The sequence below is a fragment of the Pseudophryne corroboree genome, chromosome 5, assembly GCF_028390025.1.
Source record: "Pseudophryne corroboree isolate aPseCor3 chromosome 5, aPseCor3.hap2, whole genome shotgun sequence".
NCBI lineage: Eukaryota > Metazoa > Chordata > Amphibia > Anura > Myobatrachidae > Pseudophryne > Pseudophryne corroboree.
The window spans coordinates 556,329,297-556,401,385 of NC_086448.1; the positions used below are offsets into that span (position 1 = coordinate 556,329,297).

At 42.3% G+C, this 72,089-nt stretch overlaps 4 pseudogenes; 2 read left to right on the forward strand and 2 right to left on the reverse strand.

Annotated features, from left to right (window-relative positions):
* Window positions 1-14,907: 14,907 nt before the first annotated feature.
* LOC134931386 (5S ribosomal RNA) lies at window positions 14,908-15,025 on the reverse strand (annotated as a pseudogene).
* A 139-nt stretch (window positions 15,026-15,164) lies between these two features.
* Window positions 15,165-15,282, reverse strand: LOC134929855 (5S ribosomal RNA; annotated as a pseudogene).
* Window positions 15,283-18,656: 3,374 nt separating this feature from the next.
* LOC134930221 (5S ribosomal RNA) lies at window positions 18,657-18,774 on the forward strand (annotated as a pseudogene).
* A 139-nt stretch (window positions 18,775-18,913) lies between these two features.
* LOC134931518 (5S ribosomal RNA) lies at window positions 18,914-19,031 on the forward strand (annotated as a pseudogene).
* The last annotated feature ends 53,058 nt before the right edge of the window (window positions 19,032-72,089 follow it).

The window sequence follows — 72,089 nt, forward strand, 5'->3', positions numbered from 1 at the left end:
AGGTATGAGATGAAATTCACATTATAGCACACTGTATGAGCCAAAAATTCACATTATAACACACAAAATGAGCCGAAATTCACATTACAGCACAAGGTATGAGCTGAAATTCACATTAAAGCACATGGTATGAGCCAAAATTCACATTATAGCACGCAGTTTGAGTCGAATTTTACATTATAGCACACAGAATGAGCCAAAAAGCACATTATAGCAAACAGAATGAGCCAAAATTCACATTATAGCACAAGGTATGAGCCGAAATTCACATTATAGCACACAGAATGAGCCGAAATTCACATTATAGCAAACAGAATGAGCCAAAATTCACATTATAGCACACGGTATGAGCCGAAATTCACATTCTAGCACACAGAATGAGCCGAAAATTCACATTATAGCACATGGTATGAGCCAAAATTCACATTATAGCACATGGTATGAGCCAAAATTCACATTATAGCACACAGTTTGAGTCGAAATTTACATTATAGCACACAGAATGAGCCAAAATTCACATTATAGCACACAGAATGAGCCAAAATTTACATTATACCACACAGAATGAGCCGAAATTCACATTATAGAACACGGTATGAGCCGAGATTCACATTATAGTATACAGAATGAGCCGAAATTTACATTATGCCACATGGAATGAGACAAAATTCAGGGAGAGTGACAGGAGGGACATAGGGACAGGGAGAGTGACAGTAGGGACATAGGGAGAGGGACAGCAAGGACATACAGTAGGGATTAGGGAAAGAGAAAGGCAGCAGGGTAAGATTACCTATTTCGCAGCGGTGGTGCTGAGGATGCTGTGGTCTGCTGTGCGGTGGATAAGGAGGCTGTGATTGGCATGGTGTGGAGGAGGCAGAGGTGCAGAGAAGGACTGAGGGCAGCAGTGGGGCACATTTATTAAAGCTAAAAATTCAGCCCGTGAGCACAAGGAGTCGATTGTGTTCTTTCTGCGGTTGTGAATAGGATCATCACCGTGCCCGCTCCTCTGCCGTGAAAATGGAGCCTGCCCCTGAATGATGTCCTCAAATGCCTACTGCACATGACAGTGTTTGTCATTGCGCAGAGGCATGATGACACTCAAAGCGGGATGTATCATATGTTACCGCCGCTTCAGGTTGTTGTTAACGTCGCGCTGGTACATCCTTGTATGTACTAATAAAGTTTTATCATCCAGCCCTCTTCCTGTTTCCGCCTCCCTCCCCTGTGTCTCTGCTTCACCTCTGTTGTTGGTTTGTAAGGTGTCCAGGGTGGCTCATACGTACTATCAGCTGCTGCCTGTTATTTTTGTCATTCTTTGGTCTGTGCACTTCGCCACTCCAGACACAGACAGGCGTTGTCATCATCATTGCAGGGACTAGTCTGAGAGATCATTTTAGTTATCCTCTTAGTTTTAGTGTTTTTTTAAAGTATAATGTAAGTGTTTTTTCTTAGTTTAAAATCTACTTTGTAATCTATTTAATGTATTTTCACAGTTATCATTAAATTAAGTTTAAGCTTTAACCTTACTACCTGTAATGCTGCTTTTAGGCATTCCTTATTATTAAATACATTATTTGAATACATTTTGTTCTCCTGCTTGCCCCGGCCCAGGCCAAGGGCTGGGTAACGACCATCTATTCTGACCATCCATCCCGGCGCCGGCATCCCCCCCGCCGCTGCTAAGAGTCTGAGAGCAACATGCAAGGCGCCGAGAGCCGAGGCAAGCAGGAGAACAAATTTAATTCAAATAATGTATTTAATAATAAGGAATGCCTAAAAGCAGCATTACAGGTAGTAAATCCACCAATGGGGTAGGAACATATTTTGAGAAAAGCGAAGAGATGAAGGTTGGTGCAGTTTGGTTAATAGCCTTATGTGTAAGTAAAAAAAAATGTATATTGAATGTTGAAGAATACAGGTAACCAGTGGAAACAGAGCAGCAGACAATTAACATTTGCTGAGGAGGATCAGCCTGCAGCCGCATTCAAAATGGATTATGAGAGTCTGTTTTAGGTAAGACCAGTAAGGAGACTGTTGCAATAATCAATGCGGGAGATAATGCGGGAGATAATGAGTGCATGGATTACTTTCACATTGGGCATCGGCCTTGGCAGATGACGTTGATGGAATTTCATTGTCTATGTCATGACAGGTGACAGCAGCTTCAGCACTAGGAGCAAGTGGTTCTTGATCTTTCCCTATTTTATCCCCAAAATTTTTGTTCTCCATTATTTTTCTGGAGTTATATAACAATATGCGGTACAGGAGAGCGTACCTCTACACCACACAGGGCAAACCCTGTGAAAATTATTTGAATTAAATAATAATAAACCCTTTATTTGGAGTAAATAATATACAGCACAGGACAGCACCACTGAACTTATATGGCAGCACCACTGGACTGGACCTATACGGCATTATCACTGGAATTGTACGGCAGTACCACTGGACTTATACAACAGTACCACTGGACTGGATTTAAATGGTAGTATCACTGGATTTATACGCCAGTGCCAATGGAATTATATGGCAGTATCACTGGAATTATACGGCAGTATCACTGGAATTATACAGCAGTATCATTGGATTTATACGCCAGTACCACTGGATTTATACGTCAGTACCACTGGACATATTCGGCATTATCACTGGATTTATATGGAAGTACCACTGGACATATACGGCAGTATCACTGGAATTATATGCCAGTACCACTGGACATATACGGAATTATCACTAAATTTTTACGGCAGTACCGCTGGACATATACGGCAGTATCATTGGACATATACGGTAGTATCACTGGACATATACGGCAGTACCACTGGACATATACAGCAGCACAGGGACACCACCACTGGACTGATGTAGGACAACACAACACCACTGCAATGGATTGGATTTATACAGCAGCACTGGACATATGGCAGCAGAGGACACCACCACTGTGACTGGACTGATGCAGCACAATGCACCACCACTGAATTGATGCAGCACAACACAGCACCACTGGACTGGACTTATACAGCAGCACTGGACAAATGGAAGCAGAGGACACCACCACTGTGACTGGACTGATGCAGCACAATACACCACGACTGAACTGATGCAGCACAACACAGCACCACTGGACTGGACTTATACAGCAGCAGTGGACATAAGGCAGCAGAGGACACCACCACTGTGACTGAACTGATGCAGCACAAGACACTACCACTGTACTGATGTAGGACACTGAGGACGGAGACACGTCATCTTGCTACACTCTCCAAAGCCGCAGTGAAAATGGCGGCGATGCGCGGCTCCTTGTATGGAATCCAGACTTGCGAGAATCCGACAGCGGGATGATGACATTTTGCTTCGTTCTAGTTTTCGGGTCAGGCGGGAAAACCCGAGCCTGACTTGGATCCGGTCTCGGGTAGTGAAGTACAGGGGGTTCTGTTCTCAGGGAACCGAACCAGCTCATCTCTACTAAATTGCAGTATAAAAATAAAGCAGCCAGTATTTACCTTGCACAGAAACAAAGGGGTACATTTACTAAGCATAGCGCTGTATGTGATGGTCACAAATATTGTATTTTTTTTATGGTACATGAAAGCGAAGGATATATTGTCATTATTTACCATGTTATTTTATTACATATACATTTTTAAAGAACCTTTGGAAAATACGTCATAATGTTTCATTACAATTTCTGTCACAATACCACCCTGAGAAACTTCCAAATGTTTTACTGTAATACAATTTACTTTAATATGTGTTCTAGGAGTACATAAATATTCAGAGGCCTAAGGAGAATGCAGAAATAACACAAGAGTGACCTCTGCCTTACATGCTCATTTATCATTATACTTAAAAGAATAGTTATTGTTTGCAAGTAAAGGACAGGTAGCTGTCTTCATCACTCATGAAACAGTTGCTTAATTAAATGTTTGGCATAAACAGGATCAAGGTCAACTTAGTTAAGAGTTTCAGACACAACTCTTTAAATGGTGACCCAGACAGGTCTGTGACCTAAACTAATATTACTGTATATCCTGTCTGCAATCTAGTATGGAGGGATTCATTCCCCTGCCATATCCCATTTCCTGCCTTTGTTAACATTGTTTGACAGTGTGAAAGGCCATTAGTGACTCTGTTGTTTTGCACAATTTGAACAGGTGCAATTTGAGTATATCCTGGTGGCAATGTTGCTGTGGAAATGATCTAACCTTCACAAATGACTGCAACACAACACAACTAAAAATTATTTTATGTTTATCTTAATGCTTCTTAAATAATTGTATAACTGCAATTTATTATAGATTATTAGAATTTGTAAAAGCAATGAAAGTCTCCTATTCAGAATTCTGATCAGCATTATTTTGTACAGCAATCTGTCCTTATTTCCTGGATCTACATTAGGTATTTGAATTTAATTTACAAATTGAAAAATAAAAATGAGATTAATAAATCTCTAGGGAGTAGGAGGTGATTACTACTGTATGTTTTTGTTTTATTTGTTAAATGGAGAATCCACTTTATACTCTGTACGGTTTGCTGATATTGAAATAAAGATGGTAATGCTACACTGATGATTCGTTGGTTGTCTACTTAGGGGTATATTCAATTCCTGTCAGAACCACTCTGATGGAGAGGATCCGACAGTTCATGATTCAAATTGTGGGCTTTTTTGATGATTTTTGTCCCATTTTTGCCCATTCCAATCCAACTTTTTTTAAGTCGAATTGGAATTGGTGAGAATGGGACAAAAATTGAGCAAAAACACCATGATAAATTTGCCGATCCACCTGTTTTTCGACAGTGTCTTTATTTACGACTAGTCGAAAAAACGTCACTTACATTGAATAGGACGAATCAAAATTTGCCCTAAAAATGGCGAAAAGTGCTGTTATTTCAACCTGTCGGGAATTCCAACAGGAATTGAATATACCTATCTATCAATTCTATTATTAATCACAGTAATCCAGTGGTTTCAAAACTTTTTTGCTTCTGATTGTCCATGTGTTTTATGATTGGCAGCCACAAGCACTGGTTTTGCCTATTATATTGACCATAAATAATTTGAATTGGTCCTGGACTACCAGTCCAAGGCACCCCTGCTAGTGCCCTCGGGCAGGCCAGACAGGACCATCTTAACAGCAGTATATGCCCCTGAGCAAAGCAATGTACTGGAGCCCTTACCCATCCTCCAGTGGTAGGGATGAGGGGTGCTATCAGCATCAGCTTTGATGTCCCGTAGGCAGTAGTGGTGTTCTATCTTCCACTCAGCATGTAGGACCTGGAGCAGTAATTTCTGCTAATTACTCCTTTACTGCCCAAATGGTGAGAGATGGGGCAAGAGGAAGAGCTGTAAACTGTAGAAGCAAGCATTGGGCTGAATGAAGGTGCCCTTGTACATGACTTCCAGGGTGTTAGGGGGTGTTCAATATGCAAGGGAGGGGTGGATAGTGGAGTGGGCTTAATATTCATAATTTTCTGGTAGGAGGGCAGCTTTCTTGACTGCAGAAATCTCCAATTCCTGGAAATAGATTTCTTAGTTTTGAATGGGATAAAAAAACTAAAGAGTCCCACCTTTCATGAGGTACTGGGGACTTGGGGACCAGGATTCAGGAGATAGAGCAATCTACCAACAAAAATATAAAACTGCATACCAGGCGTGTGGAGCTGGAGCAGAAGACAGCAGCTGGAAGGCAGATATCTCTGGCTCTGGGCACATTAGAGACAAGCTGCCAATGTGTTCCAAAAGGAGAGAGTCCCAGCTTTTGGTGAATACCCTCATAGAAACTCTAAGTCACACAAAACCCAAGATATCTGGCTGGGAAGAGCTATTAACAGGCTCAGATGGGGACCACAACTTTGAAGTCAGATATCTCTGTTTCCCCAAGGAAGATTTTCTAAAATCTGGAACCCCTGGAAAGAGGGGATGCTTAGCTATCAGCATAGGGCCCTTATACTCCTGAGGCCCTTGGGCAACTGCCCATTGAGCCAATATGAAAAGACGGTCCTGACCCCAGGGTTCCTAGGCACACAGTTTGAGAACCAATGTTAGTACATCTGGCTTAGCCAGATGTACTAAGCCTTGAAAAGTTATACATTTCACAATGATAAACTAGCAGCCAACCAGCTCCTAACTGTCATTTTTCAAACTCAGCCTGTAACATGGCAGTTAGGAGCTGATTGGCTGGCACTGTGAAATTTATCAATTTTCAAGGCTTAGTACATCTGGCCCGGCGGAAGAGGTGTGAAAAAGTACATAGTTTACGTGGTATACTTTCTTTTGTTTGCAGTCTTCCGTTTATCTACAGTAGGATATCACTACATATTATACAAAGCTGTAGGTTCGGTTTACAGACTGCTGCTGCTGCACAGAGCTGGTAGGCTATCATCTAGCAACCTTGTGCCGCCCCAGCTCTTAAAAATACAGTGGTGTGCTGGCTGGGAATAGGATGGCCCACCTCCCTGTCTTGACAGGCTCAGCTGTCAGTCAAGCAACCCCGCCCAACTCTGCCCACTCCTCATGCCTTTGTTGGAGTGTGTCACCTTGCCTTGTTACGTCCTTGTTGTCAGTGAGACAGCTTACTCTGGCTCAGCTCAGCTGTGTAACCATGGTGTGTGTGTGTAGTGAGTACTGTCATGTTATGCACACCAGTGCCTGCAGGAATGTACTGGTGTTTGAACTGTTATGCACACCAGTGCCTGCAGGAATGTACTGGTGTCTGAACAGAGAGGGATGCAAAACAAATGAACTCACAGACAGACTGGGAAATATGACATAACGTACACAGAAGGTGATAGGGTAACAAAACCAACACAGAGTGAACAGAGAAGCCCAGAGGCTAAGAAACTGGGTGTCTCCCTAGTATTAGAAATGCTCAGATGGAAAAAGCAAGATGTTGTGTTTTAATACGTAGAGAACCCGAAATGCTGTTGCTAAGGGCAACAGCAAAACCCTAAAGGGTTACCAATGGGTGTGGCAGTAAACTCCTTGGTCAGAGATGGAATAATAGACACAAGGAGAGTCTCCACAATCCTAATTCTCACTTGCAGGGCCCAGGTTCAGCTTACTGCCACTAAACTGACACATGGACGCCCTGCACAGTGAGAGAGGATTAAGCAGGCAGGTCTGAAAGTACAGCCACAAACCTGCTGGGTTCACAGAATAGCAAAAGAACCTCAGCAGGCTAAACGACTGACTCCAGTCTTACTGCTAGGTCTGGATTGGCAGAGTGTAGTACCAAATCCCCAGGCCTATTTGCAGTAAGCAGCAACAAATACAAAGCTACACAGTACTGGCTAACTTTCAGGAACTGACTAACCAACAAAGATTCAGCAGCATCTGCTTAACCTGAGAAGAGGCCTTATAAAGCAGGTGCTGTCCACGCCCCCCTCAGACCTCACAGACTGTGAGCACAAAAGCCAGCACCGGATCCCCTGCCTGTAACCACTGCACAGCAAAAGACCCGAACCGGAGTATCAGCTGCGCTCAGGTTACTCCGCTAGCACTTGTCTCCCGGTTGCCATGACGACGTGGCAGCACAGGGCAGGAGACCCTAACATGTCAGCAGCAATCCAGCAATCCTCATAGATCTGCTGCTACTGCTTTGTAGCAGTGTGATATGGGGTGTGTGTGTGTGTGTGTGGGGGGGGGGCAGTTTGTTGCTGCGTCAGTTAGGCTAGGCAGTGAGCAGTTTGATGACACTCTGGCTGCTCCACCCCAATTTAAATAAAATGAAAATAAAGTAATTAACAACCACACATGCAGCACCAGCGTGACTGCTGCTGCAGTCCAGCTCCTGGCACCTCCCTGCTCTGCTGAGTGTCATGCTGACTGAGCAGCACTGTTACTGTAGGGAGCAGGTCCTCCGATTCTAGACTCCAACAGAGCAGCTGCAATGGCAGAAACCATCGATGGTATGTCATAGCACAATTTCATACAATCGATTGTTCTTATCGTATTTTCCATCAATGGTAACTATCAATGGAGAACATACCGATGGCTGTCCCTAAAAAACCCTATTTGTTTCCCAGACTCAGCTTATGGTATAATGTTACTTGTTTTCTGTTTGTTGAAAACCATGTTAGAGGTTTGTTGGTAAAATACATAATATGATAATGTTTAGCCATGGTCTGCAGCACTTTACCGTCACTGGCTATGTTAACTACACAATTTAATTGTTCTACCTGCTGTCTAACAGGAACACACTTGCTGTTTCCCTGCCAGATATCTGCTTTAAAAAAAACACTTTGTAAGCTTACAAGCAGAGTTGTTACTAAAATATATACTTACCATTGTTCTCTAAATGTACAAAGAGAAGCAGGCTGAAGTTCATTGTATTTGTAACATTTCATAAAGTCCACGAGCCACTTTAGCACATATTTGGCTACTTTAAAAAAAATAATATTTCAAGTAACTTGTGCGAGAAACACCTAGAAGGCAAATTCTGCTGCACCCAATGCACTGGCGTATCTATAATTGGTGCAGTGTGTGCGGTGCACATGGGCCCCTGGGTCCAGAGGGGGCCCACACCGCACACACTGCACCCATTTCTTCTATATACTTACCTTTCTGGTGTCTGGGTGTGGGTGCCTTCTTCTCCCGACTTCTGTAGCCAGCAGCCGCAGCAGCGCTGTTAGTGCTCTGTCTGAGCACTAGACACTCTGGCACAGTGCCAGAGTCTACAGTGCATGCGCAGGTCTCCAAAAGAATGGCTGCCGCCCCATTTTTTCGGAGACTTGCGCATGCACTGTAGTCCCAGAGTCTCTAGCGCTCAGACAGAGCGCTAACAGCGCTGCTGCCAGCTAGGGGATGGGAGAGAAAGGGGCCCACACCCGGAGACTGCACACAGGTCCCCTCTTCTCTAGATACGCCCTTGACCCAAGGGCATGTGTAGGTCCACCCATGGGTATATTATGTCACCCAGAATCAAGGCCATATATAGGTGGAACACACACACAGACACACACACATTATATTGTAAATATGTGTGAATTCACTGGCCCTTTTATTAGATACAGCTGAACACATTGTTAATCCAAATATCTAAAAATCCAAATGTTTTAGCAAATCAGTTAGTAAAAACACATCAACATAGTCAAAAGTTTTAGATGTTAATCAGACCAAACAAAAGAATGAGGAGGAAATGTGATCTACAGTAAGTACATTTGACTGTGGAATGTTTGTTGATGTCAGATGAAGTGGATGGTTACAGTACCTGTCAGGTAAAAACAGGAAACTGAAGCTATAGTGTGCACAAGCTCACCAGACTGGCCAGGTCAAAACTGGAGAAACGTCTATTCTGACAAATCTCGATTTCTGCTGCAACATACAGGTGGTAAGGCTGAAATTTGGCAAAAACCATATAAATCTAAAGAGCCATCCTATCTAGTATCAACGGTTCAGGCTGGTGGTTTTGGTGTAATGGTGTAGGAATGTTTTCATTTCATGCATTAGACCCCTTAATATTACTTGAGCATTGTTAACAATTTTGCAACATATCTGAGTATAGTTGCTGACCATGTGCAAACCCCTATGGCCACAGTCTAAGCATCTTCTACTGGCTATTTAATGGTGAAATAACAGAATTGCAGTCATCAACAGGGACGAGACTCTCTATGGAATATATCTAGCACTGAATTAATGCCAAAAGGAATTTAGACTGTTCTGGGGGTAAAGTACTCAGTTGTAAAAAGGTGTATCCCAAAAGTGGTAAATATTATGTATCTTATGAATGCCATTTTTAGATTTCTCACAAATATTTAAAATGCCCGCTTTAATATATATTGCAGACGCCAGGCACATCTTATTACCATATACGATAAAAGTGCGCTGTACATCGCAAACGCTGTATCCCTTAAGAGAAAACAATACACCCACACATTATCTGAGTTCCAAAGCTCATTGATGTATATATTTGTTATTAAAAAGGATATGCAGGAATGAAAGATATACCTTACACATGCTTAGATACACTTTAAACCTTTGCAGTAATGCAATGCAATGATATTACACTTTAAACCTTATGCAGCAATGCAGTGTGATGCTATTACACTTTAAATCTTATGCAGCAATGCAGTGTGATGCTATTACACTTTAAACCTTATGCAGCAATGCAGTGTGATCCTTACACTTTATACCTTATGCAGCAATGCAGTGTGATGCTATTACACTTTAAACCTTATGCAGCAATGCAGTGTGATGCTATTACACTTTAAACCTTATGCAGCAATGCAGTGTGATGCTATTACACTTTAAACCTTAGCAGGAAAAAGAGGACACAACATCGATTTGTAGTTAATCACTGGGTTCCGACACCACAGAGTAATATATCTGAAAGGGGGTTTAACAATACAAATTATGCACTACAATACAACAGAGTAAATGGCTACAGTCAATGTACATACGTGAGAATATTCGCATGCGCTTCCCGGTCCGGTCCTCCGCAATCAGGTTGAAAGCGTTGAGAGTCTTGTGTGACCAAGCCTGCTGCAGGCTCTCTTTATTCACTTCATCCAAAACATAACACAATGGATACTGTAATCTCTTTGTCCATTGGACACAGGGATGGTCATTTACAGTACAGGAGAGGTCATAGGTCTGTTTGAATAGGTGGGCGATGTCTTTCTTAACTGCTCTTGTGGGTGGTCTCCTCTGGATTCCCCCCACATACATAATATACAGTAAATACAGTTTATATCTATATTCTATTTCTGCACATAACTATCAGCAGGAACATGCGATCTTCCGCAGACCAACACCGGAATGTTTCCCTTAAAATACCCTACAGCTGAATATCAAACATCACCTTATAACCTTAGTCTGTCCCCTCTTATCCTGTAAAGGTGAATCCCTTTGTTCTGCAACCATTTAAACAGCTATAACTTTCTGATGTGGTGTAAGGAGACTATGTGTACATTGTGCACTATTTGGATTAAATATGTAATGTGTTTTGATAGCTCTCCATGCGTTCACAAACTCCACCGTAAATACCCATACCACGCGTAGGACCGCAGGAGCGACCATACGCAAATTGCGAGTATGTGCACGCGCGGGAGAACAAGTACACGCGCAGAGGCCATCTGTGTGTGGTTTGTACGTGATGTGTGTACTGCAATATTTTTCGACTTTGACAATCTATAGAGCAGGTGACTATGATATAACAGTGAGTTTCAGTTATAGATCTATACTTCATACAGAATACAGTACAGTTTTACTTTTATTACATATAGGGAATAGTGATGTTTAAACAGTATAGATTTAGAGCTGAATAAGAACATTAGTAAACTCATATCTGTGTGCTGGAGAACTATGGCCATTTTATTGTAACACTCATCCTGCTGTTTAATAAAGTTTATTTTACCAGGAGGAGGCGTCCTATAAAAAAGTGTCCTGTGCTCTATGGTGCGCTGATGGGGGGAGAGTGTTTAGGTGAATAACATGATACACTGCACCCTGCTCACCGCTTCTCTTCCTGTCAGAATTTTTAGAAGATTGTCAGACTCTGTCTTGATTGTGAAAGATTATCCCACTACACTGTGAATCTCCTGGACATTCAAGCAGAGTCGGCAAGCATACTTTAGCGATGATGTACACAATGCAAACCTTACATCAAATACACACTCACACACTTATACAACCAGCTAATGTATCAGTCTATAACCAGTGCAGTGAGAGTTGGAGAGAGGCCCTTCCATTCTCTCACAGCTCTCACTGGCTGCCTGACAGACACAGTTTTTATTCTCTCCCAGCAAACCAAGCATCCTATTCCCTTCCAGAGAAGAGGATCCTAAATAAGTCATCCCCGAACTGCACCTGACCTACAGGAAAAGGACCCAGCTGCTGCTCCCCCCATGGTACAAGATTCCAAATCACTCCCCTGCCCTCAGGGGTAGTGGGAGATTGGAGAAAGAGAGGGAGAGAAAAAAATGGAGAAAAAGGGTAAGGAGGAGGAAGAGTTGGGGAAAGATAAAAGGAAGAGGGGGAGGCTCATGCTGACTGAAGTGTCCCAGCATATGACCTTTACTAATAAAATTATAGTCGATTATTCATTGTAGATATATATATCCTGGAGTCAGGGCATAACTATAACTTTGTGGGAACCATAGCAAAATCTTGAAAGGGCCCCCTCAAAAATTGTCACTACATTGCCCCTTATGGGAGCAAGAGAAAGAGTGAGGAGAGTTAAAGAGAGACACAGGGTGTTGGGGGAGAGAGAGAAACAGAGGAGCAAGAAATGGAGGGAGAGAGAGGGGGTCAGTGAGAGAGAGAGTTTCATGGAAAAAGAGGGAATGAGAGAAAGAGAAACAGGAGTGAAATAGAGGGTGTCAAAGAGTGAGAGAGAAAGGTATGAGGGGGTGGGAGGGCATCAGGGAGAGAGAGGGAGTGACAGGGAGAGAGAGAATGGGCAGGAGGTAGACAGAGAAGAATGGGAGTGATAGTGTCAGGGAGGGAAGGAGAGAGAAAGAGGGGGGGAAAGAAAGTGAGAGTGTAAGAGAGGGAAAGAGAATGAGAGGGTGTCATGGAGGGAGAGTGACAGTGGGAGGGAGTGAGAGAGAGACACAGTATCCATGAGAGAGAGACAGTTTCTGGGAGAGATAAAGTATAGGCGAGAGAGGCAATGTCAGGAAGATAGAGAGGAGGGGGACAGAGAGAGGGAGATAATGTCAGAAAGACAGTGTCAGGGAGAGAGAGAGGTGACAGTATCAGGGAGGGAGAGAGTGTCAGAGAGAGAGAGTCAGAGAGGGAGAAGGGGAGAGGGAGAGATAGTGTCAGAGAGAGAGAGAGAGTATCAGGGAGAGAGAGACGGGCAGTATAAGAGAGAGAAAGATAAAGTGTCAAAGTGAGTGAGAATGTGTCAGGGAGAGAAAGAGAGAGAGTAGCAAGGGAGAGAGTATCAGGGAGAGAGAGGGAGGGGGAACAAGCAGGAGATACATCCTGAACACAGCAGAGGTCTCTGATGGGTGTGGGCATGTCACATAATTAGGCCCGCCCCCTAAATACCTGTGAATCGCAGCAATGGAGACTCGGAGCCAGACAGGTAGGGCCCCCGCTTCCCCCTCGCGGGGATGGCTCGCGGTCGGAGCATGAGGGGGAGCCACTCTCTCTTTACCTTTCGTGCGCCTCCTCCCCCCAGCCTATTAGAGTAATTATGCTGCTGTGTTGAGTGACATGGGGGGAGGAGCCGTCCTCCCCACTACTTTCAGCTCCTCCCCCCAGACTTAGCGGGGTATTTACAAACATGTGTGGGTGGTAATAGGGTGCAGCGGGGATGGAGAGGGAGTATTGGCAGGCTGGCAGCTGCGGGGTGGCGGAGTGCTGGCGGCCGGCCATGGGTATGTGTGCATGCAGCGCCTGGGCAGCGCTGCTGCTTTGATTTCTCGGCCGGCTACCTTCAATCCATGTCTGTCAGATGAGCGGGGTGATGGGCACCGGAGCAGGCCGCTCGCCTGCTGTTCATGGGTGGGATGAAGAGAGGTAGGGAGCGGCGGTTGGTGCCTGAATGCTGCGCTGATCTGGAGGTGGGGAGAAGCTGGCTGCTGCTCATGCTGGCTACAGTGCATATGAGGGTACTACTGTTTGTACGGGGGGGGGCGTGGGCAGGTGCTGTGTTCAGTGTAGCACAGGTGGGGGAGGGTAGATAATAGGGAATTGCCATTGTTTCTGATATGGGGAGGTGGGAGAGATGCCACATGCCACTGTGATGGGGGGGTAACAGATAATACTGTGCCTTCCCTTAAAATTATGGAGGTCATAGGGACCTCACCAGAGCCACACCAAAGGCCTCCTCTCCACAATGCAACTGTGCATACTGTCCTCCGCAATGCCGCCACTCAGGGCCTTCTCCTCCGCACCGCCACTGCCTAGGGCCTTCTCCGCACCGCCGCTGCCCAGAGCCTTCTCTGCACCGCTGCCGACCACAGACCCCTCCCCACCTTCACTGCTCACTAGGTAATGTTACCCTGCTTCCCTATGTCCCTCTGTCACGCTTTCTGTCACTGTGGTCACTCTCTCTGTCACTCTCTCTGTCACTGCTGTCACTCTCTCTGTCACTCTCTCTGTCACTGCTGTCACTCTCTCTGTCACTGCTGTCACTCTCTCTGTCACTCTCCCTGTCACTGCTGTCACTCTCCCTGTCCCTCTGCCACTGCTCTCACTCTCTCTGTCCCTCTCCCTGTCAGTGCTGTCACTGCTGTCACTCTCTCTGTCACTGCTGTCACTCTCCCTGTCCCTCTGTCACTCTCCCTGTCCCTCTGTCACTCTCTCTATCCCTCCGTCAGTGCTGTCACTCTCTCTGTCCCTGTGTCATTCCCTCTGTCACTCTTCCTGTCCCTCTGTCACTCTACAAAGTTGAATTTGGAACCGCACTAGTGTTAATGATCTAAGCAAGATGTATGAATAGTATAAGAAAACCAATATAAATGCAGTTAGAAAAAATGTGATTATGAACTGCTAATGATTGGCGGTGCTCCCAGGAATTTTGTAGATTAGACTACAGTTGAAAAGGAGAGACAAGACAAAAAACCCTTGTTTGGGAGCACTCTTTTGTATTAAATTAAATAATGTAGGTAAAGTAAATGATAAATGAGATAAAACTTAACCTTTAATTGTTTCTCAAATAAAAGGAAGAAAAAAGGGCGAATAATAAGACAATTAAAGGACTCGTGTCTGGTGTTACAGCAAAAAGAAACTTGTTTGACCTTTTTAGCAAATGAGGTACAAGTTGCTAGGAGAAGGTGAAGATATTAGAAGTAATAAATTGGATGGATGTTAGTGTGTTCTATAGGATGAATGTATCCAGGACAGTCACTAAGCATGCCTCAAAACAAAGGTATCCAAATGGAGAGTGATATGGTAGCAATGTTGAGTGAGCTGAATTTGATCTTGTATGAGAGATAGAGAGAAAAGGGGGCCCACTGCACCTGGTATTCTCAGGGGGTTTCCCATCCTGATACTGACCAGGCCATACCTGCTTAGCTTCCGAGATCGGACAGGATCGGGCGCGTTCAGGGTAGTATGGCCGTGGGCCTGAGGTAAGAAAGAAATGAAAGAAGATAGGAAGATGATTCTAATGTCTGTACTGAGTACAAATCAACCATAGGTGGTCCGGGAGTGTTTTTCCAGAAACAGACATAGAGGTATAGTCAGTTTTGGAGAATTAAAATGGGGCCCACAGCACCTGGTATTCTCAGGAGGTTTTCCTTCCTAATACTGGCCAGGCCACACCTGCTTAGCTTCCGAGATTGGACAGGATCGGGCGTATTCAGGGTAGTATGGCCGTGGGCCAGTGTGAGGAAAATATTGAGTGGAAAGGGAGAATGCACTGCTTTGTGTACTTCACACTCAACCACGACCACTGATGGTCTCGAAATAGTATTTCCAGACAGCATCAAGATGATTTGTAGTGTCTGGGATTAAAGAGGATGTATGTAGTTGGGGAAATTTATGAGAGTGATGTATGGTGTATGTGTGTGTATGTCATGTTGATTGATGAAAAACTTTTGGAAAGAGATGTGTTTAAGAGGTAGAATGAAGCTGAAAAATCACTCTGATTAAATAACAAATCACACAAATGACAAAATGTAGGTTAGTCCCTTGAGGGGAAAAAGCAAAAAACAAAAAGCAGCAGAAGATAAACGGTCGTATATTGGGAGGGAACTCAAGGCTGGCTCCCAAATGACAATCTTAACTTTAATTCCTGAGTAGGAAGGGTTGAATACCAAAATCTCATAACAAATGTCAAATAGTCAGTGATGGGGTATAAAAATGCTACCATAAAACACATGCATGTTGGAATCACATAAATTCACTTGTGTGTTTAATTCACAGTTAGGTATCTGTATATAATAATAGAACCTTGGAGGCATGGGCGGGTGTGAGGACTGAGTACTACAGATTATCACTGAAATTAGAAAACTGTTGTGAAACAGAAGATATAATGATTTGTTTACATTGCGATATCTGTGACAGAGGTAAATGTGGTGGTATATAGTGGTCTGATGACCGTTACCACTATCTTAGGGTAGACTGACACCTCTTTACAGACTAGTGGTAAATATAGACATAATTATAGACCCTGATGGTCTAGTGGAATTACCTAGTATAAGTCGTTTGCAAGGAGGGAACACACGGTAGGCGCTAGAGACAGTGCACTGTATGATCAGTGTTAAGCAGGGGAAAGATTCCCGTGCTGCACTGTTGTATAGTGGTGCGCCTAAGACCCTGGTGGTCTAGTGTTGATTACCCTGGCCGCACGATCTGCGGCTGATGTTTGCTGCTGAACTTACCTGTTCAAAGTCCTGCTGGTCCCGCTGTTAGTGACGAGCGCGGCCGCCCGCTTCCGGGTTGGGCGTCGCCGCGATGACGTCACGGTTGACGATTCTCTCGACGTACGTTTCACCTTTTGGCTTGGTCACGAGAGCCCCTCTTTACTGCTCTCATGTGGCCAGTACTTAAAGGTTAAGGTAACCAATAGAATGATTTAGTTGTGACTGATTGCAAAACGGACCAATCAGAATACTGGTGGGGTGTCCCGTGGAATCCATTTTGGAAGAGGGAAAAGAGAAGGGAAAAGACAGGAAATGGTGGGGAATGTGACAGGGAGCGTGGAGCTGGCTGAACATAGGAAAAGAGAAAGGATGAGTGTGTAGAGGATTGTGAATGGGAGAAATGAGATGAATGAGCAATAGGATGGTGATATATAATATATAGAGTATGTAAATGAAAATAAAAATAAAATAAATATAAATAAAATTCTCATTAATTTCACTCATCATATTCATCTCATACTCATTATTGTTACCATCATCAATATTCAATTTCATTTTATTCTCTTTATTCATTTATATCATATTTTATTTACATATTTATACCTCTTTATTTATCTACACTTCCATCATCACCTTATTATTTTCCTTTTACCATCTCTCCTTTTATTTCACATTCATCATCATTAATTTTTTTATATTTATTTTCTTATATTTATTTATCATTTTTTAATTTTTTTAATTTTTTCATTTTTTCATTTATATTCATATTCATTCAATTTTTACATTTTCACATTCACCATTACATTTATTATTATTTTCACTCTATTTTATTTTCATTTTCATATTTATTTTATCTTTACATTCATTTTTATTTATATTTATTATTATTTTATTATCATTTATATTTTTATTTTATTTTCTATTTTATTTATATTTATTTTATTTTTATTTTCATTTACATACTCTATATATTATATATCACCATCCTATTGCTCATTCATCTCATTTCTCCCATTCACAATCCTCTACACACTCATCCTTTCTCTTTTCCTATGTTCAGCCAGCTCCACGCTCCCTGTCACATTCCCCACCATTTCCTGTCTTTTCCCTTCTCTTTTCCCTCTTCCAAAATGGATTCCACGGGACACCCCACCAGTATTCTGATTGGTCCGTTTTGCAATCAGTCACAACTAAATCATTCTATTGGTTACCTTAACCTTTAAGTACTGGCCACATGAGAGCAGTAAAGAGGGGCTCTCGTGACCAAGCCAAAAGGTGAAACGTACGTCGAGAGAATCGTCAACCGTGACGTCATCGCGGCGACGCCCAACCCGGAAGCGGGCGGCCGCGCTCGTCACTAACAGCGGGACCAGCAGGACTTTGAACAGGTAAGTTCAGCAGCAAACATCAGCCGCAGATCGTGCGGCCAGGGTAATCAACACTAGACCACCAGGGTCTTAGGCGCACCACTATACAACAGTGCAGCACGGGAATCTTTCCCCTGCTTAACACTGATCATACAGTGCACTGTCTCTAGCGCCTACCGTGTGTTCCCTCCTTGCAAACGACTTATACTAGGTAATTCCACTAGACCATCAGGGTCTATAATTATGTCTATATTTACCACTAGTCTGTAAAGAGGTGTCAGTCTACCCTAAGATAGTGGTAACGGTCATCAGACCACTATATACCACCACATTTACCTCTGTCACAGATATCGCAATGTAAACAAATCATTATATCTTCTGTTTCACAACAGTTTTCTAATTTCAGTGATAATCTGTAGTACTCAGTCCTCACACCCGCCCATGCCTCCAAGGTTCTATTATTATATACAGATACCTAACTGTGAATTAAACACACAAGTGAATTTATGTGATTCCAACATGCATGTGTTTTATGGTAGCATTTTTATACCCCATCACTGACTATTTGACATTTGTTATGAGATTTTGGTATTCAACCCTTCCTACTCAGGAATTAAAGTTAAGATTGTCATTTGGGAGCCAGCCTTGAGTTCCCTCCCAATATACGACCATTTATCTTCTGCTGCTTTTTGTTTTTTGCTTTTTCCCCTCAAGGGACTAACCTACATTTTGTCATTTGTGTGATTTGTTATTTAATCAGAGTGATTTTTCAGCTTCATTCTACCTCTTAAACACATCTCTTTCCAAAAGTTTTTCATCAATCAACATGACATACACACACATACACCATACATCACTCTCATAAATTTCCCCAACCACATATATCCTCTTTAATCCCAGACACTACAAATCATCTTGATACTGTCTGGAAATACTATTTCGAGACCATCAGTGGTCGTGGTTGAGTGTGAAGTACACAAAGCAGTGCATTCTCCCTTTCCACTCAATATTTTCCTCACACTGGCCCACGGCCATACTACCCTGAATACGCCCGATCCTGTCCAATTTCGGAAGCTAAGCAGGTGTGGCCTGGCCAGTATTAGGAAGGAAAACCTCCTGAGAATACCAGGTGCTGTGGGCCCCATTTTAATTCTCCAAAACTGACTATACCTCTATGTCTGTTTCTGGAAAAACACTCCCGGACCACCTATGGTTGATTTGTACTCAGTACAGACATTAGAATCATCTTCCTATCTTCTTTCATTTCTTTCTTACCTCAGGCCCACGGCCATACTACCCTGAATGTGCCCGATCCTGTCCGATCTCGGAAGCTAAGCAGGTATGGCCTGGTCAGTATCAGGATGGGAAACCCCCTGAGAATACCAGGTGCAGTGGGCCCCCTTTTCTCTCTATCTCTCATACAAGATCAAATTCAGCTCACTCAACATTGCTACCATATCACTCTCCATTTGGATACCTTTGTTTTGAGGCATGCTTAGTGACTGTCCTGGATACATTCATCCTATTAGAACACACTAACATCCATCCAATTTATTACTTCTAATATCTTCACCTTCTCCTAGCAACTTGTACCTCATTTGCTAAAAAGGTCAAACAAGTTTCTTTTTGCTGTAACACCAGACACGAGTCCTTTAATTGTCTTATTATTCGCCCTTTTTTCTTCCTTTTATTTGAGAAACAATTAAAGGTTAAGTTTTATCTCATTTATCATTTACTTTACCTACATTATTTAATTTAATACAAAAGAGTGCTCCCAAACAAGGGTTTTTTGTCTTGTCTCCCCTCTGTCACTCTCCCTGTAACTGCTGTTACTTTCTCTGTCACCGCTGTCACTCTCTCTGTCCCTCTCCATGTCACTGCTGTCACTCTCTGTAACTGCTGTCACTCTCTCTGTCCCTCTGTCAGTGCTGTCACTATCCCTGTCCCTCTGTCACTCTCTCTATCCCTCTGTCACTCTCCCTGTCCCTCTCTCTGTCACTGCTGCCACTCTCTCTGTCCCTCTGTCACTCTCCCTGTCCCTCTGTCACTGCTGTCACTCTCCCTGTGCCTGCCGTCACTCTCTCTGTCACTCTCTGTGTCACTCTCCCTGTCCCACAATTTTGGATCATACTGTGTAGCATAATGTGAATGTCGGCTCATACCGTGTGGCATAATGGGAATTTTGGATCATACCGTGTGGCATATTGTGAATTTTGGATCATACTGTACTCTGTGGCATATTGTAAATTTTGGATCATACTCTGTGTCATATTGTGAATTTTGGGTCATTCTGTGTGGCATAATATGAATTTTGGCTAATATTGTGTGCTATAATGTGAATTTTGGCTCATACTGTGTGGCATAATGTGAATTTTGGATCATTCCGTGGGAATTTTGGCTCATATTGTGTGGCATAATGTGAATTTTGTCTCGTTCCGTGTGACATAATGTGTAAGGGGCACCATTACTTAATAGTATAAGGGGGCCTACTATTGTGGTGCGTAATGTATATAAGGGGTATATGGTGTGGTACACTACACTTATGGACATACCCCCTTTGAGTGGCCACAACCTACACTTTTCCATACACCAACTTCAAAATTTCAACTTCGACCACTGTATATATATATAAATATATATATAGAGAGAGAGAGAGAGAGAGAGAGAGAGATAGATAGGTCCTAATTCAGACCTGGTCACGCACAGGCTATTTTTTGCACTGCTGCGACCAGGTAATCGCCTGTGCAGGGGTGCGATGGACTGTGCAGTGAGCTGCACAAACAAAAGTTTGTGCAGTTTCTGCACAGCCCAGGACTTACTCAGCCGCTGGGAAGATCCTGGATGGAGATGACGTCAGGAACCCTCCCTGGAAACAGCCGGGCAGGCCTGTGATTTCCTGAACACACCCAGAAAATGGTGAGTTGCCGCCCACGAACGCCTTCTGCCTGTCAATCTTCTTGCAATTGCCGATGCAATCACTTTCTTCGTTAGCTTCATCGTTGGCTGGCGACCCCCGTCGCTGGCCAGTGACGCGCCTGTGCATTGCAGACCCCACGCATGCGCTGTTCAGACCTGATTGCACGGCTGCGAAAAAAGTCAGCGTGCGATTGGGTCTGAATATTGGGGTGTCGGACCCGTTCATTTGAGGAGTTCCGTGAGTGCCACTTATGATTGTTTGGCTATTTTACAGTCGCAGAGCTGTTTAAGAGGGCACCGGGCGAGTTGACTTCTAAAGTACAGAGTGCAGAGTTCCATATGCAATATATATATACACACACACACACACACACACACACACACACACACACACACACACATTGGATCCGGCTCTAAATCAGGCCCATTATGTGTGTATGTCAGCATACATTCCTGTAGGAATGTAGTGCCGACACTTGAGATACAGGAGGGAAAAACCTATTTATCACTATCTGGAGATGGAGATAAGTTTGTTTAAAAAAAAAAAAGATAAATTATCTTTTCTCCAGTTTATATAATTATGGTCAGGAGACGGGTTATGAGCCCTACACACTGCACGATCTGCCTGATGGCGGATACGGCCGACAGGCGACACGGTGGCGGGGGACAGTGACGGGGGGAGTGAAGTTTCTTCACTCCCCCCATCACTCGGCTCCATAGCAGTGCAGGCAAATATGGACGATCTCGCCCATAATGGCCTGCATGCACAAGCGACGGGGCACCAGCGATGAACGAGCGCGGGGCCGCGCATCGTTCATCGCTGGTGCCTCCACACTGAAAGATGTGAACGGTATCTCGTTCATTAATGAATGAGATCATTCATTTCTTTCAGTATTATCACCCAGTGTGTAGGGCCCATTAGGTATAGGTGACCGGCATTCAGGATACTTGGATATGGCCGGCAGGGGAAGGGGGGAGCACAATGAAGCTGCGCTCGACACAGGTTCTATTCCGACTCTATGGGTGTCGTGAATGCCCACGAGTGGGAATAGTCCCTGTTGGTAGGCATGTCGACCGGCGGTCTATTGTGTGTGCAGGATCCTGGCAGTCTCCCCTTGATCCCCTTTGCCGAGAGGACACTTCCCATATGGCACTGGATCAACGTCACCATCTATTGGGAATCACAGCGAATCGCCAACTGTATGTGTGTGTATGTGTCTGTTGCTCTGCTCCTCTATTAAGTTGTTGAAGGTAGGCACTAGCCTCCATGGAGATAGCCACACCCATGGCACAGGCCACACACCCTATTTAGACCACCCCCACCGCAGCGCTTGTCACACCTCCTGCCAAGGCACACAATAGGCCCTACATAAATTTCAGCTCCAGGCCCATGTGGACCTTAATCTGGCACTGCCTGCGCTATGGCTACTTGGACAGAAGGGGAGTATGAAGAGGAAGCAGGAAGATAGGAGACTTCACTGCTTCTCTATACAGACAAGCCTTAATATATCTATTCTGAGATGGAGTAGATATTTAGAGAAAAAGCAGAAATCTGGCCTTTCCATTCCTCCATGAATAGAGACTGTATAGGGTGACATTTATAACTACTTTTTGATGCCATTTTGTTCATGTACAGTATATCTGTATATGTATAACTTCATTGCTATATATATATATATATATATATATATATATAAAGTGACAAGGAACGCACTCACCAGGCTTCTTTAATAGTGAAAATGAGATTTCTTTAATTCAGCTCACATAGTTTACAGGGTCAGAGTCAACGTTTCGGTCCTCTATGGAACCTTTGTCAAGACCAAAATTTTAGGCTGCCGTCTCCCCTGCACACATCCTGCCTGTGGAGCCATAAATACCCTAAGGGACAGCCCACCAATTAATTTCTAGCCAATAGGGAGCTCGTATCTAATATTTGCAGCAAAATGCTAGTAAGATGTTCACCAAAAAGCCAAGACCAGTATGTATAAGTTAATAACTACAAGCAGCAAAAAGAAATGATAAAGGCAATAATGAAATGACCATACAGAAGATAAATGGAAGCAGTTCCTGGCGGTGGAACGCACGCCACCACCATGGAATGCATTGCATTTCCTATCTCAGAATGCGCACTTCCGGTCGCGCGTCATCTGACATAGCGCGCGTAATCCTGCGTCTCTTAGCAACCAGCCTGGCATGTATCACTAGGATGCAATGCCCGCTCTGGCACCGGAGACGGAGATAGGTGTAGCAGTGGGTAGTATTGCAGAATAACAACATTACAACATGTCAGGGCTGGCGCTATCAAGATAACACCTTACCCAGAAAAGTTAGCTGCCATCAAGTCATCAAAAATAGTAATACAGTATATCGAACAACTAAAAATAAATGTATAATTACGGGATGAAAAATGCACTGGATATATCGGCTGTTATATAGGCTTCCCACGGTATTTATAGCTCCATAATTCCAAAACATTCCGAGAGCACCAATGCAGAAAAGAAATCTTAGTCAAGTGAGTACATATAAACACCACACAGATGAGTCCTCGTGTTCAAAGGTATATAAACACAAAGATTCACTTATCATAAGACAAAAAATGTAAATACTAAATATTAAAGCCTGTGGGTCAAGGGGTGCCATGTAGCCATGGCCAGCAAGCTCAACGGTACCAGAACACCCCAGCACTGTCAGGATAACAGAAAAATAGAAAAAATAGAGTAAAAATTTATTGAAAATGGACGTAGATCTATATGAACATATGGAGCGGGTTCTGTTCATTGAGTCCTTTAGGGGACACTGTCCCAAGAAAGTGGATCCAGTAGGCTTCTCTCTTTAATAGGAGCTTGCCCCTATCGCCACCCCGGGGTAATGGTGGAACCCAGTCAATCATCATGCATCTTAGAGTTGAAAGTTGATGTTGAAGTTGCAAGAAGTGTGCCGCGACAGGTTTGTCGGTTTTGCCGGTTGAGTATGCCAAATGGATTGAGGATCGGTGTTGGTTCATTCTCTCATGGAACGATCTGATAGTCTTACCGACATACATCTTCCCACAGGGACAAGTCAGAAAATAGATGACGTGATCCATCATACATGTCAGGTGGTGTCTGAGTTTTATCTTCATGCCATAAAGCGGATGGCTGAAGAACTGCCCAGTTGTCATGGATCTGCAAGTGGTACATTGCAAGCATCTGTAGCAGCAATATCGTTTATTCAGCCATTGGTCCTTACTGGACACAGCGGGTTTCATTGTTGGTCTGAGGAGCATATCCTTCAAATTGCTCCCACGCTGTATACTTAATAGGGGTGGCGCCAAACTGATGGTCTTGAATTTGGGATCACTTTTAATGATATGCCAGTTCTTCTTTACCGATTTTTGCACAATTGGTAATCTAGTGTTGCAACTAGTTTTGAAGATGATACGTTCGGACCCAGTGGCTCTGTGAGCAGTGGTATCCCCTGTATTATGCAGTCTATTAGCTTTAACCAGACAGTCAGTTCCACAAAACACTCGGCACACTCCTTAAGTTGTTGTTCTGCCACACTCCCATCAGAGTTGTTTCTAAGAACTCTTAAAAATTGCGAGACAGGTAAGTTGGACTTGAACCTCTCTGGATGAAGACTAGTAGCCCATAGCAAGGTATTACGGTCCGTGGGTTTCCTGAACAGGGTGTACTCCAAGCATGGAGGATTTTTAAAAATGGTAACGTCCAAAAAATTTATAGACACGTCGTCTATAGCTGCAGTAAATCGAATTGGGGTGTCCAGCCCCCTTGAGCTCACTGACCATGTCCTCAAAAGACTCAATGCTGCCCTTCCAAACCATGAACAGGTCATCTATATATCTTTTGTAATAAATCAGGTGTTGTGCAAACTTTGCCTGGATGTACTCAATTTCATATTTGGCCATGTACAAATTGGCGAACCCCGGAGCCAAATTCGACCCCATCGCGGTCCCGGTCCGTTGAATATAGTATTCATCCTGGTACTGAAAACGGTTGTGTGATAGAACAAGACCAATCAGATCTAACATGAACTCAATGGGTGGTCCCTGATAAGGGCCATTCAATAATGCCTCCCTCAAAGCTGCTAAACCCTCCTCATGAGGTATGACAGTATAAAGTGAGCTGACGTCAAGAGTGGCAAGGTAACAGTCAGAGGAAATGTCACACAATGAGGTGATTCCCTTTAAAAAGTCACTGGTGTCTCTAACGTATCTAGTCATGGATTTCACACAGGGCTGTAGAAAATAGTCAACAAAAATAGCAAGTGGTTGTAGAAGCGAACCACGAGCTGATATAATGGGGTGCCCTAGGGGGCTTAACAATAGATTTGTGGACTTTAGGGAGTGTGTATAAAACAGGACAAATTGGAAATTTGACTGTAAGGTATTCAAGAGTCTCCTCAGTGATCCATGCATTCTGGAAAGCAGAGTATAGAGAGGAATCGACAGCACGCTTAATTTTGGGGATGGGATTATAATCAACAAGTGCATAAGTTACATGGTCAGATAATTGTGACCTAATTTCTGCATCATAATCGGAAAAGTTCTGTAAGACGACTGCACCACCCTTGTCGGCATTCCGAATCACAAGAGATGTGTCGTTTCTTAGACCCTTAAGAGCCACCCATTCGTCATGTGATAGATTGGAGTAATGTCCACTGCCTGCTTCATTAAACCCGCTAACATCAGACTGTACTAAACGTAAGAAGGTACGTAGACTAGAATTGTTAGAGACGGGATCGAAGGTGCTGGGGTTTTTAAACATTATGGAGGAAGTCTCACTAGACATGACAGCAGATTTAGAGGGTTTGCTGACAAAAAACTCACGTAATCTTAATTGTCTTCCCATCTTAAAGTGTTCAATGGACCATTGAAAAGGTCTAAATTTACTGGTGGGTACAAAAGACAACCCTTTACTGAGTAGGGAAGTCTCTGCCCGCGTAAGTTGATGGTCAGACAAGTTAAAGATTAGGTTTTGGTGCCTTTCCTGCCTCTTCCATGTGTTTTTGTAGCCCCCCCTCCTCGGGTGGGGCCTCCCTTATTTTTCTCTCTTTTTGATCTGGTATCGGGGCCTAAAAAAGAGGATGAGGATGAGGCACAAGAGGGCGGTAGTGTGTCAGTATAATCAGAGTCAGATGAGGAATATGATTGGTAATTGTTAGAAGTGTGTAATCTGCCTCCTCTACCTTTAAATCCTAGCGGACGACCAATCTCGACAGTCTCCCACTTCTTTCTTTTAAAGGATAATAGATCACTTCTGTACTTATCAACCTGTTCCTGGATCTTACTGATCCAGTCCTCAGTTTTGTCAGATCTCAAAACTACCCCCTGGGCTTTTTCAAAGCTTTCAATTTCACCTTTAACTTTTTTAAGTTCCACACCCACCTCTTCAATCACTAATACGAGTAAGTCCAGTGAACATTTGTTAAGCACACCACACCATTTAACACAGAATGCTGGATTATTCCTCCCAATAGTGGGCGTGTTGTTAATGCGAAACCCTCTAGGTATTCTTTTCTTTCTAAAGTACTCAGACAAGAATTGTCCGTGAAGGTTTAAATCAATCTCTCTCCTCCGTAAACGGTGTAATTTGTGATATAAGTCTAGGGGTGTTTGCACAGGCAAATCATCAAAGTCAACCTGATTAAATAAAACCCTCTCAGCCTCATCATCTGTCAGGCTGACCAACAAATTCTCAGCCTCACTAAGGGACTGTTCATCTAATATGCCGAGGGCATGTGTCATGCTTCACAATAGGAAATGAGAGCGTATGTTAAACAGCACAGACCCAAACAAGCACGCACACCCTGACCCACAGAAAAAAAAACAAAAAATAAAAATAAACAAAAAACAAAAATTACAAGACAGTGCAAAAAAGAAGAACAGATTTACTACAGACTAAAAATTCAAAAATAGCTTCCAAAATTCAAAATGTAAAGAACAGTTTCAACAATTTTCTGAGCTTTCCAATCAGAATAAACATGGGTGCCAACTTAGAAACACATAAATATCCCAATATATAGATCCAGAGAAGTTGCACTTGCATACTGAACTGTCACAACTGCTGGGGTGCAATAGCCAGAGATCAGTCCCCTCCAGAAGCTGTCTCAAACATAGAAAAAGTGACAAGGAATGCACTCACCAGGCTTCTTCAATAGTGAAAATGAGATTTCTTTAATTCAGCTCACATAGTTTACAGGGTCAACGTTTCGGTCCTCTATGGAAACTTTGTCAAGACCAAAATTTTAGGCTGCCATCTCCCCTGCACACATCCTGCCTGTGGAGCCATAAATACCCTAAGGGACAGCCCACCAATTAATTCCTAGCCAATAGGGAGCTTGTATCTATTATTTGCAGCAAAATGCTAGTATGATGTCCACCAAAAAGCCAAGACCAGTGTGTATAAGTTAATAACTACAAGCAGCAAAAAGAAATGATAAAGGCAATAATGAAATGACCATACAGAAGATAAATGGAAGCAGTTCCTGGCGGTGGAACGCACGCCACCACCATTGTGCTTCCTATCTCAGAATGTGCACTTCCGGTCGCGCGTCATCTGACATAGCGCGCGTCATCCTGCATCCTACTATTTATTAGGATAAGTGCTTAAGCTGTTTGGGGTATTGTGTTTATAAGTGTATAAAAGGGGATACTTGTCAGATCTAAGAAAAAAAATCTTATGTGAACGACTACTGCACCCAGTTTCACAGACACTGAAAAAAATATTTTTTAAGACACATATCGAATCAGTTCTGATCAAAGCTAGTTCTGTCTGCAGTGAATTCTAGCCTTCCACAAACCCCTTCCAGCTTTTAACTTGTAATGAAATTATAAGATAGGACCCTGGAGATTAACTGGACTTCATTATTTAAACTCCTTAAATCGATGACCATCATCTTAGACAGATCTTAAAACATCTGAGATAAGAGCTGAGTATTCTAATTTGTTCTTTCTATTATTGTGAATATAACTTGTTACTTACTTGCATGTTTTCATTGTTGTACCTTAGATAAATAAATGTGCATCCTTTTTGAAATGTTCTCTGTCAGTCTCCATATTTAAAACATTGGGGTAAATTTACTATTATTCGTGTTGCATCTGATTTCAGCTGAGATCAATCTCGGCTGACATCGGCCATTTGAGATTGCTACTTTTTGAAAAAAACCAAACCACGTTAATTTAGTAAACTGACGTGTTTTTTCAATTAGAGTTCACCGATGTCGATGTCCTTCGTATTGTCAGGCAGTGTTTTACGGAAGAGATTAGAAAAACACTGCTGGACATAACACAATGAAGCCCGGTGGGATCAGTAAGATGGGTAAATAGATACAATTTTAGAAACTTTTTTGTAGGGTCCCCCTCCTAAGCATAACCATCCTGGCCTCTTTGAGCTGGTCCTGGTTGTTAAAATACCGGGAAAAAATTGTATTCATGCAACTAGCACCAGGCTCTTAGACCAGTCCTGGTTCCAAAAAATACGGGGGACAAAACGTAATTTTTAAACCAGCACCGGGCTCCACTGGCCAAGGAGATAATGCCACAGCCGGGGAACACATTTATGTAGGTCCCTGTGGCTGTAGCATTACCCCCCCAACTAGTCACCCCTGGCCAGGGTTCCCTTGGGGAGTGGGGACCCCTATAATAAAGGGGACCCCCTCCAGGCACCCAAGGGTCAGGCATGAAGCCTGAGGCTGTCCCTGCCATCCGTGGGCTGTGGATGGCGGGCTGATAGCCATGAAATGTGTAGAAAAAAGAAATATTGTCTTTTGTTGTGGTCCCAGCAAGCTTACAGGTCCCAGCAAGCCTCCCCCACATGATAGTACTTGCGGAACCACAAGTACCAGCATGCTGGACATTAAAGGGCCCACTGGTATCTGTAGTTACACAACAAAATAAATATTCAAATAAACACAAACATACCGTGACAGTATAATTTTATTAAAACACACTTACACACACTTACACACATACTTACCCTCATCCCATGCCGCCATTCACATCCACTTGTCCAGTAGAATCCATTGGTACCTGTAAAAAAAAAAAAATATGTATACTCACAAAAAATCCAGTGTAGATTGGTTCTCTTCTTTCCAAGTAGAAGGTCTAGTTGCATGCATATCAATACGAATTGACCCAACAACGCCTTGATTTGTGTTTAGTAAATTTCTGAGTTGAATTTTCGGCCAAAAATGCAATCTCGATCAAATCGGGACCTTAGAAAATTTCCACTACTGTAGCCCAGAACCTGGTCGCTTGAGTATTTCAACTGACAACAGGGGCAGTCTGTTTTCTCCATACTATTGTACTGGGAACCAAGGTCTGGTAGACCACAGCTGAAATCTGTAACCCAGGGGTAAATATAACAGGGCCTGAGTTGCTGGAGGTGAGAGATTTCAGGCAGACTCTATTACATTTACCCCCCAGTATATGAATAGAACTTGTGAAAAGCCATTTTTTCACAGCTGCCATGCTCTTCGCTGCTCTATAAAAAAAGCCCTAAACTTGATTATCTTGTCTGTTGTATGCTCAACTTCTACCTCTATGAATACTACCCCTACTTATACCACCTAGTGGCATTAGAGAAATTATAAATGTAGTCACAACAAAACATTGGGGGTTATTCAGACCTGATCGCTAGGCTGCGTTTTTGCACAGTGCAGGCACGTCACACGAGTACAAAGCGGATCGTCGCTCAGCGATGGATTTGTGCGACGGATCCTTTCGCACGGGCGATAGCAAGGAGATTGACAGGAAGAAGATGTTTGTGGGTGTCAACTGACCGTTTTCAGGGAGTGTCTGGAAAAATGCAGGTGTGTCCAAGCATTTGCAGGGAGGGTTCCTGTCGTCATTTCCGGTCCCAGACAGGCTGATGTGATCGCAGCGGCTCAGTAAGTCCTAGGCTGCGCAGAGTCTGCACAAAATCTATTTGTACAGCTCTGCTACACATGCGTTCGCACACTTGCACAGCTAAAATACACTCCACCTGTAGGCGGCGACTGAAGTATCTGATTGCAGCAATGCAAAAATCACTTGCTTGCTGTCGCCACGGTTTCAATTCCCACTCTATGGGTGTCGTGGACACCCACGAGTGGGAATAGTCCCTTCCACTCGACCATCAGGATTTTGAGGGCGTGGGATGTAGGGGGAAGTGATGTGACTGCCGGTCATATAACTACATCCCAGTGATGGTATAGTCTCGATCGTAAACAAACATGCAATTGGAAATAACAAAAATACAGTACAAAAAGTTAATTTTATTAAGTAATTTCTATTTTACTACATAATAAAGATTTCCTAGGATACTTGGTTATGTACAGTCTGTTAATAAAGCGGATACATTTCTTAATTACTCATAATCTAGCTGCTGCTTTTAAATGATTTCAGCAGTTTCCATGGCTCACAAGCAGCTAGCAGTCTGTTTCACTTGTAAATATATACTATCAATCAAGTGTTTTTGGATAACTTTAATTCCAGCCTCATAATATTCCAACAACATGTATACTTTGGGCTTTAAGCTGTCAGATTCTTTCTAGAACATAACATTTTTATGCCATCTCCACAGGGTGATTCAGTTTATACTTTAAAGCTATATTTTGTTTCTCTAATGAGTTCTACGTCTAATTTACAGGCACAGCCACAGGGGATGTTTCCCACCAGGCTTTGTCTTCTCTTTATGGAATACTTTATATATCTTTACTCTTTATAAGTAATATATAGATGATGAACTGATCTTCAGTTTAGAGGGGATAATGATTCCAATTTTTATTTGATCAGTGTGTTTGTGTGGTAGAGAATTTAGGGCTCGATTTAGCAAACCTTTTAAAGACATATCTACTTCAAAAACATTTTCCTAGAGATTCTCTTTTCCTGTATAATAAAGGATGCCTCTGTTGATGTCTATGTCTGAATACTGTAGCTATCACTGCGTCAAAGGTTTCTAGTGACGGGTGCCCCATGCAAAGCTGCAGAGTTAGCAAAAAGTGCATAATGGGCCTTATTCAGGCCCCCGATGGTCGGTACTTTGCACTTGCGCCGGGATGTTGGTGATTGACTGTCTGATTCCTTTTGATGGCAGAGAGGGGGCAGTCTGAGGATGGAATTCCTAGCCTCTTGGTAGCTCATGCAGTGGCCATCTTACCCAATGGGTTATGCTGCCGGCAGATGGTTCCACAGATGATCCAGTACTGCGTCCTGGGATGCAGCTTGGATCAGTAATGCAGCAGGAGGAAGGTTGGAATGATAATCTGGCAGAGTGTCGGAGGAAACGACAATCAGCTGTTTGATCCCATATGCAGAAAAACTGTAAAAGACGGTTGTTCCATCTAGTTGGGAAAATCAAACCTGTTTGATTTTCCCCAACTAATTGTTGTAGTGTAGGGGGAACTCGCCAACTGAATAATAAGTAGGCGGACACTGACTGGCAGTGTCCACCTACTTCATCATCAGGATCTCTGTACAGCAGCAGTGGCTGACTGGGAAAAGAGGATCAATGCTGCTGCTGTTGACCGCTATCCCCACCCACATCAATTAACCCTAGCCCTCACCCACGACCCCCCCCCCTCCACGATCACCACCTGCAACATCACTTAAATCAGTGCCCCATAACTACAATTACCCCCTATGATCACTGACCATCTAGAAAAAGCACTGTTACTCCAGTGTCCACTGCCCGCACTCCACCAACGATCGCAGGAACCGATGATCATCAGCCAGAGGAACACCTTCACCCACCAGCATTTCCACTGTCCATTTGGCACTAAGGCCCATATTTATCAAACCTTGGAGAGTGATAAATAGCACGGTGATAAATGACCAGCCAACCAGCTCCTACCTGTCATTTTTCAAACACAGCCTGTGACATGGAAGTGAGGCGCTGATTGGTTGGTACTTTGTCACTGTGCTATTTATCACTCTCCAAGGCTTATTAAATGTGGGCCTAAGCATTCGCGAATCTATGTTATCACCATGCTCCTCACCTCCCCAATACAGCAGGTAGCCTCATATAGGATGGTGTACTTTTCAACATAAGAATCAGTAGTGTAACTTGCATTTATATGTATATATGTAGCCCGATTCACTTTGGGAAAGCAATTTATTGAGCTATACTCTATTATTGCATAATTTGCATTGTCACAGGCGGCAATACAGCCAGGAAGTATATGTATTTATAGCCAGCTTTTTCAGTTGCCACCTGGTCTCCTATATACAGTATGACTTGATTTGAGCACACTTATATAAGGGAAGCAAATTTTCTGACTATTATATGTAAATCAATTGCTTCCCTTTGCAAATGAGATATTGCCTGAGCCTCTGTATCACATTCTGCAGTAGTGCCATATAGGGAGCTACACGTATATGTATAATTTGTTTATTTGAGATGTCATTTTTTGGACTCTGCACTTGTAATACATTCAAACTCATACCATGGATTGATGTGTGATACATGTACCTAAAATGGTTCCAACATTGTGACAGAATTGAATAGAAATGTTACAAAGCTCAGAAGCTCAGTGAAGCATTTAAAAAATGGCCACCTTCAGAGCGCTGCAGCCCCTCCTCCCCATAATGCTTTTTAGAGCCGAGCCGTCAGTCACTACTGACTGCTCCGCCTCCCACCAGCAGAAACACATGTTCAGCCTCCCCTTCAGCCCCTCCGTCACACTGCAGTGCACAAAGGAGCGGTTGCTGATAGCAGGCAACCAGACAATTCTGACTACGTCACAAACCAGTTGTGTGACAGTCAGTATGTGTACTATCTAATCTACTGTACCAGATTTAATAACTATATAGTGTGCCTGCCTGCTGCATCATATTTATTTTATATAGTGTGTATGTACAGTATAATATATATATTTGTTATATATATATATATATATATATATATATAAAGAAAAATGTCCTAGAATTGCGCACGGACCACCAGCAGCAGTCTGGAGAGAGCTCCTGTTAGTGGGCCCCCAGGAAACAATTTATACAAACAAATCACCAAAAGTGCTCAGTGTATTGCCTTCAATTATTTCAGAATTTTCTAATTTTCATATATGTTCAAATGTAAGATTCTCCAAAGTGTGGGTTTTCGCTTATGATGTTACCTGCAACAATACCCTCACACCAAATACACCCAAAAGAAAATGGCCAAAGGCCTAATTATGCTTGATACCAAACATTTTTATTAAAAACACATAATAAAAATGTATACATTTCCATTAACATAGTAAAATACAGCTGTGGACATTCTGTCAATTTCACCAGATGGTAAAGTCAAAACCCCCTCACCTAAACAGGTGTGAGCTCAACAGGGTGTGACAGTGAATTTAGACAAGAGACCATAGCTGATATGCTCAACGTGTTTCGTCAATGTGACTTCCTCAGGAGTTAGTAAATGGTATCGCCAGAAATGGGAAATCTTTCTAAAGGACCTCACTGTGCATAAAGTATTCTCATTCTTTTAAGAATTAAATCACAAAGGTCCAGATCTAGTTATTATCAGATAATGGACCCATAAAGAGAATGTATCAGAGGAGCTTTCTCTATGAGCATTCCTTATGGTAAGTCTAGTTGAAAAACCTGTTTTATCACAGGTACTCTCTCCGGGCAGATTCTTTATATTCAGCCTGGAGCTCTCAGGAGTGAATACAAACAGCAACCAGATCTGGTGCAATGTGTATAATGTGCTTTACCCACTGCAATGTGTATAACGTGCTCTGCCTGGCGCAAAGTGTATAACGTGCTCTACCTGGTGCAATGTGTATTATGTGCTTTACCTGGTGCAATGTGTATAATGTGTTCTACCTGGCACAAAGTGTATAATGTGCTCTACCTGGTGCAATGTGTACAATGTACTCTGCCTGGTGCAAAGTGTATAATGTGCTTTACCTGGTGCAAAGTGTATACCGTGCTCTACCTGGCGCAAAGTGTAGATTGTGCTTTATCTGGTGGAATATGTATAACCTGCTCTACCTGGCGCAGTGTACTGTATATAGGAGGTTCTACCTGGTGCAATGTGTATAAGCGGCACTACTGTGTGGTGTAATGAGAATTGGCACTATTATGTGGCCATGCCCCTTCCCCACAAAGCCACGCCCCTAAAATTTTGTGGTGCGCATGCGGCATGCACTCTCCATACGTGTGTGTAATCAGGCCTTCTGAGCACTAAGCCCTCCCACTTGACAGACTCCACCCCCTAAACAGACCCCCACACCTAAGACAGAAATGGAGTATCAACAGCGCTCAGTCCCATTCCAACATGAATGTCCAATGTAAAACCTTTTAAAGACGTGTCTCATAGAGGTCGGTAGACAACTTGTGCAGAATGTATCAACTTCTGTTCGTCACTCCATACAATTCCTTTCAATGGGGAAGAAACCTCGAAAGAAGATCAATGCAGATAACATAGTGTAGTATGTCTACAATGAAATGGTAACACCCACGTGGATATATAGGTATCAATACGGTGAAAAGATCTGCGTACCGAAACTCACACTATACATAGGTGAATGACTCCCATAAAGGTATCTTTAACCACCAGTCGCCAGTTGTGTGAATGGACCAACCATGAACACACCTTTACACAGCAATCCCTATGTCGGGACATACCGTACTCACATAACACATAGCAGTTGTACTCCCATAAAAGTATCTTTAACCACCAGTCGCCAGTAGTGTAAATGGACAAACCGTGAACACACCTTCACACGGCAATCCCTATATCGGGACGTACCGTACTCACATAGCAGTTGTACTCCTATAGCGGTTTCTTTATTTTCGTCCTATAAACGTGTATTACTTGTTGGAGGTTGTGATGTATACACTTAATCTCCCCAATAGAAGAATCACCACCAAAAAGGGAACCAAAAATGGAAACTCTTAAAATTACTTAAAATTTATTACAAAAAATGTGTATAAAAACAAGGGATAACAGACATTTGATGGAACAAAGGTATACCTGAAGGGCAAGGATGGCCGTGTAAATGCCAGGCAGGGAATGCCTAAATGTCTGATCCCAGATGTGCAAAAAATAATTCAGTAGCGCTCCTGAACCAACATGTTTCGACTATTGTATTAAGTCTTTTTCAAGGTTCTTGAAAAAGACTTAATACAATAGTAAGTTTAAGTAATTTTAAGAGTTCCCATTTTTGGTTCCTTTTTTGGTGGTGATTCTTCCATTGGGGAGATTAAGTGTATACATCACTACCTCACTACCTCCAACAAGTAATACACATTTGGAGGATGAAAATAAAGAAACCACTATAGGAGTACAACTGCTATGTGCTATGTGAGTACGGTACATCCCGATATAGGGATTGCTGTGTGAAGGTGTGTTCATGGTTTGTCCATTTACACTACTGGCGACTGGTGGTTAAAGATACCTTTATGGGAGTACATCTGCTATGTGTTATGTGAGTATGGTACGTCCCGACAAAGAGATTGCTGTGTAAAGCTGTGTTCACGGTTGGTCCATTCACACAACTGGCGACTGGTGGTTAAAGATACCTTTATGGGAGTCATTCACCTATGTATAGTGTGAGTTTCGGTACACAGCTCTTTTCACCGTATTGATACCTATATATCCACGTGAGTGTTACCATTTCATTGTAGACATACTACACTATGTTATCTCCATTTGATCTTATTTAGAGGTTTCTTTCCCATTGAAAGGAATTGTATGGAGTGACAAACAGAAGTTGATACATTCTGCACAAGTTGTCCACAGACCTCTATAAGACACGTCTTTAAAAGGTTTCACATTGGACATTCATGTTGGAATGGGACTGAGCGCTGGTGATACTCCATTTCTGTCTTATTGTGTTTGTATTTCAGGGATTTGGTGGTCCCTCTGTATGTATTCAGCTGCATAAGTCCTTCACTCTTTGCGCCTTGGGACAGTTCACCTTTTGTATTTTCTAGACCCCCACCCCTATTAGGGCTGCTTCCATAAATTTCCCGGGCTGGTTTTTGATCATAATCCACCCCTGCAGCGACACATCAGAAAGTGAACACAAATATATGCCGGTTTCTGGACCCCATTCTTTTAAACACTTTCTTACTCTAATTGCACTTTCTATTTGCTTTAATATTTTCACAGACTGTTCAATAATAAAAAATACCCAACTTTTACTGAATTAAATTAAAAAAAGAAATATGTATTGAAAACTTGTAGAAATAGGGAGACACTGTCCGCCTACTTCTGTGACATCATAAATTGGACAGAAGTTGGCTGGTGTGCTGGAAAAGTTGCCTGGTTGGCTGGTTTGGTGAAAAAGTTGGTAGTGTGTGTTGTGCAGCATTTTAGTTGGACAGACAAGTTGGGCGGTTGTCCAGTTGGTTGGCACTATACTAGGGGCATTATGTGTAATTGGCACTGCTGGGGGCATTATGTATAGCTGGCACTATACTGGGGGCAGGATGTGTTTCTGGCTCTATACTGGGTGCATTATGTGTAATTGACACTTCTGGGGGTGTTTATATCTGGCACTATACTGGGGGCATTGTGTGTAATTGGCACTACTGAGGCATTATCTGTAACTGGCACTATACTAAGGGCACTATGTTGAACTGGCACTATACTGGGACATTATGTGTATCTGGCACTATACTGGGGGCATTATCTGTATCTGGCACTATACTGGGAGCATGATGTGTATCTGGCACTGCACTGGGGGCATTATGTGTATCTGGCACTATGCTGGGGGTATTATGTGTATCTTGCACTATACTGGGGGCATTATGTGTAACTGGCACTACTGGGGGCATCATGTGTTTCTGCCACTATACTGGAGGCATTTTGTGTAAGGAACACTACTGTGGGCATTATGTGTAAGGCTGCTAATTGTGTGTGTAGAGGGGGGTGAGATAATATATATATTTATATGTTTGATATAAAATATAGTTGCAAGACCACACCCACTTTTGCGGTAGCACATGCGCATTGGAGTGGTGGGGAGGGTGCTTAAAAGATTCTTGCTCAGAGTGCTGCCTGAAGCCAGCCCTGACTAACAGGTTGCACAGTTTTGTTCTATACCCCCCATTCTGTGTACCCTGGTGTGCATGCTGCCTTTAACTACACTGAGGACATAATCAAAGACATTGCAACAAATACACACTGTATTTTAGCAAATAAAAGTGGTTTAAATTAAAAAAGTATTAGAACCTTGGATAGTTCAGTTGAATATTATGTGAGTTATGCAACAACATATAACACCAAAGGAAAATGTGACACAGATTTTTCAGTGTTGGTTAATATGCAGTTCAGTAATAATACTGGATAGAATGTCTGAGGCCAAATGCTGCAACCAGAAACATACAGTAAAGCAACATTTACATTGCATTATGCAGTGAATATTAGAGCTATACACTTAACTGTGCGCTATAAATCACTTTATTTGAAGCTTTTCTGTAAAATAGAGTATTGTAATAATTGGAAATATAAATACATGTACTGCACATTAATATAGTCACAGTATTTACATTTGGGCATACTAATATAGTCATTCATACATACAGAATACATTACAAATTACACTAATTAAACATACACTGCAATAAAAACAATATTTACACAATTAGTTATATTATAAGCATGATGCTATAGTTCTGCTCAGTTTCTTGACTGTTCATATTGGTTCCTTCTAGTGACATTAAGATAATGGATGTGGTGACCTACAGTAGATATATATGTTTTAGCCTACATTGCTTACTAATATATTGGTTCTCTACCACTCAGACTAGTTTAAGCTAGGGAGCCATTAAAGTCCTACAACAGTAAATGTAGGTTGGGCTAGTAATGTAGGTGAGATAAAGGAATCATGTATTCAGCCAACCTGACACATGCTGTATGTGGGGTTATATCATTTGCACATCTGCAAACAAGGAATAATGTGATACCATTAGAATAGTTCCTACATATATTGAGGCAAAGGTTCTAGAAATTAAGATATTATTCAAGTAAAAACCCTAATACTGTATGTATTCATTATTTTACTTATAAGACTTAACCCGACTATGCCATCACAACCCAATGATAAAACCATCTATACACAGACTATATATTCTGAAGAATGTGACTTTACAAATAGTGTAGAATGACATTCTGCAGAATGGCGAAGCAAGAATTGAACAAGATGATTGTATTATGCTAAAAAGCCTGTTCTGTGACTACATTTAATTGGTATAAAACTCTTTTACTTTTTTGCTCATTCTATTTTACTTGCTTTAATGTCCCAAAACAGCTTCACATAGTAATTTTAAATACGTTTAAAACACACGCAGAACCATGTCGTTTTGCCTTTTAAACTTTTGCTTCTTTCAAAAATGGGCAGACTGGCTTCATCTGGCAGACTATTGCAATTCCCCCATGGTGTGTTTCTCCAGATTAACATTTGCCATAACATTTAAAATAAAACTAGCTGTTTCATTATCACAAATACTGTATTTAAAAAATAAAATAAAATAGGAATTTGCACATTGTAACCACTGTTGTGCGCTCAACATGGCTGCCTCACCTGTTGCTCTGTGTAGAATAAACAGTGCATGGTTTTGATTAACTGGCAAAGATCTCACCATAGTATTTTTTATGTCTCCCATTGGGGCAGATGTATTAACCTGGAGAAGGCATAAGGAAGTGATAAACCAGTGATAAGTGCAAGGTGATAAATGCACCAGCCAATCAGCTCCTAACTATTAATTTACATATTGGAGCTGATTGGCTGGTGCGTTTAGCACCTTGCACTTATCACTGGTTTATCACTTCCTTATGCCTTCTCCAGGTTAATACATCTACCCCACTGTGTGTTATCAGTTCCATGCATTGTCTATTCTGGCCAGTAAAAATCCTGTGTAGTGTGCCTAAAATGACCAAATCCTGCAACTGATGATCCAAAGTGGCAGCAACACCCTTTGTATTATCTTCATGGCCTCTGTGTTTCATGCACAGCTATGACTCTGTAACATGTTCATAGTTTCTGTACTGTATTATGTTCACACTTTCTGCTAAGTGCCTTGAGTCCTGTTTGGAGAAAGAACACTATATAAATAAAAATATTATTATTATTATTATTATTATTATTAATATTTTAATGTCGAACTTTCATGAATATTATAGTAATGGTCAAAATCTGTCCGAAAACTGTATCTTGGTGCTCTTTTGGACAGATGGACACATTTGAGCACCAACAGATAAACATGCATGCAAGAAACAGAAGAAAATTAAACTTTCCTACAGTATATATGCTGAGTCTGATGAATGAAAGATGCATCTATTTTAGCAGAAACACAGTAGTAATTGCACATCTGAAAAGCCAGTAATAACTATAATTTAACATTATATAGGACAAAGTTCTTCATCTACTATTGACAGTTGTTAGAAAGTGGCGTTTCCAGGTACATACATTTTTATTGGGTGGTCTTCAGTATGCCGACTGTCGGGATCCCGGCGCACAGTATACCGGTGCTGGAATCCCGACAGCCGGCATACCGACACTTTTTCTCCCTCGTGGGGGTCCACAATACCCCTGGTGGGAAAATAAAATAGACCGCAGCGTGGCGAGTGCAGTGAGCCCGCAAGGGGCCCATTTGCGCTCGCCGCGCTGCGGGCTCCCGGCGCCGGTATGCTGGTCGCCGGCATACCATACTACACCCATTTTTGTTTACTTATTAAGGTACACATCACAATTTTGAAGTAGATTGGCTCTTTGAATATATGTCATGTATGACTATTATGTGTATATGATATGTTTTAATACACGGTCGAGTCACATTATTATGACCACCAGCTAATAGCCAGAGTATCTGCCATGTATAGCATGGACAGCAGATAGACGGGCTGAATTGTCATTTTAGACATAAATCTGGTAGTCCTCAGGTTTATTTTGATGGTTAGCTGCTCCACTGTACTGCATTAGTCGGCCCTCATGCGCCTTTGTAGCCGACGTCACCTCTCACATCAGTGGCACGTGTTGCTCTCCAGTTTCCACATCGGTTATTCTCAATGGTGCCATTGTCCAGTCACGATACACCTTCACCACAGCAGCACACGAACAGTTCACAAACTGCGCTTTTTCAGTATTACTGCCACCCTTGGCCCGAAAGCCGATAATCATCCCTTTTTGCAACTCTGATAAATCGCCCCTTTTACCCATGACAGCAACGAGTGATAAGTGTGGAAACGGCCTATCGCACACCTTAAATACCCACCAAGCCAGCGCTTGACACATGACATACTTCATGGGATAATAATAAATAGATTGAAAACACCTTGGGTGTTACCACATATCACTATATACTCAAATTCTTTTGAATTGAAGAGGTACATACAATAAATATATCACCTCATTAGTCCAATAATAAAAGTTCAGATATACTGCAAAATTAAATACAGAAAAAGCAATATCTTTCTTAATGCAAATTAAATGTCAATATGAGTTTCTCTCCAGTAGATGTAATCAAATTGCTTGTAGAGACTCCATTCAAGGAATATAAAAAGATGATAAAATATATATATAGTGCAATATACTTCTTTAAAAGGTTTTACAGTTTATTATTGCATAAAAAGGAATTTCAACGAATACTAATTTCCACTGCACACTGTGGCAGAAAATGGAACCATACTGTGTCAAGGTCCTGGCAAGGGGGGACACGGTAGTCTCCTGATTCTTGGATGCAGGTAAATAAACCATATATGCCTGGAGGTGGTCATAATAATGAGACTTGACCATGTATCTACTAGGGATGTGCACTTGAAATTTTTCGGGTTTTGTGTTTTGGTTTTGGGTTCGGTTCCGCGGCCGTGTTTTGGGTTCGAACGCGTTTTGGCAAAACCTCACCGAATTTTTTTTGTCGGATTCGGGTGTGTTTTGGATTCGGGTGTTTTTTTAAAAAAACCCTAAAAAACAGCTTAAATCATAGAATTTGGGGGTCATTTTGATCCCAAAGTATTATTAACCTCAAAAACCATAATTTCCACTCATTTTCAGTCTATTCTGAACACCTCACACCTCACAATATTATTTTTAGTCCTAAAATTTGCACCGAGGTCGCTGGATGACTAAGCTAAGCGACCCAAGTGGCCGACACAAACACCTGGCCCATCTAGGAGTGGCACTGCAGTGTCACGCAGGATGGCCCTTCCAAAAAACACTCCCCAAACAGCACATGACGCAAAGAAAAAAAGAGGCGCAATGAGGTAGCTGTGTGACTAAGCTCAGCGACCCAAGTGGCCGACACAAACACCTGGCCCATCTAGGAGTGGCACTGCAGTGTCACGCAGGATGGCCCTTCCAAAAAACACTCCCCAAACAGCACATGATGCAAAGAAAAAAAGAGGCGCAATGAGGTAGCTGTGTGACTAAGCTCAACGACCCAAGTGGCCGACACAAACACCTGGCCCATCTAGGAGTGGCACTGCAGTGTCACGCAGGATGGCCCTTTCAAAAAACACCCCCCAAACAGCACATGACGCAAAGAAAAAAAGAGGCGCAATGAGGTAGCTGTGTGAGTAAGCTAAGCGACCCTAGTGGCCGACACAAACACCTGGCCCATCTAGGAGTGGCACTGCAGTGTCACACAGGATGGCCCTTCAAAAAAATACTCCCCAAACAGCACATGACGCAAAGAAAAATTAAAGAAAAAAGAGGTGCAAGATGGAATTGTCCTTGGGCCCTCCCACCCACCCTTATGTTGTATAAACAGGACATGCACACTTTAACCAACCCATCATTTCAGTGACAGGGTCTGCCACACGACTGTGACTGAAATGACGGGTTGGTTTGGACCCCCACCAAAAAAGAAGCAACTAATCTCTCCTTGCACAAACTGGCTCTACAGAGGCAAGATGTCCACCTCATCATCATCCTCCGATATATCACCGTGTACATCCCCCTCCTCACAGATTATCAATTCGTCCCCACTGGAATCCACCATCTCAGCTCCCTGTGTACTTTGTGGAGGCAATTGCTGCTGGTCAATGTCTCCACGGAGGAATTGATTATAATTCATTTTAATGAACATCATCTTCTCCACATTTTCTGGAAGTAACCTCGTACGCCGATTGCTGACAAGTTGAGCGGCGGCACTAAACACTCTTTCGGAGTACACACTTGTGGGAGGGCAACTTAGGTAGAATAAAGCCAGTTTGTGCAAGGGCCTCCAAATTGCCTCTTTTTCCTGCCAGTATAAGTACGGACTGTCTGACGTGCCTACTTGGATGCGGTCACTCATATAATCCTCCACCATTCTTTCAATGGGGAGAGAATCATATGCAGTGCCAGTAGACGACATGTCCGTAATCGTTGGCAGGTCCTTCAGTCCGGACCAGATGTCAGCATCAGCAGTCGCTCCAGACTGCCCTGCATCACCGCCAGCCATGACTAGTGGCAGCAGCTTCAGCACGAGGTGGAAGTGGATCTTGATCTTTCCCTATTTTTGGAACCTCAACATTTTTGTTCTCCATATTTTAATAGGCACAACTAAAAGGCACCTCAGGTAAACAATGGAGATGGATGGATACTAGTATACTTATGGATGACGAGCGACTGCCGACACAGAGGTAGCTACAGCCGTGGACTACCGTACTGTGTCTGCTGCTAATATAGACTGGATGATAATGAGATAAAATTAAAATATATATATATATCACACTAGTACTGCAGCCGGACAGGTATATATTATGTAATGACGGACCTGCTGGACACTGTCTGTCAGCACTGCAGACTCCTAAAGTAAGCTACTAGTATCAAGAAGATAGAAAAAAAAAAAAACCACGGGTAGGTGGTATACAATTATGGATGGACGAGCGACTGCCGACACAGAGGTAGCTACAGCCGTGGACTACCGTACTGTGTCTGCTGCTAATATAGACTGGATGATAATGAGATAAAATTAAAATATATATATATATCACACTAGTACTGCAGCCGGACAGGTATATATTATGTAATGACGGACCTGCTGGACACTGTCTGTCAGCACTGCAGACTCCTAAAGTAAGCTACTAGTATCAAGAAGATAGAAAAAAAAAAACCACGGGTAGGTTGTATACAATTATGGATGGACGAGCGACTGCCGACACAGAGGTAGCTACAGCCGTGGACTACCGTACTGTGTCTGCTGCTAATATAGACTGGATGATAATGAGATAAAATTAAAATATATATATATCACACTAGTACTGCAGCCGGACAGGTATATATTATGTAATGACGGACCTGCTGGACACTGTCTGCAGAATGCGTTTATAAAAACACCACACGACGAGTGTTTAACTTTTTCAGGCAGACAATCACAATATACTGGTGGTCAGCAGACAATCACAATATACTGGTGGTCAGTGGTCACTGGTCAGTCACACTGGCAGTGGCACTCTGGCAGCAAAAGTGTGCACTGTACTTAAAATATGTACTCCTGCTATAACTGCTCCCCAGTCTCCCCCACAATTAAGCTGTGTGAGCAGTGAGCACTCAGCACAGTCAGATAATGATATACAGTATTACATATGATGCAGCACACTGGGCTGAGCACAGATATGGTATGTGACTGTGTCACACTGTGTATCGTTTTTTTTCAGGCAGAGAACGGATTAATTAAACTGGTGGTGGTCACTGGTCACTGGTCACACTATCAGCAAGTAGTACTCCGTCCTAAGCAGACAATCACAATATACTGGTGGTCAGTGTGGTCACTGGTCAGTCACACTGGCAGTGTGGCACTCTGGCAGCAAAAGTGTGCACTGTACTTAAAATATATTATTTATGTACTCCTGCTCTAACTGCTCCCCAGTCTCCCCCACAATTAAGCTGTGTGAGCAGTGAGCACTCAGCACAGTCAGATATACAGTATTACATATGATGATGCAGCACACTGAGGCTGAGCACAGATATGGTATGTGACTGTGTCACACTGTGTATCGTTTTTTTTCAGGCAGAGAACGGATTAATTAAACTGGTGGTCAATGGTCACTGGTCACACTATCAGCAAGTAGTAGTACTCCAGTCCTAATATGCTCCCCAAAATTAGTAAATAGTGTCTCTAACTCTCTACTCTCTTCTCTATAAACGGAGAGGACGCCAGCCACGTCCTCTCCCTATCAATCTCAATGCACGTGTGAAAATGGCGGCGACGCGCGGCTCCTTATATAGAATCCGAGTCTCGCGATAGAATCCGAGCCTCGCGAGAATCCGACAGCGGGATGATGACGTTCGGGCGCGCTCGGGTTAACCGAGCAAGGCGGGAAGATCCGAGTCTGCCTCGGATCCGTGTAAAAAGGCTGAAGTTCGGGGGGGTTCGGATTCCGAGGAACCGAACCCGCTCATCACTAGTATCTACTAAATACATGTTAATAATTTACACATAGTAGTTCTAGCAATTTTGTATATGCACTACACTTCGTGTTCGTGTTGTTCTTAGATAAGAGACTATTCTTTCAATGACAGTTGCTCACTTAGGGGGTATTTACAATATAAAGGCCTGGAGAGAGATAAAGTGGAGAGACATAAAGTACCAACCAATCAGTTCCTGTCTTTTTTCAAACACAGTCTGTAACTTTACAGGAGCTAATTGGTTGGTACTTTATCTCTTTCCACTATATCTCCTTCCAAGCTTTAATAAACGCCCCCTTAAGTGTTGCAGGGTTATATAAAGAGAATTTACAGAAGAGACATACAGTATATTTCAAAATATTTATTATAGTCTTTCTGGGGACATATGAGAACTTATTTTCCAAGTATAAATTAAACCTCAGTATTTCTGGTCATCGCAGACTCCAACATCAATGTAAATTAAAGGCCGACAGGTGATATCTGTTGTTTATCTAGGAAAGAATCAGCCATATCGGGGTGTGGTATGAGTTGCCGGCGGCCGGGTCGCCGGCGGCCAGCATACCCTTGCCGGGATCCCGACCGCCAGCTTGCCGACATTGGGGCGAGTGCAAATGAGCCCCTCGTGGGCCTGCTGCGCTCAACACACTGCGGGTACGGTGGTGTGCTACATGCACCACGCTATCTATTCTCCCTCCAGGGGGGTCGTGGACCCCCAAGAGGAAGAAAAGGTGTCGGTATGCCGGTTGTCGGGATTCCGGAGACAGTATACTGTGCGCCGGGATTCCAACAATGAGTCCATGGAGTTCAGGGGGGGGGGTGGAATAGTTGTTATTTTAAGGCACCTAATATATTGTTGACAGCAACATTTAGTTCCTAAAAACTTTAATGGGGCTTCACAGAACATACGCCATCTCGTGTGGAAGAGCGAGGCTCGATAAGAAAGCATCACAAGAGCCGCACTTGTTGCTGCACCCCATTGCCTTTGCATGCACAGTGACAGGTACAGTATTATCCCTTGTTTTGATTGTTCCTGTTATAAAGAATTTTAAAACAATTTTGTAGCTGCTCCACAGTTAGACTAGATCAACTGGACACCCAAAAGAGAAGGCAATTCTCCTGCAAGGCAGCTAACACAAGAGTGGTCCATAAATATGCAAATACCATCATCAAGTCCCAACCACAACAATGAATGTTTAGTGTGTAGGAACAGGATGATGCAATTAACACCACCATACAAAGTGTTCAGCCCAGTGATGATGGAATTGGTTCTTCACCTCTTGCTTTTATCTCTACCAGTTAGCAGTTAAGAGAAATAGTCAAGTGTGGCCTAAAGTCATTTATGTATCCAGTGTGAATTACATGCATGGTATTTTCCACGTATAACAGCATTTTCTGAACAAGCAATCCATATTTTCTAAAGGAAAACCATTTGACATTAAATATAGTTATTCTACAGTATGTTGAATTCTATATTTCCAGCAACATTTGTATAAATACCAAAATGGGTTTAACTGTGTATATTTAGTTTATAATTTGGTGCTTATAAGGCACGGAACTAGTTTACCTTCCGAGTTAACAACTAAATATAGAAGTTTGCTTATATTCTGAGCATAATTGCAGAATATCCATCTAGGAAATGCCAAACCACAAGCATGAAACTCTTTTTACGAGTCTGCAGTACTTTTCCAGATTTAAGAAGTGTAGATGCTAGCAGTTTTCCTGGGCAGACAGGTTTAATGTATGATGTCCCCATCTTAATCCCTTCATGTAGTTTAAACTAGTATATTAATAACACAGTCTAATTACAATGTTCTGCAGTGAATATTTCTCATGCATGAAACCCTTGCTTGTGTTTTACACTGTATATAAAAGACTAGAAAGAGAGATTGGAGAGTGTGGCACAAACTGGTTGGTAATTTGAAACCAATTTCTAAAATGAACATTTTTCCTGTCTAAAATATAGTTTAGTTGCTAAATTTATCTGCACAGATCCTTCCGATATACTGAAACAATTTACTATAGTTCTTTATTTACTGCTAAAGGGCTCTTAATTAACTTGGAACAGCTGATGTATACTGAAATCCCGAACTAGTTCTGGTCAGATGAAATCCATCAGATGACTGTTAGATCTCATCCAATACTGATCATTTTTAAATTCAGTGCAGAACATTGTAAATTGCCAGAACTGATCAAGCTTTTCCTTAATAAGCTCATAGGCTGCTGACTTTTAATGAGGCGGGAAACTATATGATGTCATTATTTGTTATTTATAGCTGCAATGGGGACACAAAGATGAATGTCTCCACTGTTAAACAAAACACATTTACATCACAGAACTTACTTCTAAAAAATCTATTTGATATCTATTCTAGTTACTTTCTTATTTTTATCAACTTGTTCTATTTCTGAACTTATAGTATTAAATTCAAATGGGATAATTATAAAATATTGTGTTTAATGTAAAACTTACCATGAGAAAATGCTTTCTGAAACAACTGTGGTAGAATCTTTACCTGATCAGGAATAATATATTTCTGTACCAAGGGCATATTAAAGCCTGAGGGGGGCAAGTGTGCAGCAGGCCTCCTCCTCTGTGCAGTGGGCCTCCTGCATCTTACCTTGTGCCTGCCAAGCAGGTTCCCCCTCTTCTGTGGAATCATGTTTCCATTGATATTTAGGAAGATGGCGCATGCGCACAAGAAAGCAAAGGCTCTGGCACATCAGGCCTAATTCATGTTTGTACGCAAATACAATTGCAATTTTTTACGGAACTGCTAATGTTAGCATGTGAAATTGCCACCGAGAAATTAAAAGAGTGGCTCACCAGAGCCATTGCAAACTCATTCACACATTCACAGCCTATCTAGGTTAAGGGTAAAGCTATGGCTATACAGACTGGAAAACATAGACATGGGCCTGTTAAACATCTAGGGGTATACAATTAGATGGGATAAAACATCAGGTGCAAAAGGGTAAGTTTTTCGCAGTTTTTACCAATGTTTCACCAATATTTTTTTAGAGGCTATCCAATTAGATTGCCTGTAAAAAAAAATTGCTTTCCAGTCAAACCTGTGTGCTTTCATGAGAAAAAGCCCCATTTTTGCATGAAAACATGGCTGTTTCCAGGTGAAACACAATCCCAGATAAGCCACGCCCCACGCTGGCTTATCGGGTGTAATTGGATAGCACCCTCCACACTAATGGTCAATTAACGCAGTTTATTGGATAACCCCTGAAAGTGTGGTGTTCAGGTAAAGTATGCCATTGATTGACTGATTGATTGCTTGATTGACTGATTATAAGCACAGTTATACCTATAAAGAAAAGAAAAACAGAGACATGGGCCTGGCAAACATGTAGTGTGGAAGCCAGATAAAGTATGCCATTGATTGATTGCTTGATTGATTATACTATTACAGATATTTACAATAGATAGTTAAGAATAGCAGAACAGAGACATGGGTCTTGGAAAACAGAATTGTCATTGGGATTATGTTGTATTTTAAAGAGGACATACACCATTTAACAAACCAAGCATTTCTGCAACAGAATCTGTCAGTTTCATGGGTAAAGTGCTTGGTTTGTTTGGGACCATACAAACCAAACTAACCGTGTTGTTTTTAATCATAATCACATTGATATTATCATCATCCTCAGCCTCACCCTCATCACTGCTAATATCATTACACAATATAAGGTTATACCCACTGGAATTCACTGTTACACAAGTACTGTATCTGTATCGATAAAGTTGAGAGCCATGTTTTACTACATGACTACATTTTGTGTTGTTCAATTATTAACAAAGAAGTGTGCCTTTAAGGATCAAATTATTAGCAGCATTCCAAAAGTTGGTACTTATAAGACATAACTAAAGTTTATTATATTCTACAGATGTATAGCATTAATAGATTCTTGCCCTCAACCAAAGAGACAAAGTACAAGATAGTATAATACTGTTAATTAGTATAAGTATGAATAGATATGTGAGGTAGACTCCGTACCAGATGGTAGTGTCTAAATAATAGACAATTATTTAGACACTACCATCTGGTACGGAGTCTACCTCACATATCTATTCATACTTATACTAATTAACAGTATTATACTATCTTGTACTTTGTCTCTTTGGTTGAGGGCAAGAATCGATTCAAAAAGGATCACTGAGGAGTTTTTCTCAAAAGATTATAACTAAGCGCCTGAAGACAACTCGGTGATATTCCATATATTTGTACACTGTTTGTGGTGTGAGGTGACACCTTTTTTCACTGGGCAATCTACGGGCAGCTCCGAGCGCACCATACGTCTACACTTCACAGTTATAGCATTAATAGATCCGGTAAGAAAATCCTGACACTTCTCATAATACCAGCACCGGCATCCCAACTAGGATCACAATCCCAGCGCTGGAATCCTGACTGCTGGTATCCTGAATGACTGTTTACAGGGCAACTGGTAAGCCATGATGGGGGCGGGGGGTAGATTTAGGCTGTGGACGGCTTACTACAGCCTGTTTGGTTTCCTATATCAGCAGAGGTCTGACTAATGGGAGCTCCAGCATAGCGCTGGACAAGCAGCAGATCAGTGGGTAATTATTAAGGTGGCTTAATTTCTATACCATTATATCCAATATACCCCATGTAACAGTGGAGTAAATCCTTTGGGACTTGAACTGGTTCATGCTTGAACTTTGACCTTATACATTGGACTAATGGTTGATGAGACTATGGTTGTCATTTTGTATGGTCTTTAGAAATTGTTTTATGCCATTTTTTATTATGTTATTAAATTTGTGAATTAAAAAAATAGTTTTATACTCTCAGCTATATATAATTAAAGGTATAGCCTGATTCAGGTTGACAGTGTCTGAACTCACTTCATTGGCTAAAATTTCAAATGGTTCAGTAGCTTGCAGCTTGGAAACATGCCACCCCTCTCCCTATCTCATGGTTTGATATTTACACTTGGATAGTAGGTTGCTGTTCCTCCAGTTGCTGAAGCATTTAAATGGTGGAAATCCACCTGCTTACAACCTCTTGCTTGAGTTGGTGGAATGAATATGGAACTCTTGTCCAGCCACTTCAGTCTTCTACATGTGGTTGCGGAATGCCAAAAATGTCCAAAGAATTTTCAGTTCACAGTCAACATGCCATTTTTTAAGAAATTCTAAACCGCCAAGTTGTGTGCACAAAATATTGTATGTGTTGAAATTCACTCACTCCTATTGCTTGTGCTGTTAATTGCATTATCACAAATGACAAATCCTGAGGTAAGACTTAGCTGGGCAAGCCATTTTGCTATCAGATCCCTGAGTTTTTCCAACAGATTGACACCAGTATGCCTCTTAGTGAAGTCAGTGACACAGAGAGTACCCTGTCTGTGAATGAGCTAACATTGTGTGTTAGATACTGTTGCTGCTGCTGAAGGTGAGACACCCACCCAGTAGGTTGTCACAGAAATGTAATATTTGATGTAGTTTGACCAGTACCGCTTGTCAACATATCTGTTATTAAGTGGTTAGTCAGCACATGGCATTTTCTAGGCCAATAATGTTTTTTTAATGTCTGGTACAACTTGGATTTGCAGTTCTGGTAAAATGGAATCAAGATGGAATTTGGTAGCAGGAACACATGGCCTCAACTAATTTTCTAAAGCAAGATGCATTGATGGTGGATATTGAAAACACACAGTATTTAATGCTAACATAGCCACCTTGGTTTCAATGATCCACCATGTAACAGGATGGCACCTGTTATAACTCTTGCAAATGATTGTTTCGCAGCCAATTGCTGTTTAAAAGTACTAGTGTTCTTGGTCCATTTTTGAAATGAAGATTCAGTCCCAGTAAAGGCAGCAGCCCTATGGTGAAAAGATTCTTCAGAGGAATCCTTGCTATGAGAGAAGTCAGTAAGCCTTTGAAAATTAGAGGCAGGAGGACTACCTCTGATCATTAATGATGAGGTTGATGATGAAGGTGTTGGCGGTGGAGATTGCATGTGCTGGGATCTATACATGTTGCTTGTAGCTTGTCCAACACAGTTATCATCAACATCCTCATTAGTTTCAGATACACAAATAAACTCTTCATCATGTTGCACTTCCACAGTAGCAGCCTCAATTTTATGGCTAAACCATCACCATCCTTACTTTTACTACTACTCATTTTCACATTTGTACAGGGTTCAGAAATGATGGAAGGAGGATTCTTTAGGATTACAGTGTCAGAATCAGAAATAAAAACAAAGATGGTCTAGGGTGCTGTGCTAAATAGTGCAAACAGAGATGTATATCAGCAGCCATATGGGAAAGAGGAATGCTAGCCTCTAAAAACACAATGTAATTAGAAATGATATATTTTCTAATTCTCAGAATCAGAAATGTCAGACTCAGACATACCTAATATGGACTCTCTTCAGGGATTTGTGAGGTTTGTTAATACCCATGTATACCCATTATCAGAGTTTGGCTGAGCTATATTGCAAACCTATGATCATCCTACTTTTTCCCAAACTGTTGGCAGCATGGTACTTATACAATAACCCAGAGGTTCCCAAACATGGTCCTCAAGGCAGTCTAACAGTCCAAGTTTTTAGTATATCCATGCTTGGCCACAGGTGACTTAATTAGTACCTCAGTCAATTTGATTTAACCATCTGTACAGAGCAATCTATATATTTAAAACCTGGACCATTAGGGTGCCTTGAGGACCACATTTGGGAACCTCTGCTATAACCTATAGTGGTGTCATAAACATTTGGGACCTTAAGCAATCTAGATTTGGTAGGGGATGTTTTAAGCCTTTTTAAGAATTGGTATGTGACAAATGGAGAAGTTGCCTATAGCAACCAGCCAGCTTCTACCTATCGTTTTATAGAATATACTTCATAAATGCTAGCTAGAAGATGATTTGTTGCTATGGGCGACTTCTATTTGTCCACTACTCCACTCTTTAGAAGACTTGATATATTTCTCCCTATATTTTATAACGTTGACATACTTTGTCATTCAAGTGTAGATTTTTTTCTCTCCACAATACTAAACGTTCTAGCCATAGTCCATGTTTCAGGTTTTTCTAAATGATTGTTTTATATCAACCATTTAACTATAAATGCTCTAGTGCATTTTTAATAGAAAATATGTATTTTTTATTAAATTCTATTGATTATTTGCAAAGTAGTTGTATTGGGAAGTATTACAATGTCCACATATTGTGATTTGTGTAAGCTTTCATAAACAGCTGTAGAAATCAATATTTAAACTAAATATAAATACTGTATGTTCACTAAGTATAGGATTAAATATCTGTCCATCAGTCTAATTCAGTGTTCAGGGGATTCTGGGAGGATACATTTTTTTAAATGATGGTTAAAGTACAGACTGAGTAGTATGACAAAATAAACTGTAGGGTCTGCAAGTAGTCCAATGTCTGTACTCACTATACTATACTCATAATGGATTTATGAAAACAATATTTTAGCAGTACTTCCAACTTCTTGTAGCTCATGTATTTTGAGCACATCAGCAATTTCAGCGGTGCACTTAGGGACCATTCCTGTTGCCCACAAACCATTTATTTCCTTGAAACTTCTGAAAATTTGCTTTTGTCAACCACTAGGGCAATTTGTGGATACGCCAACAAAGCTGGCAATGATTCGCCCACTTATAAACTTTAACTGCAGTTTCCGATCTGCTCATTGGTGGTTCTACAGTTAGAAAAAAGACATGAGAAACGTCATTCCGCATAGCTACAGTATATGTAACTAACTTGTCTAATGTGTGTTTCTCTGATGACAAAAAACATGAATGGGCAGTATAGTTGTGAAAGCCAATGGCATAGCCAGATTTTAACATGAGAGCGAAAGAACGTGGAAAAATAAGCTCCCCGTGCCAAGGCATTTCCCACACACCCCTTTTAATGCCCATTAGACCACCACATGCCCTACACATAGCATCAGATGCCCCTACATGCCCTTTAAATGCTCCAGAGATATTCCCACATACCATCAGACCTCTCCGTATTAACAAAGTGATGAAGGCTATAATATTTTTGGTGTGTGGTGTAACAATAAATGTTGTGTAGCAAGAAAACCATATGTACATGTAAAATAAATATGTTACACTAGACTATAACAGTATGACATTGAAACAATATTTAAGCTCTTTTAAGAGAATTTATAAATGGTTGAGCCTGGATCAGGACAAGGTACATATGGGAATAAGTAATTCAGGCTTGACTAGCCTAACTGACCTTGTTCTTACCCTAATCCTTCCCTCTGGTGCACCATGGCTTATCCTTGCGCTGGTAGAACCTTTTCCTCGCTGACTGCTCTGGCTACTTAGTTCCCTGCTAACTGGGAACTAGAAATGGCCAGGTGATGGCAGAAGTCGGAAAAAAGGGAATCTGTAGTACTGACGGCTTTTAACACTTTTCATACTTCTCAGATCTATGTAGTGAGTGTAGCTACAGGGGATTGGATTTGTGGCTGCACATTTCATAGAACTGCTTAGCTCCAATGGTTTTATACTGACCCTTACAAAAAGCTTCATATAGCTTGAAGTACCATGCTTTCTATTGTAGAGCAAATATTTATTTATTATTTATTTCCAGTTATTTATATAGTGCACACATATTCCGCAGCGCTTTACAGAGAATATTTTGCTCATTCACATCAGTCCCTGCCCCAGTGGAGCTTACAATCTAGATTCCCTATCACATGTACACACACACACACACACACACACACACACACACACACACACACACACACATTCACTAGGGCTCATTTTGTTGGGAGCCAATGAACCTACCAGTATATTTTTGGTTTGTGGGAGGAAACCGGAGAACCCGGAGGAAACCCACGCAGGGATCGGTATGAAATACCTCAAATCAAAATCCCGACGTTCAAAATCCCGACACCAATTGACCGATGGTCAAAATCCTGACAAGGTCAAAATCCCGACATGGACAAAATACCGACATTTAAAATACCGACATTGTCAAAATACCGACATGTAAAATGCCGACAGGTCAAAATACCGACATACGGTTTTTGTTGTTTTTTTGTGTGTATGTCGACATAAGTCAACATGGACACCATATAAAGTGTACCGCGTCCCCTCGCATGGCTCGCTGCGCTCGCCATGCTTCGGGCATGGTGCCTCGCTGCGCTCGGCACACTATTATATTCCCCCTCCAGGTCCACTGGGATGGTAAAGTATGAACACGTCGGTTTCAATGAAAAAAATCATGAAAAACTCATGTCGGTATTTTGACCTTGTCGGTATTTTAAATGTCGGTATTTTGTCCATGTCGAGATTTTGACCTTGTCGGGACTTTGACCATCGGTCAATTGGTGTCGGGATTTTGAACATCGGGATTTTGATTGGAGGTAAACTGACTGCATCCCCCCACGCAAGTACGGGGAGAATATACATACTTCGCACAGTTAGGACCATGGCAGGAATTTAACCCAAGACCTTAGTGCTGTGAGGCAGTAATGCTAACCATTACACCATCCGTACTGCCCCAGCTCCATGTAGCTCCATGTGTTAGGTGTCTGACTGCAATGTGAGAGGTCATGGGTTCAAGTCTCTGGTATGACATTACAGAAAAAATGTGTTTTAAATATAGGGTATGTTACTGAATGTACCCTTCCCTGCCCCCCACACCTTAAGCCCCCCCCCCCCTACTCCCTCCTTCCGCCATCTATGAAACTGGCAGTGTCAGAGTCAGCTCTGATTAAAAAACATAAATAAAGAAGTAATCCGCTGGGAAGGAGATAAGTGCCAGTTCATCAGCTGGGGGAGTGGTGCTGTATGTAACAGTAGAATGTGGGTATAGTGGAATGTATGGCAATAGCATGTACTGGTCTGATAATTAGTATGTGGATTATAGCATGTGATTTGAAGTGTATTTAGCACTAGCATGCCACTGTTTTTAGTATGTAAATTAGCATGTAGTAATCCTGGTATTATTGAGTATAGAAGTAGTATAGTGTGATTAATTTTTTATTAGTGTAGTTTGTAGTGATGAGCGGGTTCGGTTCCTCGGGATCCGAACACCCCCGAACTTCACCCATTTTTGCACGGTTCCGAGCAGACTCGGATCCTCCCGCCTTGCTCGGTTAACCAGAGCGCGCCCGAACGTCATCATCCCGCTGTTGGATTCTCGCGAGATTCGTATTCTATATAAGGAGCCGCGTGTCGCCATAATTTTTCACTCGTGCATTGGAGATGATAGTGAGAGGATGTGGCTGGCATTCTCTCAGTTTCTGTGTTCAGTGTGCTGCAATTATCTGTGCTCAGTGTGCTGCAAATATCTGTGCTCAGTGTGCTGCAAATATCTACGTTCTCTGCATGAAAAACGCTCCATATCTGTGCTCAGTGTGCTGCAAATATCTGTGCTCAGTGTGCTTTATTGTGGGGACTGGGGACCACCAGTATTATATAGTAGGAGGACAGTGCAGAGTTTTGCTGACCAGTGACCACCAGTATTATACGTTCTCTGCCTGAAAAACGCTCCATATCTGTGCTGCATTGTAGTATATAGTAGGAGGACAGTGCAGAATTTTGCTGACCAGTGACCACCAGAATTATATCAGTACGGTACAGTAGTCCACTGCTCTACCTACCTCTGTGTCGTCAAGTATACTATCCATCCATACCTGTGGTGCATTTAAGTTTTTGTGCGCAGTATATATATAGTAGTAGGACAGTGCATAATTTTGCTGACCACCAGTATATAATATATAGCAGTACGGTACAGTAGGCCACTGCTCTACCTACCTCTGTGTCGTCAAGTATACTATCCATCCATACCTGTGGTGCATTTAAGTTTTTTGTGCGCAGTATATATAGTAGTAGGCCATTGCTATTGATATATTACTGGAATATAATTCCACAAATTAAAAAATGGAGAACAAAAATGTGGAGGGTAAAATAGGAAAAGATCAAGATCCACTTCCACCTCGTGCTGAAGCTGCTGCCACTAGTCATGGCCGAGACGATGAAATGCCATCAACGTCGTCTGCCAAGGCCGATGCCCAATGTCATAGTAGAGAGCATGTAAAATCCAAAAAACAAAAGTTCAGTAAAATGACCCAAAAATCTAAATTAAAAGCGTCTGAGGAGAAGCGTAAACTTGCCAATATGCCATTTACGACACGGAGTGGCAAGGAACGGCTGAGGCCCTGGCCTATGTTCATGGCTAGTGGTTCAGCTTCACATGAGGATGGAAGCACTCATCCTCCTGCTAGAAAACTTAAAAGAGTTAAGATGGCAAAAGCACAGCAAAGAACTGTGCGTTCTTCTAAATCACAAATCCCCAAGGAGAGTCCAATTGTGTCGGTTGCGATGCCTGACCTTCCCAACACTGGACGGGAAGAGGTGGCGCCTTCCACCAATTGCACGCCCCCTGCAAGTGCTGGAAGGAGCACCCACAGTCCAGTTCCTGATAGTCAAATTGAAGATGTCACTGTTGAAGTACACCAGGATGAGGATATGGGTGTTGCTGGCGCTGAGGAGGAAATTGAGAAGGAGGATTCTGATGGTGAGGTGGTTTGTTTAAGTCAGGCACCTGGGGAGACACCTGTTGTCCGTGGGACGAATATGGCCATTGACATGCTTGGTCAAATTACAAAAAAAAATCACCTCTTCGGTGTGGAATTATTTCAAAAGAAATGCGGACAACTGGTGTCAAGCCATGTGTTGCCTATGTCAAGCTGTAATAAGTAAGGGTAAGTACGTTAACCACCTAGGAACATCCTCCCTTATACGTCACCTGGAGCGCATTCATCAGACGTCATTGACAAGTTCAAAAACTTTGGATGACAGCGGAAGCAGTCCACTGACCACTAAATCCCTTCCTGGGATTCCTCCGATGCATCCTTGAGTGTAACGCCTACTACTGCTGGCGCTGCTGTTGTTGCTGCTGGGAGTCGATCGTCATCCCAGAGGGGAAGTCGGAAGACCACTTGTACTACTTCCAGTAAGCAATTGACTGTCCAACAGTCCTTTGCGAGGAAGATGAAATATCACAGCAGTCATCCTGCTGCAAAGCGGATAACTCAGGCCTTGGCAGCCTGGGTGGTGAAAAACGTGTTTCCGGTATCCACCGTTAATTCACAGGGAACTAGAGAATTGATTAAGGTACTGTGTACCCGGTACCAAATACCATCTAGGTTCCATTTCTCTAGGCAGGCGATACCGAAAATGTACACAGACGTCAGAAACAGAGTCACCAGTGTCCTAAAAAATGCAGTTGCACCCAATGTCCACTTAACCACGGACATGTGGACAAGTGAAGCAGGACAGACTCAGGACTATATGACTGTGACAGCCCACTGGGTAGATGTATTGCCTCCCGCAGCAAGAACAGCAGCGGCGGCACCAGTAGCAGCATCTCGCAAACGCCAACTCGTTCCTAGGCAGGCTACGCTTTGTATCACCGCTTTCCATAAGAGGCACACAGCTTACAACCTCTTACGGAAACTAAGGAACATCATCGCAGAATGGCTTACCCCAATTGGACTCTCCCGGGGATTTGTGACATCGGGCAACGCCACCAATATGTTGCGTGCATTACATGTGTGCAAATTCCAGCACGTCCCATGTTTAACACATACATTGAATTTGGTGGTGCAGAATTATTTAAAAAACGACAGTGGCGTGCAAGAGATGCTGTTGGTGGCCCGAAGAATTGCGGGCCACTTTCGGCATTCAGCCACTGCGTGCCGAATACTGGAGCACCAGCAAACACTCCTGAACCTGCCCTGCCATCATCTGAAGCAAGAGGTGGTAACGAGGTGGAATTCAACCCTCTATATGCTTCAGAGGATGGAGGAGCAGCAAAAGGCCATTCAAGCCTATACAGCTACCTATGATATAGGCAAAGGAGGGGGAATGCATCTGACTCAAGCGCAGTGGAGAATGATTTCAACGTTGTGCAAGGTTCTGCAACCCTTTGAACTTGCCACACGTGAAGTCAGTTCAGACACTGCCAGCCTGAGTCAGGTCATTCCCCTCATCAGGCTTTTGCAGAAGAAGCTGGAGAGATTGAAGGAGGAGCTAAAACAGAGCGATTCCGCTAGGTATGTGGGACTTGTGGATGGAGCCCTTAATTCGCTTAATCAGGATTCACGGGTGGTCAGTCTGTTGAAATCAGAGCACTACATTTTGCCCACCGTGCTCGATCCTAGATTTAAAACCTACATTGTATCTCTCTTTCCGGCAGACACAAGTCTGCAGAGGTTCAAAGACCTGCTGGTGAGAAAATTGTCAAGTCAAGCGGAACGTGACCCATCAACAGCTCCTCCTTCACATTCTCCTGCAACTGGGGCTGCGAGGAAAAGGCTAAGAATTCCGAGCCCACCCGCTGGCGGTGATGCAGGGCAGTCTGGAGCGAGTGCTGACATCTGGTCCGGACTGAAGGACCTGCCAACGATTACTGACATGTCATCCACTGTCACGGCATATGATTCTGTCACCATTGAAAGAATGGTGGAGGATTATATGAGTGACCGCATCCAAGTAGGCACGTCAGACAGTCCGTACGTATACTGGCAGGAAAAAGAGGCAATTTGGAGGCCCTTGCAGAAACTGGATTTATTTTACCTAAGTTGCCCCCCCTCCAGTGTGTACTCCGAAAAGAGTGTTTAGTGCAGCCGCTCACCTTGTCAGCAATCGGCGTACAAGGTTACTCCCAGAAAATGTGGAGAAGATGTTGTTCATCAAAATGAATTATAATCAATTCCTCCGTGGAGACATTCACCAGCAATTGCCTCCAGAAAGTACACAGGGACCTGAGATGGTGGATTCCAGTGGGGACGAATTAATAATCTGTGAGGAGGAGGATGTACACAGTGAAAGGGGTGAGGAATCGGACAATGAGGAGGAGGTGGACATCTTGCCTCTGTAGAGCCAGTTTGTGCAAAGAGAGATTGATTGCTTCTTTTTTGGTGGGGGCCCAAACCAACCAGTCATTTCAGTCACGGTTGTGTGGCAGACCCTGTCGCTGAAATGATGGGTTTGTTAAAGTGTGCATGTCCTTTTATACAACATAAGGGTGGGTGGGAGGGCCCAAGGACAATTCCATCTTGCACGTCTTTTTTCTTTCATGTTTCTTTGCATCATGTGCTGTTTGGGGACTATTTTTTGAAGTGCCATCCTGTCTGACACTGCAGTGCTACTCCTAGATGGGCCAGGTGTTTGTGTCGGCCACTTGGGTCGCTTAGCTTAGTCACACAGCTACCTCATTGCGCCTCTTTTTTTCTTTGCATCATGTGCTGTTTGGGTACTATTTTTTTAATCTGCCATCCTGTCTGACACTGCAGTGCACTCCTAGATGGGTGAGGTGTTTGTGTCGGCCACTTGGGTCGCTTAGCTTAGTCACACAGCTACCTCATTGCGCCTCTTTTTTTATTTGCATTATGTTCTGTTTGGGGACAATTTTTTTAAAGTGCCATCCTGTCTGACACTGCAGTGCCACTCCTAGATGGGCTAGGTGTTTGTGTCGGCCACTTGGGTCGCTTAGCTTAGTCACACAGCTACCTCATTGCGCCTCTTTTTTTCTTTGCATCATGTGCTGTTTGGGGACTGTTTTTTTAAAGTGCCATCCTGTCTGACACTGCATTGCCACTCCTAGATGGGCCAGGTGTTTGTGTCGGCCACTTGGGTCGCTTAGCTTAGCCATCCAGCGACCTTGGTGCACCTCTTTTTTTCTTTGCATCATGTGCTGTTTGGGGACTATTTTTTTAATCTGCCATCCTGTCTGACACTGCAGTGCCACTCCTAGATGGGCCAGGTGTTTGTGTCGGCCACTTGGGTCGCTTAGCTTAGCCATCCAGCGACCTTGGTGCACCTCTTTTTTTCTTTGCATCATGTGCTGTTTGGGGATTATTTTTTTAATCTGCCATCCTGTCTGACACTGCAGTGCCACTCCTAGATGGGCCAGGTGTTTGTGTCGGCCACTTGTGTCGCTGAGCTTAGTCACATAGCAACCTTGGTGCGCCTCTTTTTTTCTTTGCATCATGTGCTGTTTGGGGACTATTTTTTTGAAGTGCCATCCTGTCTGACACTGCAGTGCCACTCCTAGATGGGCCAGGTGTTTGTGTCGGCCAGTTGGGTCACTTAGCTTAGTCACACAGCTACCTCATTGCGCCTCTTTTTTTCTTTGCATCATGTGCTGTTTGGGTACTATTTTTTTAATCTGACATCCTGTCTGACACTGCAGTGCACTCCTAGATGGGTGAGGTGTTTGTGTCGGCCACTTGGGTCGCTTAGCTTAGTCACACAGCTACCTCATTGCGCCTCTTTTTTTATTTGCATTATGTTCTGTTTGGGGACAATTTTTTTAAAGTGCCATCCTGTCTGACACTGCAGTGCCACTCCTAGATGGGCTAGGTGTTTGTGTCGGCCACTTGGGTCGCTTAGCTTAGTCACACAGCTACCTCATTGCGCCTCTTTTTTTCTTTGCATCATGTGCTGTTTGGGGACTGTTTTTTTAAAGTGCCATCCTGTCTGACACTGCATTGCCACTCCTAGATGGGCCAGGTGTTTGTGTCGGCCACTTGGGTCGCTTAGCTTAGCCATCCAGCGACCTTGGTGCACCTCTTTTTTTCTTTGCATCATGTGCTGTTTGGGGACTATTTTTTTAATCTGCCATCCTGTCTGACACTGCAGTGCCACTCCTAGATGGGCCAGGTGTTTGTGTCGGCCACTTGGGTCGCTTAGCTTAGCCATCCAGCGACCTTGGTGCACCTCTTTTTTTCTTTGCATCATGTGCTGTTTGGGGATTATTTTTTTAATCTGCCATCCTGTCTGACACTGCAGTGCCACTCCTAGATGGGCCAGGTGTTTGTGTCGGCCACTTGTGTCGCTTAGCTTAGTCATCCAGCGACCTCGGTGCAAATTTTAGGACTAAAAATAATATTGTGAGGTGTGAGGTGTTCAGAATAGACTGGAAATGAGTGGAAATTATGGTTATTGAGGTTAATAATACTATGGGATCAAAATGACCCCCAAATTCTATTATTCAAGCTGTTTTTGAGGGGTTTTTGTAAAAAAACATCCGAATCCAAAACACACCTGAATCCGACAAAAAAATTTCATGGAAGTTTTGCCAAAATGTGTCCGAATCCAAAACACGGCCGCGGAACCGAATCCAAAACCAAAACACAAAACCCGAGAAATGTCCGGTGCACATCACTAGTAGTTTGTAGTAGTATGTAGCGGTAGTGTTGGTGTGTGTAGAAGTAGTATAGTGTAATAAAAGTATCATTAGTATAGTTGGTAGTGGTATGTTTTGGTGCTAGTGTGTTTGTGATGTTCTCCATTCATAAAAATAATAGCCCATCTTCTACAAAATTAAAGACCTCTGCTCAGTGTGGCTCGTAGCAGTCCTGCTTATGCCCCCGACTTTTACCCTGGATATCAAGGCAGTACTTGCCTTTAGATGCTACACCTGCATAGTTACCCCAAATGCCGGCAAAGGTAAGTACCCCCGGCAATATTCCAGGTCCAATCAGCAGTGTGAATAGGTTTCAAGCATCTGTGACATGGCTTGAAACCTGTGTTCAATAACCGGTGTGAAAGGACTATAAATGTGTGGCTATACTGACCTATTTGCTTGTATTAGATTTACTTCTGAAATGGGTTGCAATTTCTTTTTTTATTTCTACGAAAATGTAAGAAAAATATATTCTCGCAGTTAATGTAAAATTGGTTTCTGGTCTAGTAATATCTTTCAAGATGTATAGTCTATAGAGAAAGAAGGTGAGTATTATTTAACAGACAGTTTTTAGTAAAAACAGTGCATATTTGCATACCACAACCCACAATCCGCAGCTACTTCAAAGTACTTTATCAATTCATAGAGAACAAAAAATAACATTTAAAACTGTCTAAATGTTCAAAGTGCTCATAAATGTTTATCTTTGAGAAATATATGTAAACTATATATATATATATATAAACTATCTTTCTTCAGCATATTACAACCTTAAAATGCCGACATAAATGATACAGCTATCCCATAATATCTGAAACAAAACTCCCCCTGTTAACGTGCCTTGTAATAAGACCCACATCATCTAAGGATACAGATGACAAATCTTATCCAACAGTGTTTTACAGCTGTGGTGCATAAAACTCTGGCAATGTTTCAGGTATTTGCCACAGTGGTGTGCAATTATAAATTCCCCTTTAGGGTTTTTTATACTCAGTCTTTCGTGAACAAATGTTCAAAGTTATATATCATAAAACATTGTTGCGTGTCTGTACCAACATTTTAGAAGGATACAATTCCTCAGATACCTTGAGAATGTGTCAAATTTGGAAAATTATAGATATAATACGAATGAAAGGAAAACATGGGAAAACAGACCATAAAACAACCATGGAGAACTTTTAGTATAAAAATGTGAGATGTGAGTTTACATTATGGGGGTAATTCCAAGTTGATCGCAGCAGGAACTTTTTTAGCAGTTGGCCAAAACCATGTGCACTGCAGGGGAGGCAGATATAACATGTGCAGAGAGAGTTAGATTTGGGTGGGGTGTGTTCAATCTGCAATCTAAATTGCAGTGTAAAAATAAAGCAGCCAGTATTTACACTGCACAGAAACAAAATAACCCACCCAAATCTAACTCTTTCTGCACATGTTATATCTGCCTCCCCTGCAGTGCACATGGTTTTGCCCAACTGCTAATAAAAATCCTGCTGCGATCAACTTGGAATTACCCCCTATATTCGTTCAGCTATTATGGGGAACTGTTCCAGCAAACTGCATTCCCCCAATTACTTTTCTCTTGACTTACATTTATTTAAAGAAGTACTGAAAGTTATTGCTTGTTAAACATACCATCATAGACTGATAAAACTGCTATCTGGTAATAGTTCTGTGTATGCTTCTCCACATGCTTGTTTATGCACCACAAAGATAGGTCTTGCTTGTTATACTTTTGATTTAAATTTCTAATAAATAAAAAACATATGTTTGTTTTTCTTTTTACGAGTTGTTCCCACTTGCACTCTCATGTCTGTTCTTCATGCGGTGTGAATGTTACATAATGAATATACACTGTATGCAGTATGCATAATAAACTATAACATCTAAATAAAAAAAATTGTAATAAATTGAATGTAGAGTAGGTTAGTTTATGGCCATATGTCAAGGTGCGTGGTCTGGAAAACATGATGTTTCTTTCTATAAACGTAAAAAAAAAATTCTGTATCTATAGCCTAGAGTCCATGGGGGTCATTCCGAGTTGATCGCTAGCTGCCGTTGTTCGTAGCACAGCGATCAGGCTAAAAAAAATCAGCATTTCTGCACATGCATATGCACCGCAATGCGCACGCATGACGTACGGGTACAAAGTCCTTTGTGATTTTGCACAGGTTCTAGCGAAGCTTTCAGTCGTACGGCACAACGCAGGAAGATTGACAGGAAGGGAGAGTTTCTGGGTGTCAACTGGCCGTTTTCTGGGAGTGTTTGGAAAAACGCAGGTGTGCCAAGGCAAATGCAGGCGTGGCTGGGCGAATGCTGGACGGGTGTGTGACGTCAAAAGCCATCCCACCAACGTTAGAATCAACGCACACAAAGAGTAAGTCCAGGACTGGTCTTGTTTTGCACAAAATGTTTTTGCAGGCGCTCTGCTGCACAGGCGTTCGCACTTCTGCAAAGCGAAAATACACTCCCCGGTGGGCGGCGACAATGCGTTTGCACGGCTGCTAAAAACTGCTAGCGAGCGATCAACTCGAAATGATCCCCCATATCAAGACACATTAAAACACTTTTGTGAAGCTGCAAAATTGCATTTGAGAATGTAAATTACATTTTGTGATGTCATGCTTTTTTTTTGTACATTGTTTATGTTTTTAACACTTAGCTTAGAGCGCCATATATAAGCAAATATTGCTAAAAAAAACAAGGCCATTCTTGCTTAAGATAACTTGCACAGTTTTGCAATGCACATTTCCACTACTGAGCATATGGGAACCAGTTAAAATACCGCTCATCGGGATCCTGGCGATCACAATGACAATGCCGGAATCACCAGTAGTGGTGAAATGCCACCACCGGAATACTGGTGACACAGACTATTTGTCCCCTATGTGGGTGGCCACGACACCCATAGAGGGAGAATGTAACCTGTGGTGAGCGCAGCGAGCCACCGTGGCTGCATCGTGGCAAGCGCAGCGAGTCCGCAGGGGGCTTACTAGTGCTCGCCCTGCTGCCGGCATTCTAGCGGACAGGATCCTGCTGTTGGGATCATGACAGCTGGGATCCCGTCCACTGGCATTTCATATTGAACACGAGCATACACAGCCATGGGCAGTCCAAAGTTGCACTCAACTCAGTTGCATCTTCACTTACAGCTGAAGGGGTGTAACTTGACTGAAAATAGAGTGTTTGATGTGTTGGTGTAATTGTGGGCTATGATGAGTTGTGTATGTGTAATTTATACACTTGTTTCCAGATGGATCTTTTGCTAAAATGGATAGAGCTGGTGAAATGATGCACTGGTAATAATCATGGCTATAAAACCAGGTGTACAGATGGAAGCAGTCCAGCTGCAGTGATGCATACAAATTATACAGGAGAGTTTTAACATATTGGGCCAAATATAATAAGCCTTAAAAGTGATAAAGTGGAGAGTGATAAAGAGTGATAAAGTACCAACCAACCAGCTCAGGTCATTTTTCAAACACATCCTGCAACATGGTAGTTAGAAAGCTGATTGGCTGGTACTTTATCACTCTCTACTTTATAACTTTTTAAGCTTAACACATTTGGACTTTAGTTCCATGCACAAAATGCGTGAGCATGGAACACTCATATTTCAAATAAACAGTCACACTTTATACGTGAAAGGATATGGGCCCTCATTCCGAGTTGTTCGCTCGCTAGCTGCTTTTAGCACACGCTAGGCCGCCGCCCTCTGGGAGTGTATCTTATTTTAGCAGAATAGCGAACGAAAGATTAGCAGATCTGCTAATAAATAATTCCATGCAGTTTCTGAGTAGCTCCAGACCTACTCCTAGATTGCGATCAGCTCAGTCCGTTTAGTTCCTGGTTTGACGTGACAAACACGCCCTGAGTTTGGCCAGCCACTCCCCCATTTCTCCAGAACCTCCCGCGTTTTTTCCTGACATGCCTGCGTTTTTTAGCACACTCCCGGAAAACGCTCAGTTACCACCCAGAAACGCCCCTTTCCTGTCAATCACTCACCGATCAGCAGAGCGACTGAAAAGCGCCACAGGATCCACAGCAAATCTACTAAGTTTTTAGTTAAATAACTAAGCGCATGCGCCCTGCGTGACTTGCGCATGCGCATATAACAACAAATCGCAGCACAGCGAAAATCGGCAACGAGCGAACAACTCGGAATGATCCCCATTGTTATGCTGATAAATACCAATAAAGTAAAACATTTAAGCATACTAAGGTAACAGATTAAGGCAGTGCTGATGTCCTTAGTCTTGTGATTTTTGTACGACATAAAATAAAAGCTATAATTAAATAATGGGGTGGTCCTAAACTGATTGTAGTTTGATGAGGCCAATTTGTTATTAACTGTGAACAAATCCACTTAATATTGAAACGAAACTGCAGCGTGTTTACACAAGGGGCACTTCCAATATACTGTATGTCCGCAGGACAGTCCTAGACAAAAATGTGACTACATCCCCACATTACTCTGCTTTGAGCACATGTATATATTTAAGCCAATACAGTATTATGCAATAAAAGTAAGTGTGGTTATGTAAATAGACATAATGCAACATACTGTAGCACAAACTGGCACCAGAGAGACTTGTTCTGTGAACAGTTATATACATTTCTATGCTCCTCCCAGCCAGCAAATAAAATAGTGACCATCAAATAAAAATAAAATGAAAGCTCTAATTGACATGCGTGTTACATAGACTGCAATAGTCTTTAATATACAACAGCCCTGTATTCATCAGTTTTAAAGCCACTGAAATGTCTGTTATTTAACACAACCATAAGAATGAGATGCATAATGTAATTTTCATTTCTCCAGCATATTACACAGCAAAAGGTTCTACATTAACTCAAACCAGGACGGCCTTTTCATCCCCCCCACTGCTGCAACTTATTACCAGTAGCTCTTTCATATTAATAATCATGCAGTCATAGTGTGCGCTAATAACATAGTAGACTGATAGTACACCTACAGTAGAGCTCATTCATCATGTGTAAAAGGGGTTGTGGCTTGTTGGTGGTTTTGTGCTACTGATTTGCGCATGTATATTGGGGTGCATTTTAACCTTCTGATTGTTTTGTTGGAAATATGCATTTCCAGGCTTAAGATTGGTACACATGGCAGGATGTGTCAGAGAAACGACACTCCGTGCCCGGTAGGGGGCAGCATTGGCAAGTGTGTATGCACTTGCCAATGCCGGCAGCGAGGAACACCGGCGTGTGTGTGTGTGTGTGTGTGTGTGTGCATGTGTGTGTGTGTGTGGGGGGGGGGGGGAAGCAGGGGCCATGCTGCATTCAGCAGCATGGTATCGCTAATGACAGCCCCAGATCTTCTTCCATGTTCAAAAGATCTGGTGCTGTCGCTAGTGACCTGCGGGTGACCCGCATCACCATCGGTATCGTTGAAACAATGTCTTGTTCCGTTTAATCAGGAACGCCCAGATCGTGGCCATAATCATTCCGTGTCTATGCACCTTAACTTTGGCGAATATTGAAAACTTTAAACATACAGTACAAATGTCTCGCATGTTATAAAGATAGTGTTGATGTACTCTCATTGTTCTAACTATTAATTTAAAATTTTAATTAAGCTAAACTAAGCAGTATTTGGAGAAGAAAACAGAAATATAGTTTAATTTAATGCTAGAAAGCTGGACTTTGATGTGACAGTTCATATTGCGTCTCTTGAGATTTTGTGTCTCCCCACAAAGTAGGTTCACTTTTTGGTAGTTGAATTATACTGCACACTGGAGCAAAACCAAAGGTGAAATCTACTAGACTGCAGTTTTCAAAACCACATGCTTCGTGTGGTTTATGCACAGTCTGATTTACTTAACGCCAAACCATAAATAAAATGCATCTTTTTAAATTTCATGATTTCAAATCATCAAACCAATTTTTAAATGGCTGGAATACAGTACAACCCATGCAATTTATGTTGCTCCGTTATGTTGCTTTGTGTGGCTTCTAATGTGTTCTCCACTGTTTCTACCCATACTGTATGCTCTTATTTGCCTCTCCCCCCCAATAATTCCTATTATTTTATGTTTGCATCATGTGTCTTTTGCTTACTGTCCTATTGCTTTTTAAGTGCCCTATCTTTGTCTTTCTTGCTAGCTGATCTCCCATTTGTCTGTTCTACCATATTTTCCTTCATCTCTGTCTTCTTATGAAGGGCCACTAAGAGACATGCTAGGTCACAGTACTAGAGAGTGTTGGTAAGCATGAGGGGGCTTGATAATGCATCCCTGTAGGCTCAAATCAACAGACAACCCTGGGTCTGGGTATTTGGCACCTATTCCCTTAATCTCAGTGGTGCACCTGCCCTTTTTGGCCCTTTTTGTCAACCTTATCTTACACAGGCATCTTCTTTTATACAGGTGAGTTTCTTTCCTATTTTTCTGGTCAGTTGGAAACATGGATCTAAACCTTACACAGATTAGATAATCTGACATAGTGCTGCTGCAATATACATGCTATAAAAGCCTATAAAACCCTATCATAATAGATAACACTGATCTAAGCACTTGGTGATTGATGCAAGGCCAAGTGGACAGCAGTTACCATGCTGGTAGCACGTGTCTTTCATGAGAGGCGTCCAACTGCCTGGAGATGTGCAAGGATACACCCAACTTCTTGCAACTCTCGCCCCTGTCTTTACGGAGCACTTTATATAGTGACATCATGTGTGATTGTGTGTACATTTCCTGAATACTGAAGCGCCCTGGTATGGAATTGATAAAGTATTTTAAATAGAGATGTGCGGCGGGCACTTTTCGTGTTTTGTGTTTTGGTTTTGGTTCTGGTTCCATGCTCGTGTTTTGGATCTTGATTGGTTTTGCAAAACCACCCTTTCTTGTTTTGGTTTTGGATCTGGATGATTTTTGAAAAAAACATAAAAACAGCTAAAATCACAGAATTTGGGGGTAATTTTGATCCTATGGTATTATTAACATCAATAACATTCATTTCCACTCATTTCCAGTTTATTCTGAACACCTCACACCTCAGAATATTGTTTTTATGCCAAAAGGTTGCACCGAGGTGGCTGTATGACTAAGTTAAGTGACACAAGTGGGTGGCACAAACACCTGGCCCATCTAGAAGTGGCACTGCAGTGGCAGACAGGATGGCAGATTTAAAAAATAAGTCCCAAACAGCACATGATGCAAAGAAGAAAAAGAGGTGCAATGAGGTAGCTGGATGACTGAGCTAAGTGACACAAGTGTGCGGCTCAAACACCTGGCCCATCCAGGAGTGGCACTGCAGTGGCAGACAGGATGGCACTTAAAAAAAACTAGTCCCCAAACAGCACATCTTGCAAAGAAGTAAAAGAGGTGCAATGAGGTAGCTGTATGAAGAGGCTAAGCGACACCAGTGTGCGGCTCAAACACCTGGCACAACTATGAGTGGCACTGCAGTGCAGACAGGATGGCACTTAAAACAAAACTAGTCCCCAAACAGCACATCATGCAAAGAAGTAAAATATGTGCAATGAGGCAGCTGTATGGCTAAGCTAAGCAACACAAGTGTGAGGCACAAACACCTGGCCCATCTAGGGTTGGCACTGCAGTCCCACTGCACTAATGGAGAATACTGGACTCACGTATAACACCAACATAGCTTTCAAGGCCTCAGTTATCCACTTTGCAACAGGATGACTGCTGTCATATTTCATCTTCCTCGCAATGGACTGTTGGACAGTCATTTGCTTAGTTGAAGTAGTACAAGTGGTCTTTCGATTTTCCCTATAAGATGACGATCGACTCCCAGCAGCAACAAGAACAGCGGCAGCAGCAGTAGGAGGAAGTGGTTCTTGATCTTTCCCTATTTTATCCTCCAAATTTTTGTTCTCCATTATTTTACTGGAGTTATATAACTAATTGCAGCAAAGGAGAGCATACCTCTACACCACACAGGGCAAACCCTGTAAAAAATATTTGGATTAAATATTAATAACCTCTTTATTTGGAGTAAAAAATATACAGCACAAAATCTCAACAAAGATAATGTCCCACTGCTAATTGCTTATTTATGTGAGGAGGTAGTCTGTGACCAATCAAAAAAGTTAAAGATTAATAAGATGGAATTCACCCGAGAGTTCTTATGGAGTTGCACGCTGAACTAGCAAGACCTCTATTTTTGATCTTCATGGATTCGGTTAAATCGGGTATGGTTCCCAAAGACTGGCGTATAGTGGAGGTAGGGCAGATATTCAAAAAGGGGAGCAAAGCTGAACCAGGAAATTATAGACCAGTTAGTCTTACGTCTATAGTGGGGAAAGTATTGGAAGGTATTCAAAAGTTCCTTGAAGCAAATAAGGTCATTATAAGGAACCAACATGGATTTGTGAAGGACAGATTATGTCAAACCAACTTACTTGCCTATTATGAAACAGTAAGTGCGAACCTTGATCAGGGTAAGGAGGTGGCTTTCGACACTGTACCACACATGCGTCTTATCTATAAGCTACAAGAAATAGGGCTAGTGAGCACAATATTCACTTGGGTCAGTAATTGCTTAGGTAATAGGGAGCAGCGTGTTGTGGTCAATAGATCATTTTCAAATTGGACTAAAGTACTAAGTGGTGTGCCACAAGGGTCTATTATTGGACCACTTTTGTTCAACATTTTCATCAAAGACCTAACAGTAGGTCTAGAGAGCATGGTGTCAATTTTCGCAGACGATACCAAATTATGTAAGGTTATAAATACGGAGGGGGATGCTGAGTCTCTTCAGAATGACTTAACTAAACTGGAAGCATGGGCAGCAAAATGGAGAATGAGATTCAATACAGACAAGTGTAAGGTAATGCACTGTGGGGGCAAGACCAAAAATTACACCTACATACTAAATGGGGTAATACTAGGGGATTATGTACTGGAAAAAGACTTAGGGGTTAACATAGATAACAAATTAAGCAGCAGTACCCAAAGTAGGAGTGCAGCAAAGAAGGCTAATAAGATATTAGCATGCATAAAACGGGGAATTGATGCAAAGGACGAGAGTATTATACTCCCATTATATAAATCACTAGTGAGGCCACATCTTGAATACTGTGTGCAATTTTGGGCACCATATTACAAAAAGGATATTCTGGAGCTAGAAAAGGTTCAGAGGCGGGCGACCAAACTAATCAAGGGCATGGAGACGCTGGAATACGAGGAAAGGCTTGCAAGGCTAGGCATGTTTACATTGGAAAAGAGAAGACTAAGAGGGGACATGATCAACATCTACAAATATATAAGGGGTCAATACACAGAGCTCGGGAGGGACCTGTTTTATATAAGATCAGCACAGAGGACACGTGGTCACTCGCTTAGGTTAGAGGAGAGGAGTTTCCGCACATTGAGGCGAAAAGGTTTTTTCACAGTAAGGACAATACGTGTTTGGAATTTCCTGTCTGAGAGAGTAGTAACAGCGGACTCAGGCCTTCATTCCGAGTTGTTCGATGGCTAGCAGATTTTAGCAGCATTGCACACGCTAGGCCGCTGCCCTCTTGGAGTGTATCTTAGCTTAGCAGAATTGCGAATGAAAGATTAGCAGAATTGTAAATAGAAAATTCTTAGCAGTTTCTGAGTAGCTCGAGACTTACTCCTACACTGCGATCAGCTCAGCCCGTTTCGTTCCTTGTTTAACGTCACAAACACGCCCTGCATTCGGCCAGACACTCCCCCGTTTCTCCAGACACTCCTGCATTTTATTCTGGCACGCCTGCGTTTTTCCGCACACTCCCAGAAAATGGTCAGTTTCTGCCCAGAAACACCCACTTCCTGTCAATCACACTCCGATCACTTCAACAATGGAATTTCTTAGTTCGGACGTGAGTAAATCTACTAAGTTTTGTGCAAAAATACTTAGCGCATGCGTGCTGCGTACCATGCGCATGCGCATTTTTGCCTTAATCGCTCAGTTGCAAAAATCGGCAATGAGCGAACAACTCGGAATGACCCCCTCAGTCAACACCTTTAAGAATGGGTTAGATAAATTCCTATTGGATAAAGATATTCAGGGTTATGGTGCGTAGGCATGCATTATAGTTAATATAACTAGTCCTAACATAAAAATAGCTAGTCCTATAATAAGACTGCATAGGAGACCACAAATAGGTTGAACTTAATGGATTATTGTCTTTTTTCTACCTTAGTTACTATGTTACTATGTTACAGCACCACTGAACTTATATGGAAAAACCACTGGACTGGACATATATGGCAGTATCACTGGAATTATATGGCAGTACCACTGGACATATATGGCAGTATCAATGGATTTATATGGCAGTAAAACTGGACTTATGTGGCAGTATCACTGGACTGGATTTATACACCACTTCAAAAAGGGAATTGATAGCAGCCTTGCGCTTGTTAATTGCTGCTAGTTCTAATGCAGTGGAGGAAACACCCAATACCTCCTATTTACCACAGATTATCACAAAGAAAAAAATAGCTTAAAACTAGCGCTCTCTCTACACAAATACAAGATCTTTAATATTGACACGCAGAAATCCCCTGTGTATTCTCTCTTCTGGAAAAACACTTACAGGTGGTTTCTTTCACGTGTGTCCATAAAGGTATCTTTAAACGGCTTAACGATTTCACCCACTGGTATCACAGTATTCTTTCAATATTTAGCTTGACAGTATGTAACTTACATTAAAATTCTGTCCCGCGTTCCCATAAAGGTATCTTTATCCTCTCTGTATGTTGGTGTCCAATAGGGATTCCCAGCAGAACACACTTGTTTTCCAAAAAAGGATTTTTATTTAAAATGCAAAAAAGTAATAAAAAATAATAATAGGTAAGTCCGCATACATGCATTGGAACTGGGTGTCGGCAGTTGATGTAAAACCCCGTGAAGAGACGCACCGGCTGCAGACAGGTAAGCGTACCGCACGGAATCTGAATCACCGATCTCCAGGACCTTCTGTATGCAGACACAGGACGGCTTCGACGCGTTTCCGGGAGTCCACTCCCCTTTTTCAAGAAGTACCGTCCTCTTCCTCTGGTCCGATATTTATACTCTAAGTGCACATACAGCTGATCACAATACTACAATATACAGGCAATTATTTATAAAACCATAAAAACCACTTTGTAAGAACATTTAATCATACAAATAAAACTTCTTTCCCTGTTATTAATATTATCCGCTATTTGCTTAGTTCGATGTTTTGCATGTATGTTACTGCAATTTTTATTTATATTCTTAATACACATTAACTACAATAATTAATGATAATTAAAATGGGCTATTTCGTATTACATGATTACCCCACAGTTTCCTATCTTATGCATTTTGCACGCATTACAAAGAATCCAACAGTAGATAAAAAATACAAAACAAAAGGAGACCCGTACTTAATGAGCTGCCTCCGTGTGCAGATTTGTCCCTTCATTTATATAAAATCCGAAAAAAACGGGAAAAGGGAAGTAAAAAAATGTGAAAAATGGGGATTCGTTAAACCTTTATTTAAAATGTTTTGTGATGCACACGGAAGCATCTCCCGGACGGGTTCCCCGCATTGTCTCACTCACAGATATAACATTGCTTGGAGATGCAGATACCCTCCCTTGGGGAACATGCAACAAAACACATCAGTAAATCCTTGATATTATTTTAATAATATAGGTAACTGTCCGGTAATATAACCGGCTATTAACAGAAGTATATCACCTTTCTTTAGTATAGGCAGGGTTATATATAGAATCTCATACGGGAAGGTGCATCTCCCCCAAAAAAGGAGTATCGACTCTCCAGCACATAAGGTTTACAAACATAACGTGACTCTCTGATGTTATAAAGTCCTCCAAAAGGGCAATCTTTTTCTTTCTTCCGTAGGGGTTATGATTACAGTCCATGGCATATTCTTTCCAATGATTAGGTCCCTCATATGGGTTGGGAAAAAGAAAAGACAAAACAACACCATACAAGTGTATTAGTATACTGATTTTTTAAATAAACCATTTTGTCTCGAAATCCATATTGAGACCATTTGGTGTTAG